Source organism: Aplidium turbinatum, chromosome 16 (genome assembly GCF_918807975.1).
Source record: "Aplidium turbinatum chromosome 16, kaAplTurb1.1, whole genome shotgun sequence".
Lineage (NCBI taxonomy): Eukaryota > Metazoa > Chordata > Ascidiacea > Aplousobranchia > Polyclinidae > Aplidium > Aplidium turbinatum.
This window is the reverse complement of record NC_137487.1, coordinates 1,896,974-1,955,778: the sequence shown is the minus strand read 5'-3', so window position 1 is coordinate 1,955,778 and position 58,805 is coordinate 1,896,974. Positions and strand designations below refer to the sequence as shown.

Genomic DNA, 58,805 nt, shown 5'->3' with positions numbered 1-58,805 from the left:
TTAATCTGCTTTTTAACTAATTTTTCACCAATCTGTGGCACAAAAAAGACCTTTTTGCTGTAGCATTAAACATAGGGATTTTCAGGTAAAACTTCACCGGGTTTGATAGATTTATGTAAATGTTTTATCTATTTTAACAGCTTGAGTTCGTTTTCGAGAGAATAAACATCAATATACCCATCTAGCCTGGTTTAAGTGCCTTCCTTTAGAGACAAAGTTGCTGCATCCTCTACCCTTGCTGCAGCTAAAATTACTTTTTCTATATCACAATAAACTGCAGGTTATCTTGGTCAAATCTTTCGCTACCTTTTCAAAAATATTTGGCTTTCAAAAGTGGGTGGGCCACGCCCACCCAGAAAATAAAGTAGGTGGGCCCAGGCCCACGTGGTTCCTCCATCCCTGCGCAGTGCAGAAATTCTATTTCTATCAGTATCAGCGTGAATAAGGTCGCCACATTCGCCTAAGCACTTGCGGAACCCAGCTGAGACTTGCTTCTCTGTGACGTTTCTTTTTAACAAACGATCAATGTAACGCAATAATCCTCATTGTTAAAATTAGAATACATATTCTGCTGAAACGTTCAGACAACTTTATTTCAAGGTAACATTGCAAGGCGTTGAAATGATGTAAAAATGGCTACTTTTGCCATCAGCTCGTTAACCACGCCACTTTAATGTGATGTTTAAAGCAATTGCCTATACTATTATTGTTTCAGCTCCGTATTTGTTCGCGTTAAACAAACAATTGTAACAATTCAAATTTAAAATATATTTTGCTGCGTTAGCTCTATTTTTGTCAAGAATTTTGCGGCGGTCATTTATGACCGACCAATGAGTCGGCTTCGGCAGACATTCGAGGTCATTCCGGAGGTCATGACCGCCGGATATTTCGAGGCCTGAGTTATCGTTTATCGTTATCGCCAAAGGCAATATTTGATTATCGCTGATAAATTTTATTTCGGATTAACACACAAGTGGAAAGACCATGAAAAGTAATATTTTTACTAGCCACTTAGTTAATGAAACTAAAATTGAAACCAGTTTTTCTTCAGTGCCTGAAGTGTGTGTGCACAGGTCGTTGTCAGGGGAGGGGACACGCCCCCCTGCAGCGACGGCCTTGACAACGCAATAATTTTTAGAGTTGCAAATTGCAATGCAATGAAATGCATGCAACAATTCAAAGTAGCACAACATCACTGAAACAAGTCATTGCGGAATATGATATTGCTTGAAGCATTTAACATACAGACCGACATCACATTTTTTGCATCTTGTAGTAGTTTTTGTATGACAATAGGCGCATCGAGTTGCGTAGTAAAATTATGCTAAATACAGTATAACCTTTCTCATTTAACCAGTGGCATAGCTAGGGAATGTGCCGCCCGGGGCGGATTCAGATTTTGCCGCCTCTTCAAGAAAAGCATGTGAAAATGAAATGCGTTTTTTTATCAGATTGTAATCAAAAATCGTAGTCTGAAAGTGCCGCCCCCAGACGTCCAGCCCGGGGCGGTCCGCCCCCAAGTTACGCCACTGCATTTACCTATGCGACATAGCCTACCTCCAGGGCTGCGATTTTGCCTTTTTCGGTGATGAGGTCACTCGACACGCGCCATCACTATTCGACAAACGCCGTGCCTTACGAAAAAAAAAACGAAAAAAAAAAGAAATTAAAAAGGAAAAAAAAAACTGAGAGAAGACTAAACGTCGTCAGGTCGAAGAACAATCGGGGGGGGGGGGAGCATCACGTGATGCAATCATAAGAGTGCTGACTTACGTAAACTTTCTTGCGCCAGGTACTTCAAAGCAAGGTCTAAAAGCGACGCTTCACACGAGAAACTCCCAAGGCGTCAACGCCGCCATTTTGAACACTGCGGGAGAATGCTTTGATCGAAGTTCCAACGCCTGGCATCAAACATTTCACCACACACGTTTTGTGCTATTCGACACAACGGGTTTCTTTTATAGATAAAATAACCGAAGTAGGCTACTTTAATTGTCAACGTGTTTGTAAGTTTGGATTTATGTCTGACTTATGCACTTGTTGTTCCAAGATTGCAGAAATGTTTTGCAATGTGAATAAAGAATAGTAGACAGATAAACACGGTTGCAACTTGACTTCCATCCACTAAAAGGGTTTCTGTGATTACGTAATGGGCGATTTTGCATTTGCATTCACAAAAGCACACAACCCAGCTGGCAAAACCCGTCGTTTTTACATTGATTCAACGTCTGCAGACGTTGAATCGAAAAAACGAGAAGCGAAAAATATACTAGAGTAGTCTATCACGAGTCACGACCGCACTGTTTGATTTGTAGTTGATGTAATAATACCAAAAGTAGCGATACGCACGCTGTTACGTTAAATAACTCAGGGGGGAAAAGTAAGTTAATTTTGGGTTGATTCAACGTTCGAGTCAGCACAAATCTATTTAATTTTCCTGGCGAGTTACATTGCGTACCCAAACAGCAAAAATCATCATTTTTACATTGATTCAACGTCTACAGACGTGAAGTCAATGCAAAAATAACGAAATTTTGCTGCCTGCGTAACAATGCCCAAGAAGAAATTTACGTTTGTTTTACATTAATTCGACATCTAGCAAACTTTGAATTATCATAAAATAACGTTAATAACTACGTACCGGTAACAAATTAATATCTCACTGCGAGAAGATTGCCTCGATTTACGTTTACGCTAACATAATTTCGGCACAATTGAGATAGTGCGAGCAAACACGAGTCTGTTTGATAAAGAACTAACTGTCAGAATAGGAATCATAAGACGCTGTATGGGAGGATGAAGCTGTCGCATCGTCACTGGAATACTTGAAGACGCAAAACTGCCCATTCATGAACGCGCAATGCCAGATGATCAGAAGCATTATTTTTCTTTTCTGCTGAAGAACCGTTTATCCAATTTTGTACTACTTTTTTAACTTGACCCCGTAGCTTTTCTAATTCCGATTTGTTTCCGTCATAAAATTCTTTACAAGTTTTGCAAAATACCACACTAGCTTTTCCTTCTGTTTGATAATAATCTATAGCAGGTAAATTCCACTTTTTAACTGTATCTTCTTTCACGATGATTTACATTCGCAACGACACCGGTAAACAATAAGCATTCGATGAAAGAATAACTTTTGTGTGACAATAAGCCGGTATTTATAAGGTTGCAAACTTTTTACAGTTCACAAGAGCATTGTCAGCGCATAAAATAGCTTGCGTGATGCTCTGGGCGACCGCCGTGTGACACGCGATAAAGAAGCGCATAAAATTTCGTTTGATTAAACATTAAAGCATACGGCAATATTGTCGCAGCAATCCGAGGTGTGTTGATTTGGCGACGGCAATGTTTTTGCCGTCGTAGATGGAATCACTCAACCAGCGTGCGATTAAAAACTTAAAGTAAGTGACTCTGATACCACACAACTTGTGCGGTAACTCGCCGCCAAACGCTTATAATCTGACTCTTGTGACGTCATATTACTATTCGACAAACAAGCGTAGAATTTTTGGTCGTTTGACAAGAAAGAAAAATCCGCAGCCCTGCCTACCTCAATCAAATATTTTTATTTCCACTAATATAGTGCCTATATTGTAATTCTTATTTCAACAACTCAGCGTTCTGCCATTGCTTTAAAATGATAGTGTTCACAAAGAAAACAAAAAAATTATCTGAAATTATCAGTAAATTACGATAATTATATGTTATTGTTCTAAAAGAATAGGGACAAATAAAAGAAACACGACTAATTTGACAAGCTTGATGGATTTCACAGTATGCACATTTTTACTACCAATAACGCTTAAGATTACTGATAAATTTTCAAGCATTTTACATTTTTGGAATTTTTTCAATTATTGCTGACTTTGCTGTAAACAACCCTTTAAGCAGAAAGCAAAATACAAAGTTTGAAATTTTTTATGGTAGTTTCATTTGATTTGATTATTTTGCCTACTGCACGTAAGTGGCAGTGTAACTCAATTGATAAAAGCATCCAACTGGTAGGCTATCTGAAGGTATAATCAGAGTAGTAGTAGTCCAGTTTTTTTTTATCCGGTGATGTCCCCGTTACCGAGGGTGGCCGGATTCACCTCCAAGTGCCGCAATCGTTTTCACACCCTGCCTCCACATCGATCTGTCTAACGCGTCCTCTCTTGTCAAGCCCACCTTGCTGCTTTCTTCCTCAACTTGCTTTTTCCATGTTTTCTTTGGTCTTCCTTGTTTTCTCCGACCCTCCACCCGCAACTCCAGCGCTCTTCTCAAAACATCATCTTCATCCCTTCTCAAAACATGCCCATACCACCTCACTCCATTCGCTTTTGCCAACTTATCAACACTCTCATTCAACCCAAGCAAGCTCATAAGTTCTTCGGTATTCCTTTTGTGTATCAGCTTTACACCACACATTGCTCTCACCCAGGGCTGCGATATTTTTTTTCTTGTCGAACGACCAAAATTTCTGCGTTTGTTTGTCGAATAGTAATATGACGTCACAAGAGTCAGATTATAAGCGTTTGGTTGCGAGTTACCGCACAAGTTGTGTGGTATCAGAGTCACTTAAGCTTTTAATCGCACGCTGGTTGAGTGATTGCAAAGGAGTATCAAGCGCTAAGTTATGTACCTACTGGACATGTATACAGCCCTCGAAATTAGCTTGTATCTACGACGGCAAAAACATTGCCGTCGCTAAATCAACAAACCTTGGATTACGGCGGCAATTGCCGTATGCTTTAATGTTTAATCAAACGAAATTTTATGCGCTTCTTCATCGCGTGTCACACGGCGGTAGCCCAGAGCATCACGCAAGCTATTTTATACGCTGACAATGCTCTTGTGAACTGTAAAAAGTTTGCAACCTTATAAATACCGGCCTATTGTTACGCAAAAGTTATTCTTTCATCGAATGCTTATTGTTTACCGATGTCGTTGCGAATATAAATCATCGTGAAATAAGATACAGTTAAAAAGTGGAATTTACCTGCTATAGATTATTATCAAACAGAAGGAAAAGTTAGCGGGTATTTTGCAATATTTGTAAAGAACTTTATGACGGAAACAAATTGGAATTAGAAAAGCTACGGGGTCAAGTTAAAAAAGTAATACGAAATTCGATAAATGGTTCTTTGGCAGTAAAGTAATGCTTCCGATCATATGGCATCGCGCGTTTATGAACGGGCAGTTTTGCGTCTTCAAGTATTCTAGTGACGACGCGACAACCTCATCCTCCGATACAGCATCTGATAATTCCGATTCTGACAGCTAGTTCTTTATCAAACAGACTCGTGTTTGCTCGCAGTATCCCAATTGTGCCGAAATTATGTTAGTGTAAACATAAATCGAGGCAATCATCTCGCAGTGAGCTCTAAATTTGTTACCGGTACCTGGTTGAACAATTAACGTTATTTTATGATAATTCAATTCAACGTTGCTAGATGTCGAATTAATGTAAAACAAACGTAAATCTCTTCTTGGGCATTGATACGCAGGCATCAAAATTCGTTATTTTTGCATTGACTTCACGTCTGTAGACGTTGAATAAATGTAAAATGATGATTTTTGCTGTCTGGGTAGCCTACGCAATATAACCCTCCAGGAAATTTAAATCGATTTGTGCTGTTAACTTACTTTAAAGGTAACCCAAAATTAACTTACTTTTCCTCCCTGAGTTATTTAAGGTGAATTAACGTAACAGCGTGCGTATCGCTACTTTTGGTATTATTACATCACAACAAATCAAAAAATGCGGTCGTGATAGACTACTCTAGTATATTTTTCGCTTCTCGTTTTTTCGATTCAACGTCTGCAGACGTTGAATCAATGTAAAAACGACGGGTTTTGCTAGCTAGGTTGGGTGCTTTTGTGAATGCAAGAGCAAAATCGCCCATTACGTAATCACAGAAACCCTTTTAGTGGAAGGAAGTCGAGTTGCAACCGTGTTTATCTGTCTACTATTCTTTAGTCACATTGCAAAAAAATTCTCCATTCTTGGAACAACAAGTGCATAAGTCAGACATAAATACAAACTTGCATAGACGTTGACAAGTAAAAGTAGCCTACTTCGAAGAAAGTTAGAAACTCGTTGTGTCGAATAGCACGAAACCTGTGTGGCGAAATATTTGATGCCAGGCGTTAGAACTTTGATCAAAGCATTTTCCCGCAGTGTTCAAAATGTTTCTTTCCATAAAAATAGCGGCTTTTTTCATCTGTATTTCTGAACGTCTGGTCGGGAACTAGGCTGCTTACTACATGTGAAAAAAATTCATTGCAAGTATCCAACAGTCATTTTACCAGAGCAATATTGTTAATTAGCTCAAACGGCGAAATACAAACTGGCATAGACGTTGACAACTCAACGTAGCCTAGGTTATTTCATCTATAAAAGAAACCCGTTGTGTCGAATAGCACGAAACGTGTGTTGCGAAATGTTTGATGCCAGGCGTTGGAACTTCGATCAAAGCATTCTACCGCTGTGTTCAAAATGGCGGCGCTGACGCCTCGTGTGAAGCGTCGCTTTTAGACCTTGCTTTGAAGTACCTGGCGAAGGAAAGTTTACGTAAGTCAGCACTCTTACGCTTGCACCACGTGATGCTCCCCTCCCCCCGATTGTTCTCGACCTGACGATGTTTAGTCCTCTCTCATTTTTTTTCCTTTTTATTTTCAATTTTTTTTCGTTTTTTTTTCGCAAGGCACGGCGTTTGTCGAATAGTGATGGCGCATGTCGAGTGACCTCGTCACCGAAAAAGGCAAAAATCGCAGCCCTGCAGTCTCACCATCGCTCTCTCAGTTCTTCTTAAAATCGCCAATTCGTTTTCCCGTAAGCACCATGTCTCACTTCCGTACAGCATTGCAGATCTCACACAACTAGTATAAATTCTTCCTCTCATTTTCAACGGAAATCTTCTACCACATAACAACTCTCGACACTCTCTGAATTTCACCCAACCAAACCTTCCTCTTGCAGTCACTGCCGCTTCACAACCACCACTGGCATTCAATCTATCTTCTAGATAGCAAAAGGCATTTACTGATTCAACTTCATCATTCAGCTTTTCAACAGGACCAATCATTCCTTCCTCAATCTTCTTGCATCTTTCACATTCAAAACCATCTCCAGATCTGCATGTCACTCTCTTCATCTTTGCACATCTTCCATGCACCCATTTCTTGCATTTCGTACATGTAACAGAATTTGCCATCACTCTTCTTCCGCAGACGCCACATGGGTCAATTTTGCTCATTGTGATTTCCCCTTCCGTTCCGCTTATTACGACCTTTGTCTTTTTGATGTTCACACGCATACCTTTACATTCAAACGACTCCTTCCACTTCTCAAATTTCCCTCTCAGATCTTCCATTGTGTCACTCAACAAAACCAAATCATCGGCGTACAGTATCTCCATTAATGAATCTTCTCTTACACATTCGGTAATCACATCAATCACAATGGCAAAGATTAGAGGAGAGAGGACAGAACCCTGGTGTACACCGACCTTCACCGAAAACTCATCTGAGAGGGCAGATCCAACGCGAACTCTCGTCCTTGCACCGTCGTAAAGACCCATTACGGCTTGAACGAGAGCTTCTGGCATTACTTTTAATTACTACGTCACTATAATTATAAGCACGGCGGTTACCTCAGTGGTTTGATTCTGGATCAAAAGGTTGAAGATTGGATAGGCTACCCATTGCCGCTGTTGCGATTCTATTCATGCATAACTTACAAAAAGTTTTGTCCCTTTAAAGTATATTATGTTCGATTTTTCGTCATGTTGATGAAAACAGTTTGTGCTGCATGGGATGGGGCAGCGCCAATCAAGAAAAAAAAATTATCGTTATCGGACATTATCGGCGATAATTTAATCGTTATCGCTTAACTTTTTTTTTAATTTATTGTTTATCCCAGGGGTTCCCAAACTTTCTGTTCATCGGTACCCTTTGGTCAATTTATACATTCGCTCGTGTACCCCCAAAATTTTCTCATATTTTTGGCTTTAGAAAGTTTAGATATTGCAACAAATTAACAGTAGAGCTGCATTAGAAGACTGCATACATGATATTTTTGTACCAATCAAAGCACACAAAGTTATTCATAACAATGTAATCCAAGGTTAAACAAACACTACTCTCAATCAAACAAACAATACATCGGCTGAATAAGCCCAGCAATCCTAGCTAATGTGATGGATGAGCCTGCTTTTTAGCAACAAGCTCATTAATACGAGGTGAAACATTAGCAACAGCACAACCAAGATCATGTTCAGGTGTTTTGAGCTGTGATCTGTTTTTTGATTTGATTCCAAGCAGCACTGAAAATGTTGACTCACACAACCATGTTAATGGAAACAACAACAATGCATGAATAGCAGGTTCCGCAATCTTTTTGTACGACTTGCACATCGTAAACCAAATATCACTTAAATTTCTCTCAGAGTACACATCGCGTGCAAAGCCATCATGTTGGGGTGAAAATATGACTTACTAAGGAGTTCTTAATCTCAGGTCTTCAAATTATTAACATCATCAGGTGATAAAAAATATTTTAAGGCAGATTAGAAGTTATGGAAAGAATATCCTTATAGGCTACTTATAATAATAATAATAATAACAATATTTATATACTTAATCTAATGTACCCCTGGAAAAGTCGAAATGTACCCCTGGGGGTACATGTACCCCAGTTTGGGAACTTTATCGTTATCGCTTTAGGCATTTTTCGTTTATCGATTATCGTTATCGCTTAACTGAAAAATGAGTTATCGCGCCCAACACTGATTATAAGGCAAATGATCAAAGGGTTGGTTATAATTATTATAATCTATGACTTGTCCCAAAAAACTTAATAAATACTGTATTTAATCATCTTGAACAGCAATAAATACTGCATTTTAATCATTTTATTTCGGTTAATCAATCAATCACTGGTTTATTTTTTTCTCAAATTATCACGACAAATACATTGGTACAATACATAGAAGTGAGAGAGGAAGGAAGCGAAAGACCTTATGAGGTCACCAAGTCAGCTTCCACCCCGGCGGCAGTACCGTATTTTACAAAAAAATACTACCAATGAAAATTATACTGAAAACACTTAAAGAAAATAATGAAACGTTGAATAAGGTTACAATCGCAATGTGGGGGTTAGTAAATGCAAGCCAAAACATGAGAAGATTGTATATGAACATAACATAAAAAAACAAAAACAGAGAAATCAAACAAAACACAAATTAGATCCCAAAAGTTGTCAGACATGTCAGATCAATTCCACTGAAAAATACACAACAGAGTTGCATTTAGCAAGAGTAAGAACCGACCAAGTGCGTTTGATATTGCTTTTTGAATGAAAAGGGAGACAAACATTTAATTTCTGAAGGAACCTTACCCCATGCTTGGGGTCCCAAGTACTGTAGCATTTTTTTCCCGGAGTTATTATTAGTTCTGGGTAAGAAATATTGGGATTTTATCTTGTGGCGAGTATTATGTTGATGGATATTATTTAAATCATTAAAATAAGCACTAAAACAATCAGGTAGAAGTCCATTTTTATATTTGTGCATGAAATTGGCATACTCAATTTCAATTAAGTCATTAAGCTTGGGAACATCAAATTTAACATATAATAAATTTACAGAGGCATGTCTGGGGTAAAATAAACATGCTCTAAGAGCTTTATTTTGAATAATTTCTATGGGATGTAAAGTAGATTTATCAGCCCTACCCCAATTTATTAGTGAATGTTGTAAATGAGATTGAAAAAAAGCAAAATAAACAACACGCAATGTACAAAGTGGTACAAAATGTCTGAGCTTATATAAAATTCCACAAGTTTTATTTAGCTTTGTGCGAAGAAAAGTTAAATGTGATTTCCATGATAGCTTGTTGCCAAGGGTAACACCAAGATATTTAATTGAATCTACTTGTTGAATAGGATTTCCATTAATATTGGATTTTCCATTATTTTTCCATATGATAATTGAAAGGATTTGGCTTTGAAAGGATTTTTACATATTATCATGCATGCAGTTTTTGAATAGTTAATTGACAGCTTATTTTGTCTCATCCAAATATCGACAAATTTCATTTCTTTATTTACTCTTTTTTGAAGGCAAGTTAAGTCTTTATCTGTCATATGTAAATTGGTTGTTGTTTTAATAATGTTGTTTTAAAATTTGTTGCATTTGGTAAGTCATTCACATATAATAGAAAGAGTAATGGCCCTAAAACAGAGCCTTGAGGGACACCACATTTTACTTGTTCAAAGTCAGATGTATTTCCAAGTATTTTAGTACATTGTTGTCTATTAGATAAGTAGGAATTTAAAAGATTCAGAACTTTACCTCGAAGGCCATAATTGTAAAGTTTACTTAGTAAGATTTTATGATCTACAGCAGGCATGGCCAAATGGCGGATCGCGATCCGGTTCCGGATCTTTTCAACTTTTTTTGTGGATCTTTCAAGTTGGCTCTGAAAAAAACTTCAAAGTATTTATTTTAAAAATTGCTAATTTTTTTTTACTTTTTTTTTAAATAAACATCTTCATGAACTCGTAAAAATCGCTGTGAGTAACAGGAAACCACGTTTCGATAGTATTGTGAAATCAAAGCCCACTCATCATTTTTCTCTCTAATACCAGACCTGTTCATTACAGCACACTCATTTACTGATTTTTAATCAAATTATGTATATATCGTATCTTGACGCCTTGTTTTAGATGTACCCAAATAATTCCATGTTTTTTGTATGATACAAAAGGAAAAATGCACATCTTCAGCCAGTGGCGTAGCCAAGGGGGGGTTTTGGGGGTTACAAACCCCCCCCTTTGGCACGCGTGTGACGTCACGAATCACGATATTGAGAATGATGCTTTCAGTTTCTATGTCTCTAAAACAAAGTTTGCCTAATTTTAAACGAAACTGCATTAAATGAACGAGTTTTGCCAATACCTAACATTCGAATATCTCAGCCAGGAATTAGCAACAAGAAAACATAGAGACTTAGCTTTATTACCGAAAAATGTCCAAGAAAACATGATCTTATCCTTTTGCTATGCCACCGGACAGCACTATGTTACAGGAATATTTATACCCACATTTTTGTTGAAAATGCTCTCAGAATGCACCGAATTCAAAGTAATTTTTAAAAATTTTCTGGGGGAGGCCCCCCAGACCCCCCGCCGCTGGGTGTCGTCTTCAGCTCATTGTGGATCACTAAGTTCTCAAATTTGCCGGTAGTGGATCATGGCCAAAATTATTTGGCCATCCCTGATCTACAGTATCAAAGGCTTTGCTTAAATCCAGAAAAATTGAGCATGTAAATTCCTTTTGATTCATGGCAGATAACAGTTCATCATATATTCTTGTTGTGGCTAGTGAAGTGGAGTCATTACTTTTAAAGCCATGCTGGCATGTAGATAAAATGTTATGTTTGTTGAGAAATTTATTAATTCTTTGATATAGAATTTTTTCAAAGATTTTAGAGAATGTCGACAGTAAAGAAATTGGTCGAAAATCAGTTAAGGCTTTGGGATGAGGATGTTTTGGTACTGGAGTGATTTGTGATAGTTTTAGACAATCTGGATAAACTTCTTGAGCAATGCATTTGTTGAATAGTTTGACCAGGACAGGAGTAACGACACATTTAGCTAATTTAACAATTTTAGTGGAGACACCATCCAAACCAGGAGCTGTTTTTGTTTTCATGCCATTGATACAATCAGAGATTTCGCTTTCAATAATATCTTCAAAGGTAAATGATTTTAATTGACTTTTTATATCACTACGTGGATGTACTGATGGTATTTTAGCTGCCATTTTTGTTCCTATTTCAGTGAAATGTTTGTTGATTAGATTTGTAAAATTTATAGAATCAGTTTCATACTTTGTGTCATCAATGATTATATGTTGAGGTAAATTATTTTTTGAGGAAGAGTTTTTGTATGTAGTTAGATCATTAATCACTTTCCACATTTTTCCAGAATCATTTTTGTTAACGTTAAACAGATTGTAGTAATATTGTTTTTTTGCAATTCTTTTTAAGTGTGACAGTTTATTAGAGTATGCTTTGTAGGAAAGAATCTGTTTAGAATCATCATGCCTGTAACACAATCTGAAAAGTTTATTTTTTGTTTTAATTGATTTGTAAATGCCTTTAGTTATCCAGGGTTTAAGTGTTAGTTTTTTTTCACGCCTAGATAATTGTCTTAGAGGTGCATGTTTGTTGATCATAAGTTGTAGGTGAGAAATAAATTGGTAAAAGTTACTGTTTACATCAACATCAGTTAGCGGTATGTTGTTTTCAATATTTTGCATACCATCTTGCAATTCTAGCAAAAAATCTTCAAGAACAAAATTGTTTCATGACCTTTTGTATTGAGTATGTACATTAGAGAAGCGTACAGTAGAATTCTTTATGATTGCAAAAACAGGTAAATGGTCAGATATGTCATATTTACAAATTCCACTAGAAATGTTTTGTTTGCAATTGTTTGAGTATATATGGTCAAGAAGAGAAGGAGTGTTGTTAACAAGAAATCTGGTTGCATTTTGGATGAGACAATTACACCCAAGTGAATTCAATGACTCTTTATAGATTGTTATATTGTTGTTTTTTAGAAGAAGATTGATGTTCATGTCACCACAAATTAAGTAGTCCTGTTTAGAGTTTTCTATGGCTGATATGGAATTACATAGTTTTTCTTGAAAGTGATTGAAGCTGTAGTTTGGATGGCGATACATGACACATATAACAAATGCTTTACCTGTTTTTTGAGGAATTTCTATCCACAAATCTTCACATTCTGGCAATTTAAGGTTGAGGTCAATACGCAATGCATATGGAATGTTCTTTTTTATGTAAAAGGCAACCCCACCAGCTTTCGTTGTTGAGTCACTATGAAGAAAGTTATAATCAGGGAGATGGAGATTGTCAACTGAGTTAGTACTTATTTTTGTTTCTGAAATGGCTATAATTGAGGGATTAAAGTTACTTTCAAGCGTGAACTCTTCGATACGATCTTTATTTTTGCCAAGGCTTCTGGTATTGAAATGAATGATTGATAGGTCTTGAAGTTTACAATTTCGAAAAATATTTTTCATTTTAGAGATTGATAAATAATCATCACCGTCATCATCAACAAAGCAGTTGTGCATTTCAAGTGGTACAGCAAATTCATCAGAAAAATTCTTGGGGCATATATTAACAAACGGAAGGCTTTCATTCAAACATGTTATACAAAAGTGAGGACTGGCAGATTTAGAAAGGCTTTGAAACTGCTGGACAGTCATACTTATGCAATTTAAATGAGACCACCTGTTGCATAAATCACAGCAGATGCAGTTTTGGTTTGTTTTACAGGCATTGTTACAATTTGAGGGTATTTGTAATTTCGAACCATTATTACAAAACATTAAATCTTAAACAAAATACAAATCCCACAAAATATGAAATTAGCTTAATTTTGACATGTCTGAGTGCTTGGATATTTTGACCCGTGGTGAGTTTCCATCTTTCCTCAAGAAAATTTCTCCATTGTTGGTCCAAACATATCGATAACGAAATTCTTGTTTTGCTTTTCGAGCTTTGGCAAACAAATCTTTCCTCTTGGGTGTGAGATTTTCGTTAATGAAGAGTCCTGACATTCCTGTTATGTTAAAGTTTTTGACCGTTGAAAATTTTGTTCGTTGTGAATAGATGTTGTTTCGTAGGCTACATTTCGATTGATGAAGCGTACAATAATCGGAGGCGGATGATCTGAGTATTTTGATTGAAGTCGATGTGCAGTGCTAATCGATTCATGGGCAACTTCGATTCCAATGAGCCTCAATAAATCTTGGATTACTGAAATTGGTTGTTCATTTGATCGGAATGGCCCGATTCGGTGAGTCCGATTCGGTGAGTCCGATTCGGTGAGTCCGATTCGGTGAGTTCCCTATTCGGTGAGAGCCTTTTTCGGTGAGAGCCCTATTCGGTGAGTTTTTTTTTTAAATTATTGCTCGCCGTAGCCTAATTATCATTGCCGTTATAGGGTTAGGGGTTTGGGTTTTTTGGGAGTTTTGTTTTTTTTGGGGGGTTTGGGTTTTTGGGGTTTGGGTTTTTGGGTTTTGGGGTTAGGGGTTTTAATTAGGCTACGGTACCCGATAATTTTCAATAAAAAATTCAATAATAAAATCACCGAATAGGGCTCTTACCGAAAAAGGCTCTCACCGAATCGGACTCACCGAATCGGACTCACCGAATAGTAGCAGACCCCATTTGATAGTACTGGAATTCCATGAAATTCCAAGTTTTGTCTTTTTCCATATTGGTCTAGCTCATCTAAAGATTCTTCTGTTTTTACCACTTGCTCCTCAAGTTTTTTGTTATTGATTTCCAGAGACTCTATCAAAGATTTGTTAAGTTGATTGTTCTTTTTGTCTTCCACTCCTTCTCGTTTAATTTTTTCAAATTCATCATTACTGAAAATTTGGCTTTGTTTAATTTCTTCAATTTCAGAATCCTGCTGTTTTAGTTTTTCCATGATTGTATCTAATTTGGTTTCAAATTTTCCGAGGTGGTTATTTAATGCCTTCGATACTGCTTCAGATATTTGCCTTTCCATTTGATTCATAAGTTGCTTGATATCGTCCTTTGTTGCAGTTTTTCCAGACATTTTTAAACTTAAACTTTTAAAAAATTTAACAAACTTAAACACTTAGTCACCTTGTATTCAAATAGTTAATCTTCGTTTCGGTTTATGTTGGTTTCGGTAAACCTTTATTTTACCAGGTCTCTGTTTCGCTGACATAACAGTGGTTTCAGCTAAACCTTTATACTGTAGTAACGTTTCATAAATGTAACTAATCGATAAATGTAAAAGATAAATGTAACTAATTTGCAGTAAATTTTTGGCTGTAGGGAAATGTTTAGGGAATTGATTGTTTTAGGTAAATATTTAGGGAAATTTAAATTTTACGAAATGAAATCAATTTTTTTTTATAAATTAGAATTTGGCTGGTAATTTTTGAAGAAAAAAGTTTTAAATTTAAGTTTTTCAATTTTATTTTGAAACACTGGAAATTCACATAAAATTTCATGCCAAGTCGCAGGAGTCAGTACTCAGCATACTCGAAAATTTAAATTGCCTTGCGCTGTTTCGCTACGGTACAAGGGCGTCTGCACATAGAGGCAAATGGGTTCAGCTGACCCCCCCCCCTGGAAAATTGTTGGATGAAAAAGCGAGAGAACATCCAAAAATAGGATATCTGAATAATTTATTTTGGGGATTACTGCAGAATGCTCAAATATTTTTAGGCTCACTGCAAATCTCAAATCACCACATATAGGCTACTGGTAAACTGCATGATTGAAACTAAGCTATTTGAACAATCGCTAATTTTCAAATTTGCTTTTGATATAATCACAACTCATAACTTTTTTCTGTGTATGGTTTTAAAGATTATAACCTCCCAAATACCATCGCGTAATTGAAATGTTTCTTTTTCTCTGTTCTTACCTTCCTTTACTATCTCTTCTTCGAACTACTAGCTGTCGGTCGCTGCGGAAACCACACAGTTATTACAAAACAAAGTTCATTATTACCCCAAATGTATATATTACACCTTATGCAAGGTTCACTTGAGCAGTGGCGGCTGGTGGTGGTTGTGAGCAGTGGGGCTGCAATAAATAGTTTGGGGGGGCAAAGCCCGCCGTTGAGTTCGCCATAGGCGAACGACTTTGTGGGGGAGCCCCCCCCCCAGAAAAATTTGAAAAAATACATTAAATTTGGAGCGTTCTGAGCATGTTTTCACCCCAAATTTTGCAAAATGCATTCAAACTGTGTTAAAAAGTTGACGTATTCCTAAGCTATAATTTAAAAAAACTAACAGTATTGCTTTGGAGATAAACTCTACTAGTATTGAGCTTAGTCTTGACTAGCCTAACCATTGCATACAAGGTTCAAGTGATTTTAAGATGCCCTAGGCTGGACGATGAAATTTGAGGATGCCCTAGGCTGCTGAAGAAATTATGATAGTTTTGGGTTGTGCTCTTGTTATGTGCTACAACAAAGTACCAGCAATGCACATGTATTGGTCGACCAAAAAATCTCTTGGCAACTCAGCTGTGAGTGATGGAATTTCTCGAAATCGGTTTCAAACAATTTTTGCCAAACTCTATTTTGCTAACCCCTAGAAGCCTAAGGATGCAACCGAAACTTATTATGTGGATGAAATTTTAGCTTGCCTCAAATCTGCATTTATGAAAGCAAGATCAGATAGTACGTATCAATTAGTTGACAAAGACATAATCAAACTCAAGGGGAGATCTTCATTGAAACAATAAATGCCCCTCAAACCAATCAAAAGAGGCATCAAACTTTGGACCAGATGTGATGCTCAAACCGGGTACGTTTATGATACCAACATATACTGTGGAAAAGAAACTGAGAAAGTTGAAGGGACACTTGGTGAACGAGTCGTACAAAAAATTGTTGAATCTGTTCGTAGTGAGGTTGTTCTAATTTTTGACAGGTTTTTACATCTACTCATTTATTGGATTCAATTGGATATCCTGCAGTTAAAACATCTAACAAAACCAGAAGAAATGTTGCAAAATTGAATGCAAAGTTTACTCAAAAAGGTGAAAATGAAATGGCTGTCTGTGAAGAAGGGCTTTTGTGTATTTGCTAGAAAGACACCAAAGACGTTTTGCTCATGTTCAACTGTCATGAGCCAGAAGAAACGATGATCACTAGAAAGCAAAAAGATGGATCAAAGCAAGAAATTCCATGTCCTGTTCCCATTGCCTTCTATAATAAATAACGAGAGGAGTCGATCATGCTGACCAGATGATTGGCCTCTACAACTTGGATAGAAGAAGTGGCAAATGGTGGCAAAAAGTATTTTCCCGTCTACTACTAACTTCTGCGTTCAATTCATACATGATTTTCTGTGAGATAAATCATTTCTGTGAGATTTTCTGTGAGATATTTTGTGTGTCTTGGAGAAAGCATGATTGATTTGGGAAGCAACAAGCTTTGAAAAAGAAAGAAAATGAAACAAATTTGAAATCGTTAAGAAAATGAACGCCATTGGTGTTGGAGAACATGTTCCACTGAAGCACAAAAGCAGAAGAAGGTGCATTAGATGCAATACAAGAAAAATTGAAGAACCAATTACTTGTGTCAGAAGTGCAATGCTCCTTTGTGCATGGACTGCTTTGCAGCGTATCATAGCTGAACTATGCATGCACCAGCTTGATGTGACAATTCTTTGATCATTTCATGATCGAAATTGGCATGTTTTACTCGCAGACAATTCTTGAACAAACTTATTTTTGTATTACACATTATATAATAACAATTTTTAATTGTACAATACCAATGGGACAAAATTATCCCGAGAATGAATACCATTGGGGCACATATGTCCCACTTCAAAAACAGAGTAAAAAAAATGGAGAATTACACAATCCATATAAAACGCTAATACAACATCTATTTGACTTGTTTTCAATAAAAATTAAACTTCTAAGTGCATTGTTTCAAAGCGGTATTGAAAGGGTTATTTGGAGCATATGTAATGAGGCTAGAAATATAAATATAATACTAATTTTCTTGGCAGGGTGGCAGTTGAGGTCTTTCAAAAATGGGTAAATTAGATGTTACGATGTTGCGTTACTTGTCAGCTGAAGACTTTCGTGTTCTCACTGCTGTAGAAATGGGAATGAAAAATCATGAGATTGTCCCTCTTGGGATTCTGGCATCCATAGCAAACTTAAAGCGTGGAGGAACATATAAATTAGTCCAGGAACTTTGTAAGCACCGGCTATTAGCTTGGGAGAAAAGCAAGCTAAACACTGGTTACAGACTAACAAATAGAGGGTGAGTGGACGAGTGGTCTGTCTCATCTAAAGTATTAGTACGGTATTGATTGTGCTTGAGCTATTATTTCAACTTTAACTGACAACTCTTTTGTATTTTGCGCTTTTGATTGTTGTTCACTTCAGTCTGCAACATGTTGGTTGGCTCTAAATAGCGGGTGCAACCTAGTTCGTACCCTGAACAGTTCGTACCCTGAAAAGATCGAGAGAAAAAATTAAAAAAAGCCGAAGTCGCTGATTGCAGTTTAATAGCACAAAGCCGAACTCGCTGATCGGAGCTTCCGCAAACAAACTCGAGGGTTAGGGTTAGCGGAAACTGCGGAAAAATGAAACAGCGGAAAAATATTTGCGAAAACTGCAATCAGCGAGGGTTAGAGCATAGATTACTCTATGGTTAGGGTAAAGGTTACCGGGAACTGCAGTTAACGGAAACTGCAAAACTACGAAAAAATGTTTGCGGAAACTGCGATCAGCGAGGGTTAGGGTAGATCATAGATTACTCCGGAATGGCCCGATTCGGTGAGTCCGATCCCTTAACGGGGGATTTTTTCAATTTTTTTTTTTAATTATCGGGTACTGTGGCCTAATTATCATTGCCGTTTTAGGGTTAGGGGTTAGGAGTTAGGGTTAGAGGTTAGGAACTCACCGAATCAGACTCACCGAATCGGACTCACTGAATAGTAGCAGACCCAGATTACTCTATGGTTAAGGTAAAGGTTAGCGGAAACTGCAGTTAGCGGAAATTGCGAAACAATGTTTGCGGAAACTGCGATCAGCGAGGATTAGGGTTAGAGCATAGATTACTCTATGGTTAGGGTAAGGGTTAGCGGAAACTACGGAAAAATGTTTGCAGAAACTGCGATCAGCGAAGGTTAAGGTTAGAGCATAGATTAGTCTATGGTTAGGGTTAGCGGAAACTGCAGAAAAATGTTTGTGGAAGCTGCGATGAGCGAGGGTTAGCGTTAGGATAGGGTTAGGGTTAGCGGAAACTGCGATCAGCGGCTTCGGCTTTGTGCTATCTTTTCAGGGGGGAAATTTTAAAATGTTTGCAGAAACTGCAATCAGCGACTTCCGCTTTTTTTAATGTTTTCTCTCGATCTTTTCAGAGTACAAACTGAGGGTACAAACTGTTCAGGGTACAAACTAGGTTGCATCCCTAAATAGCAGTGGTTCCCAACCAGGGTATCACAGTGTCCTGAGGTGCCATTTACATATATACAATGCTCTGGGAGCTATTTCCCACATATTTATTTTTTATTTGTCTTCAAATAGTTAGCTAGGATCATTGTTGTTGATAATACGTTCATGTATATATTTTATTATAAAAATGTTTAGTATCGGTATATCTCTATTGAATACATTACTTTATAATTTAGAAAAGCTTTTAGTGACCTAAAAGTTAAAAATTATGACTTTATCAATCTAAAAAATTGTTTGGTTGAGCAGTTTCATGTTTTTTAGTTTTTGCATTAAAATGAACACTGAACCAAACACAAGTGATTGATATAGCAAATGCTTCTGCTCTGCACTATAGCCCTAAATTGTGGGTTGTACTTAGAGATGTAAAAAAACGGTTTTTTTTGTTTTTAAAAAAACGAGCTCGTTTTTTTTGTTTTTTATCGTTTTTTTTGTTTTTTATTCGTTTTTTTTGTTTTTTTTACCTATTTTTTTATTAAATGTCACAATATGCAGCAATTAGGGTAAACTCATTGCAATAGCGTCTCTTTCAACAAAAAAATAGTCTCATAACTCGTATAACATCTTTCAAATGAGACAATATGTCTCTCAAGTCTCAACACACGAGCCATAAAGGTTTCTCATCGTCTCAAATAGTAACACAGTGTCCTATGGTTGGCACATCTCCAGTATTGTCTGTAATTTGGTTCAGCCAGTTGTTAAATGCAGTACCACATTCCTGTACAGTTTCGAAGCCACCTGGGATTTTGGTTAATGGGCATGTTACGTTAAGACCAGGTGGTCAGGGTCCTGTTTCTCTACTTCACAAAGGCACTTTTCACCAGCACACCACACCATTACCAGTACAACGTCAAGAGATTGTTCCAGTTGATGTGCATTTGGTGCAAACGTGATGAAAATCACACAAGCGGTTCTCGAGTTATAAGTGAAATAACCTTAGCCACTAAGTGGCTTTATAGATAAGGAGCAATAGAAAAATGGCCATATCTCAAGAACCGCTCAACATATTTACATAAGTTTTAGCTCTACCCCCATGTTTTATGGGGTGGGCTATCTGTTTATGAATATTAAAACAAGTTTTGGCTACTACTTTTTGAGCTAAAAAGAAATTAACCTCTTGTCGTTACGCACCAATAAAACCATAGTGCGTAAATTAAAAAAAATAATAATTGGGTAGAAGAAAGATTGATGACAAGTTTGGCAAAAGCAGTGTAGTGCTAAAGTCCCAACTTTTAGCCCAAATCACATTTAAATGTAGTGAAAGATGGAAACGTTTTGATGTTTTTTTATTTTCCCTGAAGAAATTCAATAATCCTTTGTGACGTCATAGCCATGTTTGTTTTCCCTTAATCACACCATTGTGCTGTCATAGACATGTTTAAAAGAAGTATGGTTATTGGTTGCACTTAATCCATCCAATTTGAACTAGTTTGCAGAACTGAGACTTTAGCACTTTTTTTGTTTTTGCCTAACTTTTCGTCAATCTTTCCTCTGCCCAATAAAAAAAATTAAAGTTTGCATCATGGTTTTATTGGTGCGTAACGACAAGAGGTCAATTTCTTTTTATCTCAAAAAACAGTAGGCCTAGTTCTCAAATAAAATAAGTTTTCATCTTTGATGTTTGTTTTGTATCTTTATCCTGCATTGTGGGAATATGGGTAAAACTTTATTCTTGTCAGGAAAAGCATTATAAAGCATTTATTCACTATGTGAACACTGAGCACTGAGCAGTGCTGAAAAACTCCACTTTAAAGGAAAAACTTCTTCATTCAAGGTTGGTAGAATGGTAGTTACTAGCAATAGTCAACATGGGTGGTGGGCATTTGAAAGGAACATTAACCTAAACCTTTTCTGACAAATGCATTAACTTTTGACAGCTAAAAATATCAGTGATAAGGTCTCTTGCATTATATGTCCCGAATAATCTGCAAGAAGCATCAATGACGAAGTGTCCAATCCAAGATCTTACAACACACGAAAAAAATACTTCTGTTTCAACATTTATAAAGCATATACATCGTTGGCAAGCTATCAGTTACAAAACATGTTTAAACAAGCTATTGGCAATAGCTTGCATTAGTAAATTATCACGTCCACAAACAAGGTAAATGTGTGTACTGAATACTGCCACCTTGTTTTGTCAAAATTTCGTCAACCCATTGAGTGTGTACAAGAATAACCAGTACCACAGTATACTAACATCATAGGCTAACTTCCATAAAAGGAAAAAGAAATTAACTCATCTACATTATGTCATGTATCAAATTTCATTAATTCAATGTTTGTCAGGTCTACTGCCACAAACATGCCAGAGAATGAAGAAGAAGGCGAAACAACATAGGTCCTCATAGGACTATGCAAGAACATATGCTGCCAAACACAAACACTTAGGAATTTCAGCACACCAATAAAACTATTTTTAGTAATTTAATGTTTTTCAAGAGCACTATAATGAAACTAAGCTGTAAATTGCAAAAAAATTGCAACTTTTCCAGAAAAATATGAAAAAAAACAAAAAAAAAACAAAAAACGAGTGTTTTTTTTGGCTCAAGTTTTTTTTGAAAAAAAACACGTTTTTTTTAAAAAAAAACGGTTCGTTTTTTTTGCATTTACATCTCTAGTTGTACTGCACTAAATTTTCAAACAAAATTTTGTACGGTACCTTTCTTGTCGCAAGTGAGCTGTATGAAACCAACGTAGTTTGTTTTGATGCAAAATTCTTGTTTGTTTTAGATCGAATTTAAAATTAAAACAAATTATTTTCTCATTATTCATTTTATTCAAGCCTTCAGAATGAACACGTTTACTGACAAAAAGTATAAAAAAACAAGTGATTACCACCCATTTCTTTTTAAATTACACTTTTTGTGGAGAATTTTGTTTTGACTAAAATAGATTTCAAACAATCCCCAATCACAACTGTTTGATCCAACTGGAAGTTTGTTTGTGATATTTGACCATTGCCTCCCAATTGTTAGTTGTGACATGATCAATCTGTATTACAAAAATTAATAAAATTGCAAATTATAACAAGAAAGTAGTTAATTTTTTTACTTTACTACAAAAGAAACATTTTGACTGAAAGCATTCATTTTTAAAGCTCAAACGATGACGATTAGTGCTAAACTGTGAAAACTTTCCTGTTTTCCACAGTTGTTTTGAGTACTTGTGTTACAATTGTAATCTTAAAAACAATAATTGCCGATTCCAGATACGACTACTTGGCACTGAAGGTCATGTGCCATCGTGGTTCAGTTCTTTCAATTGGGAACCAGATTGGAGTGGGCAAAGAGAGTGATATAATTATTGTTGGTGGAAATGATGGGCAACAAATGGCTTTAAAAATTCATCGGTAAGTATTTGACGTTCTATTCAAAATTAAAATTCTTAGAAATCGTTTTATATTATATAGTCAAGTCAACTTGTTTTTTTCTAGTCAGTTTCCAAAACGTCTATTCAATTTGCCATCGACAACCGTTGCTCTTCTAATCTATAGAGTTGTTTTGTCAGTATCATTGCAAGACGTAGTTTACACCAACCGTGATTATTAAACTGTATAATTATGTTGGGTCTGCTACTATTCGGTGAGTCCGATTCGGAGAGTCCGATTTGGTGAGATCCCTATTCGGTAAAAGCCTTTTTCGGAGCAACAGTTCCCTATTCGGCAATTTTTTGAATTTTTTTTTGAAAATTATCGGGTACCGTATCCTAACTATCATAGCCGTTTTTACATCGTTTTAACGTCGCTAAACGTTGAAATCGTGCAGAAAATAAAAATAAAATGTTTGAACAATTAAATGAAAATTCGTCTTGTCAGTTCAGTTGAGTTGTTTTATTTGTGACCATCATATCAAAAACAATACACGTCAACATAGCAAAGGTAGAAGCGACAAAACGCGAACGTTAAAACGTGCTTGAATTCGTCATGTCAGTTCAGCTCAGTTGTTTTTATTTGTGACCATCATATCAAAAACAATACACTTCAACAGAGAAGCGACAAAACGCAAACGTTAATTAAAACATGCTTGTGACCGAAGTAAGTTATTGAGTTGAAAGAAATTTGGCACGGTCGCAACACATTCAGAAAAATTTAAGATATGAAGGGAAAATAAAAAAAAAAAGAAAATGTTACAAACAAAAAAAAATCGTGTTTATGTCTATAAGTTAGTACTTTTGAATAGTTAAAATGATTAGTTTGGATCAACAAATGTGTGGCCTACAGCTTGGATTGAAAGGAAATTATCGGGTACCGTAGCCTAGTTATCGTTATCCCAACCAGCAAAAATTTGTTCCAAGAACCCAGTTATCCTAACAGTTCCTTTTTACATTGTAGTAACAGATAACCAAATGTGTGACCTATCGTTTTAACGTCGCGTTTTGTCGCTTTTATCTTTGCTATGTTGACGTGTATTGCGCGTTTTGTTGCTTCTACCTTTGCTATGTTGACGTGTATTGTTTTTGATATGATGGTCACAAATAAAAACAACTCAACTGAACTGACATGACGAATTTGCATTTAATAGTTCAAACATTTTATTTTTATTTTTTTCTGCACGATTTCAACGTTTAGCGATGTAAAAACGGCAGTGATAATTAGGCTACGGTACCCGATAATTTAAAAACAAAATTCAAAAAGTCGCCGAATAGGGAACTGTTGCTCCGAAAAAGGCTCTCACCGAATAGGGAACACACCAAATAGGACTCCCCGAATCGGACTCACCGAAACGGGCTATTCCGAATTATGTTTGTATGATAATAGTTTTCATAGAGTTTTGTATCGTTTATGACTTTGGATTATTGATGAGCTTAAACTCCTTAAGTATTGTTTGTTTATTGCCAAGCCTTGGTTATTATTGTTTATCATTAGGTAATATATAACATATTTCGTTGGTTCAAGCACAAACTATTGTGCACTGTAATGTCATTGGGCCAGGATTTTGTTGTAATCACGATGAAAGTAATTTTACCTGCCGCATGGGAGTTGTCCGTCATTGATCCACATTATATTCTTAGAGAATTCTTGTGTTGTACTGAACTCATCCTTCTATTGTTACGACCGTACCATATTTTAAGCTGATTGTTCTGCTTTGGTATTATGCACGTTATAATGTCCGCGTTTTGTCGCTTTTACCTTTTTCTAGACCTCTGCTATGTTTGGCATATACGTGTTTTTTTCGTTGTGATGGTCAGAAATAAAAACAAACTGAACTTCTAATGATGTTCCAGGTTAGGTCGAACATCATTTCGTCAATTAAAGAATAAGCGGGACTACCATGCTCACAGGAGAACAGTGTCATGGATATACCTGTCTCGTATTGCTGCCACCAAGGAATATGCCTATATGGAAACTTTGTACAAACGAGGATTCCCAGTACCCAAGCCCATCGATCACAACAGGCATTGCGTGCTGATGGAGCTCTTGCATGCATATCCTTTGCACCAGGTGGGGCCACAACTTCTCATGCACCTGAAACATTTCATTTCCTGTGCTGTTACAGAGGAACATATTTATCTTTCCGACCGACAGTGTTTTCCTGGCAATAATCACAAACTGAAAGCGTGATTGAAGGAAGTATTTGTTGCATTCTGTGTTGTGCCTCTATCGCCACTGACATAGGATGATGCAGACGCAAATAAAATTACTCGATACATCACAGCAGAGTCTGCCATAGTTAGCCAAAAGTATTTTTGTCACTTTAATTATCGTGAAAAGCGTTTGATAATAAATACAGTAGTATAATATCTTTCTGAGATAAGGGCGTGAACTTTAATGACACATTCATTTATGAAATGTTTCTCACAAAAGGTGCACGAATTACGAAACCCTGCTCCAGTCTACGATGAGCTGATAGATCTCATTGTCAAACTCGCCAATCACGGACTCGTCCATGGAGATTTCAATGAATTTAATTTGATGGTGGATGAAAACGATCACGTGACTATGATAGATTTTCCTCAAATGTTATCGACCTCCCACAGGCACGCCAGGTAAGCGCTGTCCTGGCAGTGGTTTCTTGTATCTTTGTTGATTCTGAAAATTAGCTGACACTTATTTCAGCACTGGATTTGAAGGGTAGAAATTTTTTACGTCCCTCTCATAAACTAAGAAACTTCTGCAGTATTCCGAAGTAAACACATTTCTCACTAACTGACCTATTTCAGTGTATGATTGTGGAGTATGGTTCAATATTTGACGTTGCTGCGCTAGGATTCGTTAAGTTGTCCTTGGTCTGAGCGAGCCTCATGAAATTATATTTTGACGCTTTGCTTTCTATTGGAATGCTGCCAACGTCAAGCTCAACATACCACCTTCCAGTTCATGAGGCTCAACCGGGGACTTACGCACAAATTAACGAGATGCATTTACTCACGCAGTAAATATGGTTTGGTGAATTTAAAGATCTAATTTCAAAATATGTTGTAAGAGGGAAAATATTTTAAAAGATGAGCGGCCAACAAGGCTGATAGCGTCAAATAAGTTGCATTATAAACTTGCTCTCTGAGTCTACCTATGGCATGGCACCGGTGCGGCGCTGTCTGAGCTCGAGACAGCAACTCTAATTTCTCATACAAGTTAAATCTCAAGTTTCGCTATATTTTCCAAAACTGCAACATCCAGAAAATTCCAGTTTTTCAATTGTGTTTACTAATGTATCACCATTCATTGCCGCTCCGTTGATCTGACTAACTCCGCTTAAGCATGTGGCTAGTTGTATTTTGCCCAGACTTTGACATCCTCATGACAGAGAATAGATATAAGATGAAAACAATTGTTCGATAACAGCATCACGTAGTAAGCATTATGACCAACCTCACTGACCGAACTATATGCGATGATTTGTATAAAACACTGTCGAAGTTTCGGAGCCTCCAGAAGCTCCAGGAGATGTTTCAATCCGATGGCAGGTGACGTCATCACAAAAAACAATGATGGTTTGTCGATTTGTGATGTCCACCCGCCACATTATGATCGCAGATATCTTTACTTTTTAGGGAATACTTCGAACGCGATATAAAATGTGTCCGAGAATTCTTTTTGAAACGTTTTGGGTTTGAAAGCGAGGAGCCCCCTCCATGCTTTGACGAGCTAAACCTGGGCGAGGAAAAGAGGTTAGTCGCTTTGTGTAGCGTTGATAGATAACATGCAGCATTCATAGATAAAAATTAGAGTTAAGGTTGTAAGTGATTCTGGCCAATGCTTAACCTCGGTTGATCACTGACGCTAGCCGGTGACGTGATTCGCCTTGTTTCTTTTTTCAATACTCGTGTGTCAACTTCCTCCACTTTAACTGACAAAGCACCCATGCTGCTCACTGGCTGCAGGCTAGTACGCGTTGAAGATTATTCAAGGAGGATTTGTTTTGGCATCGCAGTTGTGAGATCTCGTTGCATTGCAGGGAGATTGAGTTGCAAGATGTCAATGATGCTGAGTTGGAAGAGTTCAACAACTTGCAGATGTGGAAGACACAAGAGGAGACAAGACTAACTTCAGACGAATCCGATGAAGAGGAAACTCTCCCTGACCACGATGAAAGCTTTTCTGCTGAAACCAAGACAGACTGCTTGGAGGTTGAAACGAAAACCTTCATAGAATCTGATGAAAAGTCCATTGCCATTGAAGATGAGCGGGTTGCTGACCAATTGGAAGGATTATCTATTTCCAATTCACAGTTTCGACCTTTCCGTGATGAGGAGAACCGGAAGTCCATCCCGAGCCACTGTGCGAGAGGAAGCGGCACTTCTGTTGCCAGTAGCAGCGTGCCGGATGATGTCATAAAGCAAAGAGTTAAACGCGCAATGACGAAGCAGCAAAAAGCTTTCAATCACCGGAGGCTGAAGCGCGGTGAAGCTTCACTGGTGAACAAACAACGACGAGAATTGAAACTGGACATCATGTCTGCTCGCGACTGCGATTTCTTTTAGTTTGTTTTTGTTCTTGCAATAAATTACTTGCGTTCATCTGCAATTACGAGAGGTTCGTCGCGTATCAGTTGAATTTGTATTAGTCTATAATGTTTACTCTGATAGCTCAATTGGTTTAAACGTCTGACTGTATGAACAAAAAAGCTTCAAGGTCAAGCGGCGCTGGCTCGGAATTGAATAACACATTTCAAGGATAGGTCTTTATTCAGCGGCATCTAGTCGATAGAATTTCAAAAACAGCAACGACAGGCAAGCACTTCACTGTTAGTTTGCGGTACCGGTAATCGAGAATCCTGGTCTCATGCTGGCAAAATCATGTTTGTTTTTTTCCATTCTTGCAAATTTTCTCGCTCACACCATTCCAATTTATTAACGAAGTTGACGGCTTCAGCATTACATTTATTTGTATCAGACAAGAATGCCTATATTCAAATCACACAAAAATCAAAGGCATATGCTACAGTAGTATACACGAAGCTGCGGCCCAGAAGTAACTGAATGAAATTGCAAGCTCATTTTGGTCAAAAGAGTAGAAATTTCATCATCATCGGCCATGCCTGAATAATGCGTCGGCTACCGTGAGTCTCTACAACGATCGATTGTCCATAGTTCTAATTAGGTTTTCAAAATTTTGGTTTGTCCATGTAAGATTTTTGAAGGTTTCCAAACGTGGACGCCCTCGGTGCCTCTGACCAGGAAGTCGCCCCATCATTGCCGAGTGTTCAATTCCGCGTTTGCGGTGGACATGCCCGATAAATGTCATTTGCCTTTTTTTGATCGTTGTGATGAGGACGCCAGGGGTGCACCCAGAGCGTCTCCACACTTCTTCGTTAGTGATCTTATTCTTATCCATCCAGTTAATTCCCATCATTCTTCGAATGAACCAAATTTCAGCACTGTTGATCTTCTTTATCTTCGGGCACACAGTCCAGGATTCACAGCCATATAGCAGAAGTGACCAAATGTACACATGTAAAATTCTTATTCTGGTGTTTAGAGAGATTGAGTTAGATTTCAGTATTTTGGCCATTTTGATGAACGCTTGTTTGGATTGTGCAATTCGTGATTTTACATCGCTCCAGCATCGACCATTCGAAGTGACTACAGAACCCAGATAGTTGAAACTATTTACTTGTGAGACTGTTGTATTCTGTATTTTGATTGTGCATACTGGAGTTATTTCCTTTGATGAGATAGTCATGCAGAAGGTTTTCGTTGCATTCAAATTAAGTCCAAGGTTTTCGCTTTGCTTAATGACTATGTCGAGTAAGTTTTGTAGACTGGAGTTTGATGTGGCGATTAGTAGGCTACCGTGTCGTCTGCGTATCTTATGTTATTAAAGTGTTGTCCGCCTACAGAGACGCCTTCTTCTTCATCTAGATGTCGCAAGATCATTTCGCCGTAGAGTGAGAAAAGGTCAGGTGAGACTACGCACTCCTGTCTAACACCTCTCCGAATTTGTGTCCACTTGCTCAAATCGCCTTCTATCCGGACTGCTGCTGATTGATCCCAGTAGAGATTTCTGAGAAGTCGGAGGTCTTTACCGTCTGTGTCTAAGCTGTCAAGCATCTCTATAAGTGGCTCATGTCTAACACGGTCGAAAGCTTTGCTGTAGTCCATAAAGCAGAGGTACAGGTCTTCCCTGTGTTCTATCGACCTCTCAGCAAGTGTCCTGATTAGGAATGTGGCGTTTCCAGTTCCTTTGTCATTCACAAATCCACATTGCACATCACAGAAAGTTTTACGTATCATTAAAAAAGTAAGAAAATTACGCAATACTCAGAAGTGAGCGCAATCAAAGTAACCTATTTCAGGGTAATGAGTCAGAAAAATTGCATGAGGAGAGGTTCAATATTTGACTTAGCGGCGCCAAAAGTGCGGGCAGCATTCGTGGTGAGTTCTATATTTAATATTGTTTTCATAGTTGCGACCCCGTCTGCGCTCTAGTTAGAATATGCAATTTTAAAGCTTAAACCGAATTTCAAAGAAAACATAAAAATTAATCCGACCGCCAAGACTCGCGAAATCTAATTTTTTTATTTCACTGACTTTTTCGAAGACTCAAGTATTGCATTTCAAAAACATACTAATATAAGCTAAGTTTTAAGACAAAAACTGGTTGGTTTTATTTATTATTTTGTACTGTATTCAAGTTTAAGTAACGATTGCACAACTTGCCCCGAATTATTTTCTGGGGCAAGTTGTGCAGCACCATGGGGCAAGCTGTGTAGCACCATGGGGTAAGTTGAGCAACACTAGGGGCAAGTTTGTAACATGTACCATGTTTTTAACTAACAAATTTATATTTCAACATTTAACCGAAAATTATCAGTATTGCAAAATGCATTTCAATGCTGCAAATTCAAAACCTAACGTTCTCATAGAACGTAAGTCAAGCTTCCTGTTAACAAACGCCACTCACACAGAATCTAGCTCAACACATCTGTATTTCTAAAGCGACATAACTATGAAACCGGTATAGCTTTTCCCTTGATTCTTACGATAGCTGTTATTGATGAAAAGGCTCTACCGGTATATTATGAAGTAAGCGGGGAATGGAAAAGGACATTCATTCGAAATTAGACTGGCAAAACGAACGGACCGATTTTTAGAACGAGAAGGTTAAATTCACGCCGGGAGAATGTCACTCATCCGACACCCGTCTCAATAAACTAGATTAGTTAGTCAATTTTCTCAACTCCCCGAATACTAAAACTTGTAATATTGATAAACAATAAAATGTATGATTCTATTTAATTCGTTTGCTTTTTGTAGGAAGTCATACCCCTAGACTAGACAGCCAGAAGCCTAAATTATCCTTTTTAAATTATCCCTTTTTTAATTAGAGACAGAGAGCCTCAAAATCCTTTTAATATATTCTTTTTTAAATTTTACCTTCATAAACAAAAAATATAACAATTAGAAAGGTAAAACCCTACAAGTTGAGCAACATAATTACGGCCAGCAAAAGTAGGCTATAGACAATTTAACAAATCAGCTATTTTTACATTCATTCACTATCTCCAGACTTTGAAACCAGGGTTTGAAACTATGTAAAAGTGGCAAATAGGCTACAACATTTGTAAATTAACAAAGGCGGTTTACAGGAATAGCTGCACAACTTGCCCGTCATCAATTGCACAACTTGCCCCATTCACACTTTTTTTAAAGAACAAAAAATTTCAAGAAAACTAACAAATGTACGAAAAAAATTTACCTGCGAAAATATCTAAACACCATGTTAGTTTGATGTTTTCCAAAGAAATATCCATCCGATGTTTTACTTACGCAATTTGTTAGTAGGCCAATACGTTCTGTACAAGGAGGGTGGTTTCGGTAAATGCTTAAACATGCAAGTTCCATCATTCTGGCAGTTGGCCTTCCTCGCAAATTTGTTGTGTTGCGATCACGCCATATTATAAATTTTCGGTATCAAGCATGTTATAAGTTTTAACGTTTGCGTTTTATCATTTCTACCTTTTCTAGACCTCTGTTTTGTTTAGAACAGCCTATATTGTTTTTCGCTGGTATGTTCAGCAATAAAAACTAACTAAACTGAATTTACGTAGTGTGGAAAATAATTGTTCACTGACTGTCCCCAAAATAATTAAAGTAATCGAGCAGTGTATGAACGTTTGGAAAAGCGTCGCTGTTGCTTTAATTTTGCTCACTCCGTCAACTGCTGTTGAAGCGAGAGAGTTTTCTGTGCCGATGTTACAAGATCAAGCGGCGCTGGTTCGACTCTCGAGGTGTGCGCTTGAGCAACGCACGTTAAGGACTGCTCTCCATTCAGCGACATCTAATGGATGGAATAGTTCCCCGGCAACAAGACTTCAACAATCGGAAACTTCACTCTGTCAATCTCGGTGACCGGGCCTGCGTCAGTGATTCAAAGCCTCTACAAGTATGCGAAACTGCCAGGATTAAGCTCTGCAAGAAGCTTTCCCAGTCCGAGGATAAAGATTCAATCAATCAAACTTCACCTCAGATGCCACCCTTTTGTGGATTTTGTCAAATCACAGAGATAAAATTTTCCCAATGATTAGCCCGATGACTGGAGTACATGATGGCAACCTGCTTTTATGCTCGATAAGCATTTGTGTTAATTATTGCGTTTTCTTTCTATGTTTCCTTAGGGAACGTTCAAATATTACGTAACGCCTTCGAGGGGGAGGGGGGGTTTATGCAAAGCGTTACGTTAGCGTCACATCGGGGGGGAGGGGGTTCAAGCAAAACGTTACGTAACGCTTTCGAGTTCGGAACGGTAGTTTTTTGTGCTGAATTCGTACCGTAGTGAAAAAGCGTTACATGGGGGAGGGGGAGATTGAAAAAAGCGTTACGTTGGCGTTACATGGGGGAGGGGGGTCAAAAATTCGGAAAAAAGGCGTTACGTAATATTTGAACGTTCCCTTAGTAAAATTTGTCCGCCCCGATAGCTCAATTGGTTAGCGCGTCACTTTTGGAACGAAGAAACTTCAAGATCAATAGCGGCGCTGGTTCGACTCTCGGGGTGTGCGCTTGAGCAACGCACGTTAAGGGCTGCTCTCCATTCAGCGACATCTAATGGATGAAATAGTTCCCAAGCAACAAGACTTCAACAATCGGAAACTTCACTCTGTCAATCTCGGTGACCGGGCCGCGAAAAAATTTTTCCCACGAGATTTCTGTCTCATTTACATATGTTGGTAAAAGTTTGGATTAAAACCGTGTGAATGCAACATTTTATCGTTGGCACGGTTGGTTCAGTGGTTTCATCCTCGCCTAGAGATCGTGAGAACGAGGGTTTGACGCTCGTCGAAGTCAAACTTTCTTTTTTCTTTAAATTAATTTTTGCCGTGCACAAGAGCTTTTCAAAAAAGTAGCGTTAGGGAAAGCTTATATTTTATTATCATTGCAGAATTTCATTGGTAAATAGTTATTTCGCAATCTGAATCAACCAATCTCTTAACACTTTCGGAAAATATTACTTTTAGAGTGACTAGAATCAATGATACAGAAATCTCGTGGGAAAAAAAATTTCGCGACCGGGCCTGCGTCAGTGATTCAAAGCCTCTACAAGTATGCGAAACTGCCAGGATTAAGCTCTCCAAGAAGCTTTCCCAGTCCGAGGATAAAGATTCAATCAATCAAAATAATTTGTTTTTTTTATTTTAAATTTTGACAGGAATGTTGTGAAGATTTTTGTCATTTTCATCTGGCAACTCTGTTTGTACATTGACCTGTTGATCAGTCACGGAGTCACCAGTGCAACAAATTTTAATCATTTTTGCTGTTCAGTTTTTAGTTTTATTTCTCATTTTTCCCATCAAAACGAAAAACAATATATGCCAAACGTAGCCGAAGTCTAGAAAAAGTAGTCGAAGGACTAGGATAATAATGATTACAATACTTCTAATTAAAATATAAAGACATTGATAATAAGGTTGAAGTGCACAGGATTCCTTAAATAGGCTAGCTAGGCATTAAAGTGCTCTTTTATAAAAAAAATGCTTAAATTTCAAATCAGCTGATGAGCCTTTAAAGATTGAGATAATGAACTAAAATTTTACTCCTGCAGTTTTCTCACGAAAGAGCAGTAATGAATGGAATGAAATAGAAAAGACAGTGGCTATTTGACCGGCTCCAGTCTTTTAATATAACACACTACTGGTATTTGACCGGCATGACATAATGTATTTTTTCTTTCACCTTCTCTTTCAAAGCAAAGACGAGAAGAGAAAAAATGAAAAAAGTGCCCATATAACTTCTAAATTCAACAACTTTAATTCAACTGAATCAGTGGCGCGCATGATAGTTCTCGGGCTGGTGTTCCTGAGGGAATGAGTTTGACACTACCCAGAAGCGTTGTGTGGTCAATTTTTAATTTTAGTAGCCTACAGCCCAATTTTTTATGTCTTTTCAAATGTGAGTAATAAAGTTAGAATATTTTTAATTTGCTGGAATTTGTGATAGCTCAATTGGTTAGCGCGTCACTTCTGAAACGAAAAAGCTTCAAGATCAAGCGGCGCTGGTTCGACTCTCGGGGTGTGCGCTTAAGCAACGCACGTTAAGGACTGCTCTCCATTCAGCGGCATCTAATGGATGGAATAGTTCCCCGGCAACAAGACTTCAACAATCGGAAACTTCACTCTGTCAATCTCGGTGACCGGGCCTGCGTCAGTGATTCAAAGCCTCTACAAGTATGCGAAACTGCCAGGATTAAGCTCTGCAAGAAGCTTTCCCAGTCCGAGGATAAAAATTCAATCAATCAATCAATTTTTCTGAGTAAGTTTTCGTTCGTCATAAGAGGATGTGACCGTGTTTGTCGAATAACGGATCACATATTTGCTCTCAAAAAGTTAGGAAGTGGCTATATTTACGGCGCTGTAAATGTGCCGCTGATTCAGTTGAATAAAACTATTGAATTTAGAAGTTATTTAGGCACTTTTCTCTTCTCGCCTTTTGCTTTAAAAAAAAAAACTTCATGACCGGTCAAATAGTGTTTCAGATTAAAAGACCGGAGCCAGTCAAATAGTCACTGCCAATATAAAATGTCAAGGATAGATTTGATGTTTGGATGATGGGATGGAAGACAGTCTTCCATCATAAACTTTGTAACACCGCATTAAGACAGGGTAGCGACGATGTCGTCCCCTCATACATCAGGACGCGCAATCATTTATGCCAGGGGTGTGCAATGTGCGACCTGCAGGCCAAATGCGGCCCGCGAAGAAAAATTGTGTGGCCCGCGAAGATGTGCCAATTTTTGAATTCTGTGCAGCCCGCAAAACGTGTTTATAATATTAGTTTAGCTTGGCACGTGTAAACAATTCATTGTGGAGTGGATTATTGTAGATAAGAGAAAACGGATTTGAAAGCAAAGTATTTAGAAATGAATCTTGCCCATTTTTAACGAAAACATCTCAACTAAGAGAACTTTCCACATTTGAAAAAATCCATTGCTTCAAAAATGGCTCTTTTTGGCTCAACGTATTTGTGCAAACAATTTTTTTCTAAAATGGGCGTCATGAAATTTCCCTATTGATCGGTTCTGACGGACACTTGGAAAATAGACTTTGAATTGCGAGCACTTCCTTTAAAGTAAATTTGGAAAAAAACGTCACGAAAAGAAGCCAGCTGCAAACTTCTCACTAAACTCGTTTAAAGACGATGTGAAAATAAATTTGAATAGCAGTTTTCTTCATAAATGTATGCGTCTTAACTTATTATTTCTGCAAGGAGATAACCCCTCATAATGCCATAAGAATAATATGAATATCAAAAAAACTGCTTTTTTGTGCCTGCAACTACTAGAAACAGGCCTTAAAACTCGTGTTTTTTTCCGGCAGCCATCGTGGCCTACCGAGAGCTCCTTCTCGGCGGCCAAATCTGCGTGCTTGGAGGCCAAAATACAATTAACAAAAGCACAAGTAAATAGAATTAAACTTGCAACAATGCTAAAATGATCACTTATCGTTGTTGAAGTAGAATCGTTGTACCATGCAACGCAATAACTGCTTTATCGGGATTGTAATCCGGTATTGTGGGACCATCTAACGACACTAAATTGCTTCAACTGCTCGCTGCTCAGTAAATTGTTTCAACTGCATACCGCCTTTCATAAACCTGATAATTTATACCGTTATGATGTCACCATTGAGGGTGTGAAGTCACTAACACACAGCGGGAACATTTCTCAACTATGAAGAGTGAAGACACGGATTCCCCTCGGATGTCGACTTTGAACCTAGTTCTCCTTTTTAACAACGATTAAATGTCCGACAACATTGAATCAACATAAAAACGACAATATTGCCAGCCGGTCATTAAACGTCGGGAATTACAAACAAGACTTACAGCTGGATACATTCCATACAAATTACAATGGCAAATGTTCTCGCACAATACAACATTGGTGATTATGACGCGCTGACCTAATTCTGCGTCACTCTTTGATGCTACATATTTTCGGCAGTTAACCCACGATCATTCTATTGCGAAATTAAATGATTGGCTAGAAGAAACCGGCGGCCAAACTTGGCCGACTGAGGAGGTAGCACCGGCGGTCATTCAAGCACTACTTAGCGGCCATGGCCGCGGTGGCTGCCGGCTGCTTAAAGGCTTGAGAAATCATATGTTAAATAACTGTGCGGCCCGCGGTTTCACACAGTTATTTATATCTGGTCCTCTTGTAATAAAGGTTACACACCCCTGATTTACGCCACCAGAAAAACCTTTATATGTGGCGGGCTGTTGGATTTCAGGTCGAGCGTCAATGCCCATGTCGTCCCCAGTCAATGATTATGAATAACATAGCCAAATAGACTTCATATGCGGCAGGCTGTTGAATTTCAGCTCGAGCGTGAATGGCCGTGTCAATTGACAAGTGTGTCCTTGGCACGTGTCGAGGTGGCCCTTCAAAATTGAATTTAAATGCCAGAAAAGAGAGTAACCTTGCTTCGCTAGAAACTGCAAATACACACTGTACACTTGTACAGTGTAGGCCGTAGGGCAATAGGCCTACAGAAATCATCATGAAAACCGACACAAAAGCAGCCACTCCCAAATCCCAAGCTCAACCAACCGCAAAAACATGTTGGCGATGCAGCCACTTCAAAAACAATGCCTTCCGCCTCACAATGCACCCTTGAAAGATGGACTTTGCATTGAAAGCCTTGAAAGCCTCACTTTGCATCACATATCCTGCACAGTGCACGACAAGTGTTGAAGTTACATCAAAACGAAACCACACTCAACGGCACATATAAGATCTTCTGGTTCTAACACCAGACGGTATGCAATTGTAAGAAAAATGCTGCTGTTAAATATATAGCTTAAGTTTAGCCTGTAGTCTAATGGCTTACATGACTACGTGTGGCGTATACAATGCGTATACAATGCGTGTGGCGTATACAATGCACAGCCCAGTGACAAAATTCACTGATGGCAGAAGTTTTTCAAATGAAATAGAAGATTTCTATCCTGGGATAGAAGAAAATTTTAGGATGGAAGATGGAAAAAACGTCTTCCATACCCTGCTCACCAGACTCTTTAACCTTCAAACAGTTATCTGATTTTGTTACGTAAACTAACAGTGTTTGGGTTAAACTTTACCCCAATTTTTTGGATCCTGGAAGTATGTTTTTCCAGGGTATAGGATGGAATGGAAAAGTTTTTTTTCCATCTTTCAATCTATTTCATCGTAGAAATCTTCTATTCCAGCACAGAAATTTGGGTTCACGTCTTTTAGGTGCAGACAGTTTGGTTCCTGTCAAATAGGAGCGCGGTCTGTGGCGTCAAGGTATTTGGGTGTGGCGCCCGGTCATTGTTCTATGTTTATTTTTACAGCATGTGTGGCTTGTAAACTTAAATGTTTTTGAATAAAGTTGATAGGCAAATTCACATATCCAGTGTGTGACAGGTTTACTGAGCAAACTATGAAAGGTTACACCCCGAAGCCGTCTGGGTCGTTTTGTGTTGGTTGCACAGACATAGTCAGCAAATATGGACGTGACAGAAGCTTATTTAGATTATACTACCCCATGGTGAAGAAGATTGACGTCGATGAAACAAATGCAGCTTGGTGGCTGGATGAGCCTGAGTACGCTGCCGGTTACGCAAGTTTTATAAAATTGACATTTGCCTCTGGTTTGTTCAAATGGTTATTTTCCAAAACTTTTACACATGCGGTAAAGAACGGTGCATTTGAGCTGCCTGACAATGTTTCGAAATTACCTATTGTGGTATTTTCACACGGTTTGGGTGCTAACAAGTCAACTTATAGTGCGATATGTTCCGAACTCGCATCAAGAGGATTATTTGTAGCAGCACCTGAACATGCTGACCAATCAGCATCAGCTACGTATTGCCTGCAAGTCAAAGAAGGCGAATCATCGGATGGCACAAGGCAGGAGATCGTCAAGGAATGGATTCCTTTCTTACGTGTTGGTAGTTCACCTGATGAATCAAAAATTCGAAATGATCAGGTTCATTTTCGAGCTGATGATTGTTCAGAAGTTTTAAATCAAATTGAAAACATGAACGAAGGACGTGCTTGCTTTGTGCAATGTGATGTTGACTTATCTCTGTTCAGAAATGCGTTTGACCTGGACAAATGTGCAGTGATGGGACACTCGTTTGGTGGAGCAACTGCAATAACAGCACTTTCCAAAGAGAAAAGGTTTAAAGTTGGGGTTGGCTTAGACACCTGGATGTATCCACTTGATACGAATGTTTACAAAAGTTTGAATTCAGTTCCGTTTCTTTTCATCAACAGTGAATCGTTTCACTGGCCTGCCAATGTCGCCGATATGCGGAAACTTGATGCAGATACTTACGACATAGATGCTGAGCGGCTGATGGTGACGCTCCGAGACACAGTTCATCAGTCACAATCCGATTTCCCACTTTTGGTCACAAACAGCTTCCTCAGCTCATTATTCAAAGTCCGCGGCGCTGCCGATCCGTTGCTGGTTCATGACGTCAACGCTAAGCTGGTCCATGGTTTCTTAGCACGGCACCTGCAGTTTAGTGATGTCCAGTCGGTGCAACATGTCGTGGAAGCCCATGAGGGATTAGTATATCACGGCACTAATGTCCTTGTGGATGAAGAAAAAATTAAATCCTCTAAAGAAGCTTTGCGTGCATCTATGTGAAATTATCATCATCATCTATGTAGTTGTAATTCGCTTTTAACATGAAAATTCTTGCAGAACTTTGTTTTCCATCTGTCCCTGTGTAATTTTATTGATTTATGTTTCATTTTGCAGTATTTCCTCGTTTAGAGAATGATTGAGAGTGTGTATAGGTTGCACCTTTTAAATGTATTTGATTGTTTTGATCCATTTTGAACTCACCAGATCCGCTCTTCAGTCTTCATCTTAATCACTGTATTTCACTTTTAAGGAGATGTGCATTGTGCAATCAATAATATAATTAGGCTTCAAAGTGTTTATAGCCTAAACATGTACGTATGCTGTTATACTTCAGAGATAAATTGCAACAATTGCAAATAAAGTGCTCAATGCAGCACGAAGTGTTGAAACATTTACAATAAAAACTGACACGGAAAATTCATACGCTACTTAAGGTTTACGATTATTACCAAAGACACTCCACCTCTCATTAACGATACTAAAAACACTCTTCTATATTATCATTTTTTCATATGCTCCCACATGTTCAAGATAATTTCTCTATTAACTATTTGATGTTGGAAATGAACTACAATGTTGAGTATTCATTAGGCTACTTGCTATCATTGTTATTACTTGATTTCTATATAAAATCTGCAAATGGTCATTGTTTTGTGTTGTAAGTCCGTTTCGTAACTTCCGTCTACTACTACTACTATGTGTGTGATGTAGTTTGTTTTTGTGATGGTTGTCAGCACTGGCGTCGACTTACGGAGTGGCCACGCCACCCCGTAACCGCTGTGGCATTGCTGCTGTCACTCGAAACAATGCCACTAGCCATGTTTTATCCATGGAGAATTTTGACGTTTACTTTTCCTTGTGTGTCCTGCAAAAGCTTTTGCTTATTTTAAGCCCTGTACATATCGCTGTTCAGAAACGTGGGATCAACGCCGGAAAGGTACGTGAATTACTGGAAGCCGTATGATCAACAGTTTTTTGGAATGCAGCAACAGAAAGTGAGGCATCTGCGTTGTTCGACGCATGTAAAAAATCAGCTGTTGATATGGGTTTGCAGTTGCCATCTTTGCCGCGTGGCCGTGGTAGATGTACTGCAAGATTTTTCAATGACCAGCAACAGCAACCGTTTTTTTTTCTACCGTAGATGCTTACAACCAAAGCATTTGTTTAGACGTATTTAAACAGTAGGGTGTAACACTTTACACACTTTTTTTACAAATTGCTACTGGCTAGTTATTGTGGTTTGCAAAATGACCTAACTTGATCAAGGGGGAAAAAATTTTTGAAAAAAAAAATCATTTAAGCAGGCCACGCTCCCCATTTTTGTGGCGAAACCCCAATAACCCCACTATTTGCTATATTTCATCCCACGATGGAGGTAGAGAGCTAATTTTGCCACCAAAAGATGCAGAATACAAAAGTTTATATCCAACTTATGAATGTACCATAGCCCTAAACCCTTTAGTTTTTTCTATAATCAAGAAAAACTGTTTTTGACAGTAAAATTTGCATCTTTCGTAACCAAATGCTTGTATTTCAGATCATGGCTTAGATGAATGTCATTCAGCCATTACAGATAGCCTTTATTCAAACTCACAACTGTGTAACTAGTACAGTCATTGAACGGAAGACAGTATTGTTGTTCTCAAACTTTTTCACAGAATTGAATCAGTATAATTTTACAAGTGTCCTTCACCAATATACAGCACTGGTATATATACAAAATTTTATGATGTTTATCTCAAAATTGATTACAAAGATGTAAGAAGTCGAATAATGAATTTTCCCCAGGTCACCAAACTAATGCTTTTAAGCTGGTTAAGTAATTACCTCAGGTTTTAAAACTGCTGGTGTTAAATATCACATCAAAATATATTATACTCAACAATATGTCTGTGATAGAAACTCTTTCAGCATTACTTAAATGTATATACTAGACTAGCCGAATCGGAATGTAGCCGAATAGGGAACTAGCCGAATCGGACTAGCCAAACAGGCCATTTCGCCCCTGCACAGACCATTGGAGAACAAAGGTTATTTGCTCTTGTCCAATGTCTTCAAGAGTTCATCCAAAAGAGCTAAGACTTCTTTTAGATCAGCGCTCAGAACGTAACATGGTGATTGGTGGTGTTGATGTGGCTGTCTGAAGCAAATACATTTGAAGCAAATACAAAACAGAACTCTCAGAACTTGCCATAAACACGCTAGTGATGAGTTTGATCTTACTAGTAACAGTGATGAATTAGAGACATCTTTTGAAGAGAAAATGCCAAAGTCATCATCCAGTGAATTTGAGTGTATGAGTGGCAGTGAAGAGGAAATTGCTTCAACATCATCACACCTTGTGAGTTCTAATGTTTGTAAATTAACAGACAAAAGACTTGCATCCCAGTGCCGTACAAGGTTCATCAGTTGTCTTAAAAATGAAAAGCTTCATGCAGGGATATCTATAACTACGGGATTGGAAACTATGTGGAACTCAAAACCATTTTATACACCAGTAGGGTCACTTTTCTTTGGACGCTGCTTTGATAAATAATCACATAAATTGATCACCTCAAAGGGCAGCAAGTAGTAGGTTAACGAACAACCAAAAGTGTAACAATCAATTCACCTGCTGTAAATTGTAAGGACTACGCTTGCCTGGTTTGTTCATTTGTTTGTATTCCATTAGTGCAGTCATGATGTATTTTGTTTGGTGCTTAAAAAATTTCCAGAATGGCTATTGGTTTAAGTTCTGATGACATCGTAAACGAATTGGTTTCGTACTGGATTGGTCTGTGAACAAGTTAATGATACAACAGCATATTTCACTGATTGTTGAACACTCCTCATTTACTTCTGATCCGATGTGCAGTAACCAAAATGCTAAAGAACAACAGTAGGCGGTTTTTGGACTCGTTGCATTCTTTCATTTTTTGGATTCATCGTTTTTTTTCTAGCAGCATAAATGTACTTTTACAATCAATTAAGTTTTAATGTGAGTGTACATTTTGTATTATTATTGTAAAATCGAATTTTGTATATCTTTTAGTCAGTATTTTATTTTGTTAATCTTTCTGTAATCGTAGTAATGTGATGACCCTACTGATGTATAGCACTGGATAGAGTTTCCAATCCCGTAGTTATAGATATCCCTGGCTTCATGAAAGCATGTAATGCTTCTGAGCCAGCGAAGAAATGAAGCTGGCCCAAAGACAGCTGCGCTGGGTGCACTGCATGCCAACTTTGATGTATCTAGGATTTCAAAAAGCAGACACCAAAGCTCTGTTGTGGTCAAACTGTCCGCTGGCAGCATTTATGGATGCAACTTCTGCATTTTCACCATATCCGACAGCAGGGAGTAAGGATGATTAGGAAGTGTTTCGAAACAACAATACTTCTTGTGATCGATTGATAGGCCACATGAAGGAAACAATTAATAGCAAAAAGATTCGTGACACAAGTGATGTTGACATAAAGAAAAAGAGTTATTGAGAAGTTAACAGGACAATGTACTTTGTCTAGCACAGTGGTTCACAACCTTTTTGTCTTGGTGGAACCCCTTTTGGTGCCTTCAAAGCGGTTGCAGACCCCTAAAAATTTCTATTTGAATTTTTGGTATATCGCGTCTCCTTATGGAATCATATGTTATATAAGTTTCGAAGGAACACACTGAGAAGAATTTGCTGAATTCGCAACGCACTTGACGATTGATGAAATTATGTTATGAATTATGAGCTATAATTTGTTGGCACACAGGATCAAACATCAGTAATCTATATGCTGAGGATGTTTTTCTATAAATTTTATCAAAAGTTAATAGAATACTTGTGACCGTTACAAAGAATTTCTCTCTTTTTTCATTTGTAATCAATATTAATTCGTTATAATCACAGTCATTGCAAAATCTGTGAGTTGCATTTCCAAGTTAATCATTGATCAACAATCTGCTGTCTCAAAAGAATTAAGTTGAACATAGCCAACATTGTTTTATTAAAAGGTTTAAGTCATTTATATGGTATTTTTTAGTTAAAAAATCAAACCTTTGTGCAATGTTCTTTGCAATTTTAAACGACGCACCAGTGGGTTGCAACTTACAGTTTGAGAATCACTGTAAGCTAATACATAAACAAAGCACAAACAATTTTTAAATTTTGTAATTTATCAATCATGCTGAAAACTCAGAAACTTTCGCGGACCCCCTGAAATTGCTTCACGGGCCTCTTGGGGTCCGCGGACCCCCGGTTGAGAACCACTGGTCTAACATGTATTGTACATATAGTTTTGTGTTGATTGTTTCCTGCCTCATTATTGAATAAAACATCACTGTTCTAATACAGCTTACAAGTTTGATTTAAAGGTTATGTTTTTAATGACTGAATGACAATTCGTGCAAGCCAAGATCTGAAATACAAGCATTTTGTTTCAAAAATGACAGATTTTACTCTCAAAACAGTTTTTCTCAATTATAGAAAGAAGTAAAGGTTTTAGGGCTATAGCATGTTCTTAAGTCGGATAGAAACTTTGGTATTCTGCATCTTTTGGTGGCAACAGCAGCTTTCTATCTCCACCAGGATACGAGATATAGCAAATTGTGGGGTAATGGGGATTTTGCGACAAAAACGGGGAGCGTGGCCTGCTTAAACAATATTTTTTTTCCAAAATTTCTTTTCCATTGATCAAGTTAGGTCATTTCGCAAACCACAATAACTAGCCAACAAGTAAGTTGGTCGGAGTGTTACACCCTATTAAACAGTGTTCTTCCTCACTTTTGTCACGTTATTCACAGCAGGACATGAAAATGATCAATGACATGGAAACAGTTCTGCTTGCCAAGGATCAAGCATCGGAAGAGAACAGAGCGGCTTTTGAAAATGTCGCTGCCACATATAAAGATGACAAACCCAACGCTTCTGCGTCTGAAATTGCAACAGCTGGAAAGTTTTCAACAGCAAAAACAGATTTTTGTTTCAACTATGTCGCAACTGCTTGATCTATTTGCAAGCAATGAATCAATTTCATTAATGCTTTCAAACGTGGTCTGCATTGTGAAAATATACTTATCATTGCCTTCCACCACATGCGAGGCGGAGCGATCGGTTAGTGCACTCAGGCGCAAAAAACCCACTTGCGATCTACCATGACGCAACAGCGATTGAACCACGTCCTAATTTTAAGTGTTTATCAAGCTGAAGCTTCACGGTTACAACTTTACCAGTTGATTAACAGAGCTGTTGTTTGCAAAAATACTTTTGCCAAATGTTAAGTGTCAGAGCAGCAACGTAACAATAAAATTCACGACATACCTCCTGTGCTTTGTTTTAAAGTTGCTTTGTAAATTATCGAGCTACAAATCAGGTGTGAAAGACAGTTGCATCTACGAAACACGCTTTGTAAAAATCAAACAAAAACATGCAGTTTAAAAGTTTTTAGGTTGCCATATTGTGCTATCCGCCACCCCGTGCAAAAATAAAAGTCGGCGCCTATGGTTGTAAGGTTCAGTTGTCCACGCATTGCTTCAACATTTGCCACTCCAGTTGTTGTAGGAATGAGGAGACGACTGATTCTTACTAAGTCATTCATGTACTTGTTTGAAATCTAAATTGTTAGGTTTGATGGCCGTGCCTTATTACAGTAGAATTCGCCTATAACGGCACCTTTAGGGGATTGCAAAAACTGACGTTATAGCCGAATTGACGTTATAGACGAACTACCACAAACTATTCCATGACTGTCTTTTGATTAAAGAAAGAGGTGTATAATCCAGTCAGGTTTACTGCGTACCACCAAACTGACAAAAGTCACGCAGAAAATACAGTAAACAAAGAAATTGTTTAAAAAAATAACTTACAGCGAAAGATACAGGAAATTTGCGCAATACAGCTCGTTACATACAGTAGTAAGTTACTGTGTAACACTGCGGCTTCTAGTTTATACAGTAGGCTACTGCACGTACAACTGTTGCTTTGAGTTGTGTAAAGGTCAGCTGTAGAGCTGCTTTTTACACGTGATAGTTTTTCACGCGGGAGAAAAGTTAATTAAAGTCCCTGCTGAGAACGACGTAGCAAAATAAAGGGAAGACATTTTGCAAGCAGCAGCGCTGGATTAAAAGACTGACCGTTCGTGGTAAAGATGATGGCTTAAAGTGACGTGATAAACGAACAAAAGACGTCTTGGGAGCAATAAAGGGTGCTGTTACATGCGAATTGACGTTATAGGCGATGCTGTTGTAGCCGAACTACAATGTACGTAAAAGATAGGAATTCTGCCGGGACCGAGCAAAATGTGACGTAATAGGCGAATTGACGTTATAAACGAAGCCGTTATAGGCGAATTCTACTGTATAATCATGGATACCGTACTTTTGCCGTAGACGGCACACAGTTTTGCATGCACATCTTGAACCAATGCGGTTTTGCCACCTTTTGTTGGTTTTGTTACTGTATTTTATTTCCACAATTCCACAATGTCGTTTCCTCTGATTCCGACAAAGAAAAATGAATTCAATAAAAATCATCAGTCGCAAAGCTTATTCAAATAGAAATGCAACTGTACTCCATGTAAATGCAGAGAACCATTCCACAGACTACAGACGTTAAATCAATGTAAAACACGGCTGATTTGCTTCCTGGGTACCAAACCATTAGCTACCGAAGGCAAAAATGTGCGTTTCGAAATTCATGCAGAACAATAAGGTAAGCTTGCAGCGTTGGTAAGGTACCGTATCATAAAACTTGGCTGGATTTTGTGACGATCCCCTTGTTTGTGATCAGATCATCAAGCAACGTTGGTGTAGGTGACGTAATTAACTGAGCAAGCTGCACAAATTTCTCGTCAAGAGCCACCAAACTTTTCATGGCTGACTGGATACCCGAAGAATTGGCGAGCGGATGCAAAGTCATTTTATCAAGTATGGTAGAATGAAGGTTGTTTATTAATTTCGAATCTATATAGCCTATTTGCCAATCCATCTTTGGGTCGCGCTTAGAGATGTGAGTCGTTTATTAGTGCCTTTTGTAGAAAAATATGACTTTTAAATGGAAGATATAGTTCTGATTTTTGAAAAACTTAACTGTTGAAGTAAAGTTTTGTGCTTTTTCAATTCTAATGCAAAACTAACCTGCAATGATTGCATACAATAGTGTAGGGGAAGACGGGGCAAAGCGGGACATTGCGATTTTTCATGTTTTGTATTTTTTGGCTCCCTCTAACCGGAAGCACTAGTTAGGGCTAGGCAACTATAAACTGTATTTGCTGTGAAAAAATGGCGACTGGCAGAGCACAACGCGTGTCGTGAGGAAGCAAAATGTGTTTTGGCATGGATTGTTATAAGAAAGAGATGGAAAAGTAGCTACCACATTCGTTAGCATAAGCAAATTTGTTGGTAGCTTTGTTCTTATGTTAGACATTGAGACAGTATTTGTTGGTAACAAAAGCAACTTTTACCTAAAACTTTACAGGTTTAAGCAGAGATGTTATTTTTTAAAGGCTATAGCCTACTTTGGGGCAAAGTGGGACAGTGCATTAAGGCAATATGAGACTCTAAAAGTCTAGATTGTATCTGTGAATCTTCTGTTGATTGAATTTTTGTTTATAACTCTTTTAGCCTTCAAGATTGTAAAATATTTATCAGCATTTATTTATATTGTACCAGTAGGCCTACACAATTTAATTCTGACAATGGTTCGTCGCTATAATAGAAAAACTGAAATAGGTAAATGGACGGATAGGCTATCAATATTAAGAATGCAATAGAAGATGTGAAAAGCAAGAAGTTGTCTGTGAGAGAAGCGGCTAAACGGTACCAAATCATGCAAAAATGAAGTGTCCCACTTTGCCCCACGGCTGGGGCAAAGCGGGACATTAAAAAAAAAATTCTTTTTTGATTTGTAGGCAACAATAGAAAGATTTCGCTTGATCTTCGAACCAAATATGCTGACCAACTAAGGCTTTCGATTAGCCTAAAAAAGAAATTAACTACATCCAACCATCACTGTTGCTGAAATTACGTTTTTACGAAAAGTGTCCCGCTTTGCCTCGTCTTCCCCTACCGACTGCTATACTGTTACAATAGTAACCTGTAAAAAGTGAGGCTAAAAAAAGTTACCGTAACCGGCCCTGCGTCAGTTGTTCAAAACCTCTACAACTAAACTCATGCCAAATTGCCAGAGTTAAGTTCTAAAACGAAGCTTTCTCAGTCTGAAAATGAAGTTCCACAACCAATCAATGGCTGGCCTCATCAGATGATGTCACTTGTTTGATTCGTCTCAACTAGCCGTCGCAGTTTGGTGATCTCTGCCCTACGTAATGTTGTTACTGACTGGAATTTCGATTAATAATAATCATGCTTGTATTTGCGCCTATTTTTTTAATAACATACAGTGCACTGCGATCACAGATGCGATACAGCAGACGACAGGAAGCAGCGAAGTGACATGTAGTCTTCGAATGAGCTGCTCCCCCAGGGATATCTATAACTACGTGATTGGAAACTCTGTGGAACTGAAAACACTTTTATAACTTACACCAACATCAGTAGGGTCACTGTCCTTTGCATCGCTGTGATAAAGGTTATATAAGTTGGCTTTAAAAAATAGCAAGTAGTAAATAGACAAGGAAAAGTGTAACAACCAATGCGCCTGCGGTAAACTGTGAAGTAGGCTACACTTGCCTTGTTTGTTTAATGTGTTTGCATTCCATTTGTGCAATCCTGTCGTATTTTGTTTGCTGCTAAATAACTTCAAAACCGAATATTAGTTTTAGTTCTTATGACATCTTAATTCTTAAACGTATTGATTTCGTACTGGGTTGGTCTGTGAATAAGTTTACCATAAAATCCTACGACAGCACATTTTACTGAACACTCCTCGTTTACTTCTGATCCGGTTAGCAATACGCAAAATGCTAAAAAAAAACAGGAAATTTTTGGATTCTTTGCATTCATTTATTTTTTGGATTCGTGGTTTTAAACTTCTATACGTCAAATAAGTTTTGATGTGAGTGTATATTTTATATTGCTATTGTGAAATTGAATTTTATACTTTCTTTAGTTGATACCAACAGTGTTTTATTTTAATAATTCTACTGTAGTCACTGTAATATAGTGACCCTACTGATGTAAAGCACTGAAAAGAGTTTCCAATCCCGTTGGTGTAGATATCCCTGGCTCCCCCTAGTTTGGCTTGCCATTAAGTGTTTTTGCAGAGACATAGCCGCTTGCTCTGGAGCGGTGGCGAACCCACGTCCTTTCAAACGTCGCACAGACGTTCTCACCACTCGGCTACGCAGCCGACGGTGAGACTGAGAACGTCCGATTATTGTAGTCGACTACTCGACTTGCAACCATTTAATTAATAAACTTCCTCTCTTCGTTAGAAAAATTCTATAGAACTTGTGACCAGAAAATGGGATGGGTAATCGCCCGAATAAAGATCAAGCGGTGCAGGTTCGACTCTTTGGGATGTGCGCTTGAGCAACGCACTTCAGGGACAGCTCTCCATTCAGCGTCACCCAATCGAAGAAATAATTCCCAAACAATAACAATTAGAAACTTCACTCTGCCGATTTCGGCAACTAGCCTGCGTCAAAAGCCACCACAAGTGGGGGAGACTCAGGTAAGTTGGCCCACTCTAAATAATTTTTTAAAGTGCAACTGCACGATCGAATTAACATTGGCTAGAATCCATTGCCAAGACATCCGGTAGTTGTTGAAAAACTCACTTCCTTACAATTGAGGCCCAAAGCCGAGAAACCGACCCTTTTCCCACGCTCTCTAGCGCTTCTCTCTCACGCTACCTGGAAGTGGCAAACTCGTCAACGCCACCTAGTGATATGCCGTCAGTTGGAGTCGAGCTTAGTAGAGACCAAACTAGCCGAGATAGGCTTGGTTGCTTGTGAATGCGCAAATTTATAAGGCATCCATAATGAAGACTCATCTTTCAGCCAGCATTATACAAATTTAGTTGTTCATGCCTGTGTGCCTGGAGTGGTTTGCGAAGCCCATCGCCGAAGGCTAGTTTCGTAGATTACAACAGCCAAACTTGCTTATATCGAAAACATTTTGTATTGTATTATAGGACATAGTATCCTACAGTCGACTATCATGCGATACCGCTTTAGCATTCATTGGGACTGTCTTCGGCAGTGTTGACATCTAGGTTTTTTTTAAATAATCTAGATCAGTGGTTCTTAATCTTTTTTGTATGTTTTACCCTTTTAACAAAGATGAATATCAGATTTACCCTTAATATATAAAATGGTGCTCATTTATTAAAAAACGAAAGTAACAAATTCCATCAGTTATATTCAATGCGACGACTGCCCTTATGCTTTTTGGCAACGAGTTGTTCAATGTCTGATAAAGTAGTAGATAATGCACAACGAATATCAGATTCAACATGAAGTTAGTTTCGTTCTTTTGATTTGATAGTAAGCAATGCAGAAAAGCCGCATTCGCATAGGTAAGTTTAAGAAATCGTAAGGAGAATATTCAGAGCTTGAGTACCTATCCTTGGATAGCAATTTTCTATTTTAACCCAAAACTTTTCTAGGTTGCAAGAGTGAAACTCATCTTTTGCAAAAGAATCGTTTGTTAATTCTATAAATTCTTTTTGGATTGCTTCAGGAACATCTTTCACTTTACATACAAAAGGATTTCTCGATAGTTTCATCAAAATGCTGCCAGTTTTTATCTTGGAAAAATATCGTTCAAACTCCTCCTGCAAGTTTTGAAGATAGCTGATAATGTCATCCTTAAAGTTTTGAGATCATCTCCAGTTATCTGTGTCAAGAGGTGAAATGATATCTACATTCTACAATACCAGTACCTACAGCTGGCACAATTTTTCTGTCCCATCAACTGATGTAGATATTTTGATTCATATAGCTCATATACCCCCCAAAACGAGGAAATTTACCCCCAGGGGTAAATTTACCCCAGTTTAAGAAATGCTGATCTAGATGAAGCTAAAAAAAGACCAGAATAAACCAAATTGAAGCAGAAATACACTAAAAAATAAACCAACATACAATACTGATGACAAATCGCATTACGACTAGGGATGGTAGAAGTATTCCATCGCGTCCTCTGGGCTTGCCATCTTTTTCCCAATTCTTCCTATCAACCCTGAAGAAGGTTTGTAGGACTGCTGGATTGACCATTGCATGGAAGTCGTCCAACACAGTGATTCAAGAGGTGCTCTCCGCCATGCCGTTAAGCACCCTTACACACTGCTCGATTTCGTGGTTCGAATGTCACATAACATTGGTTAAGACGTACCGTACCTTACCTCGCCTGGGCCTATGACAGCTTTGGTCTCTCCCTTAACCAACAATTTCAATGGATAAGTCAACAGACCTGGCTTATTTTTTTCAAACTCGAGATTGCAAAAAGCCTATACTACCTGCCTTCACATAAAAAGCACGTGCAGCAAGACCAAAGCAGCGAAAAAAACCTCCTTCCTCTAGAGCAGTGGTTCCCAACCTGGGGGTCGCAGAGCATTTTATTGGGGATCGCGAAGCTGTTGCTCATGCAACAACAAAAGTGAATGTAAGTAGGACGATGTACCGGTCCGCTAGTAGCGTTTCATTGAGTCCGAAATGAAAATTTTCCGTTTCGGCTAGTCTGCCAGACTCATAGTCTGTTTGCATGCGATGACCGAAATGAGATTCGCGGCGGTCTGGATTTCATGTCGTAGTTTCAACAGAAATGAAACCAAAACAAAGCGGTTTCGGGTGATGTAAACACACCGCAATGAGATCCTCGCAACGAGATTAGCCCTAGTGCTAGTAGTTTGTGGTCTGTTTAAGTATTTATTTGAAGTGTAGGAGGAAGAGAGAACTTGAACATTAGGCTACATCAGTGCAATATAACTTCGTGTTTTTGAAATCATAATGATAGATATTTTCAACTGGGACTGGAATGCTGGTTGTTTAATTTAGGAGCAATTAGCAATTGCGAACCAGCAATACAAAGTCACTCTCTCAATTTTGGTGTGAAATGTATGATTCATACCCACAGATTTCTAAGCTGGCTTTCAATTAGGCCTATTACTGCCCTTCGCTACGACGTATCTAAGTGAGAGTGATTTTTCAGCTCTTCTGCATATGAAAACGAAGGAAAGAAATAGAATAGATGTGGAAGACGACATGAAACTGGCTCTGTCTAGCACGCAACCTCGAATTTCACGGTTAGCTGCAGACCTACAAGGTCAACCATCGCATTGATTTGTCAATAAATGCAAGAAAAACATTTTTAGTGCTTCCTTTTTTTGTAGCCTATTATTTGCTAATGGTATAGCCTACTTGCATTTAGGAAAGAATATAAGTGGGGGTCACTGTGTCTACGAAAATTTTTAAAGGGGGTCACCAAGACAAAAAGGTTGGGAACCACTGCTCTAGAGTCTAGACAGTGGTCGGCAACCTGCGGCTCCGGAGCCGCATGCGGCTCTTTAGCTCCTCTGAAGCGGCTCCCTCCAGATTTGACATGATTTGGTATAGCCTATGCGTTCGACTGTGATAATGAAAAAAGATGAAAAAAACGGCATCAAAACGTTGTTTACTAGTTGTGCAAGATGATGCAGCAATGAGCCAACTCTGATCGAGTGATACTCTATCAGAAAATAATAGACTTTTTTTTACAAGTTTGTTATTCAAGTTTTGACTTTATTAGGTCAGTTTACAGCTTTTGGGTGAACACTGAACAGCATACCTTTTTTTATCAGTAGCCATGCACAAATAAAAAAGAGAAAAGCTTTAGACGAAAACAGAGATGTTACTCAGCATAAACAATTGGACATAAACATGAACTTTGCATTCAATGCAAATGATGTTGGCATATCTGCATGCTTACTAGCCTATGTGGGAAAAAATCCCAAAATAAAGGACTTCAAAAGGCACTGTCAGAACAGCCATATAGCATTAATTTTGCTGCACATTATCCCATTTTGGAGATTAGATAAATTAGGCAGTATTGGAACTTATGCAAAGATCGGAACAGAGTAAGGAAGTTTTCAATAAATGGGTAACAGCCCCATGCCCCACACCAATGCTGCTAGTTTTGTGGCAGCTCAATAGATTGTTGAGCGAGGAAAGCCGTACACAGATAGAGATGACGGCATAAAAAAGAATTGTTCGGTAGCAAAGAAACTGTGGTCTGAATGATAACACTGGTCTACAAAAAAAGAATTTTTTTTTGCTCCATGAACTTTGAAGACTGATTTAGAGTAATTTTGAGGTGCTGAATCCGAATCTGATCTCAGATTTATCCTATCACGTCAGGTTTGTGAAATATGATAACAACAAATTGCTACTTTCGTTAAAAGTGGAAGATTTGGCGTTGCGTTTACCACCAACATATGCAGTGCTGTAACGAAAGGTTAGTGTTAGACAGGCCAAAACAGCCTAAATATGGTTACTGAACAAGCATTGCCATAGGCTTGCTTAAATCTTTGTGGTTTCATGCAAAACATTGACGGGGGGAGGGGTCAGTTACACTTATAGCCTCCCTTTTAGCTTGTTATTACTGCCTTGTTAACAATGTTGCTTAGAAAACAAATTGGTATCAAAATTATAATTGGTAGGTGTATTTCAGCTACTTATGCACCACATGGCCTGGATTTCTGGATCTTGCACAATGTGTATGTGCAATAAACGCAACGTCAAATCTTCCACTTTTGACGAAAGTAACAATATGCTGTTATCATATCTCACAAACCTGACGTGATAGCATAAATCTGAGGTCATATTCGGATTCAGCACCCCAAAATTACTCTAAATCAGTTTTCAAAGTTCACAGAGCAAAAATCGTGTAGACCAGTGAATTGACTAATCAATACGATGACTCATTTTTTCAAGATTGAAGTATCAAGTATCCAAAGTAAGTAAATCGCGGCTTTACATCAGCATTAAGCGATCTATAACAATAATTCACTTCCTAACATCGTTTTTATGCCACTGATTGCGCCAACTTATTTCTAACCTGTATTGTAGCCTAATAGAATAATGGTAAGTAATCAGAGCAAGTAAACCAATCGCGGAAATGTGTCTCAGGTGTATGAAGAGAGGCTAAAGATGTTGAGAAATGGTGTTAGTCAAAGAAAAATATGCAACCACTTCTCAAGCGATGGTCCTAAACGCCTACCTCGTTTCGGAGCCTACATTAAAAATGTTCCGATATTGGTACCCATGCAAAATGGGGTTTGTACTGCAAACAAGGTCCTATTTATAATCAGTATCGTTAGGAAAATCAAGGCAAACCGTTCCATCTACATGATATTTGATACAGCCTTCGTTATTTTCGAAAGTTTATTTGGTGTAATGTAAAAAAAAGTTTAACCTACTGAGGTAAAATACTGCATTATAATAGTAGATTATATTTTAAACCATACCGGTACCTGAATGCATACAATGTAAGTTATGTATGCCTATATAAAACCAACCAATAAGTAGAAATAAAGTAAAATTGAGGAGAAAGAGAGCTTTTCCACTGTTTAGTATACCGAGAGATGGATATGTTGGCCACGTGGCCAACTTACCTTCCATGGTGCGCCAAATTACCTGCACAGGCGGGCAAGATGGTCCATTTTAATTTTTTCGGAAAACTTGAAAAATTACATACCTAAAAATGTTGTTTTGATGCAAGAATATGTCCACTTCTGGAGTGATAAATTCTCTACCGTACTCTTCAATAGCATTCGCTTTAACATATGTTTGGTTATTAGCTCACAAATTCAATTTTACATTTTGCTGGGCCAACTTACCCGAGTCTTCCCTATGCGAATCTATTAAGGCTTTGTTAGTTCGAGGATAAAGATCTTAATCCAATCATCGAAACAACAGAATACACAAAAGGAGCTCCTCCAGCTAGCGAAAACACGTTGACGATACACCTGGAGACATAGGGAAAAACTTTTATCTAAGTCAGATGCCCGTAGTGTTAATTTTTTACATGGATTGACTGGGTAAAGATGAGTCCCATTCTTGAATCCAAGCATCGGGGGATGAGATGATAGGGTTCTCATTATACTAAGCCATTGGCACTGAGATTAGGGTGGCCAGTTCCTTTCTCTCGGCCGCTTTTACTTCAGCAATTACGCCCACCCAGTTTATTACACCCTAGGTAGAGGTGAGTGGTGTTTGTCAACAACCAGCATAAGCCGGGAGTCGAACCAGGATTGCGTGATTTGAAAGCGAGCGCCATCCCACCCAAAACACTCTAACGCATTCCATCTCGCTGCGTTCCCTGCACAACAAGTGTTGAAATTACCCTGGAAAAAAAACATTTTCAAGGCCACAGATGAGCCTATAGGTCTTCTAGTTCTAATAACAGTTGGTAAGTTTGTTAATCTAAGTTAAATAATCTACTGCTGTTAAATTTTCCGATTAAATTTGTTGAGGCATCGGCTAGAAATGCAGACACATTAAATTTGCTGATGGAAGAAATTATTGAGATGGAATGGAGATTTTTTTTATTAGGTATGGATTATCCCTAATTTCTATGATGGAATGAAAGAAAATCTCAGGATGCAGATTGAAAAAACATCTTCCATCCCATACCCTTCTTGTGACACACCAATGATGGGTTGCTGGCAGGGCCTCTGAGAGAAACTTTCACTAGGGGTACGAAGAGTCATTCCGGGCCCCCCTCTCACTCCGGGCCCCCTTTGTCTTGGACAAAAAGTGGGATGTTTGCTTAGGTGTATTGCACACCACACAACATTTTATTGCAGAATTGGACATCTATGCGCAGTGGCGCGGGAACTATTTTTCTCTAGGGGGGGCTTAAGATGCCGTAGTGTTGTCAGCTTCTGGGGGGCAAAGCCCCCCAGACCCCCCTTATGTGGGACAGCATTTAAAAGTGGTAGTATAGGCATTCGGTCCCCTCCCATGTAAAAAACGTCCTGGGCTGGGCTGACGTCCTTGGCTGACGTCCTTGTCCTGGGCATGACGTTAAAAACTGCAACCGGTGGGAAAGGCTCCAGTGTGGGAACTCTGGAGTTATGGGGAATATGGAGTTACCCCTTAGTTTTCCATTACTCCCAGGTCTGCTCTGGCCCGTAGCAGTAGCACCTGTCAGGGCCCCAGCTATGGGTCAAATAACACCACTCCGGCTTGTCACCTTATTCAAACCTGGATGTGTGGCAGACTGTGCGGAAGAAGCTCATCACTGGACATAGCTCAACGGACAGGAAGGCACCATCCAGTATCACAGTTGCAGGACGTGCCCAAGAGCATGACGTGACACGTAGACGTTATGGTCATCCTGCTGCATCTCATGCTTCACCCAATCGTCTTGACCATGTCTTGCCATTGGACCCTGAAACCTGAGACAAGAGAGTGAGGTTGGAGTCCCGCGCAGCCCTTCCTCACTTTAAACAAAATCACGCGCAAGTCATGATTCTGGATCACATCATCATCATCATCATCATCATGTAAAAAACAACGCCACAAACCCGTGCATTGTAAATTGTGACAAATGAAGAATGCAACAACAGAGCAGCTGTTCAGGAAATTCAAATGAAAACGAGCAAATTAGAAAGTGATATGAAATTGAAAACGACAGTTTGTGGAAGTGAGTTTTCACACGCTTCTGAAGATTGCTTTTCGCTCAGGTGTTTTCTCTGTGAACTGTGTCATGAGTTCTTTGACATCGACAGTGTCCAAAATGTTTTGGTGGACATGCATCAACGCAAGATGAGTAAGTCTTTTTTGTGTGATTGAGTTTCTCAACCACGTTTTCAGGCGTCTTAGAGCCAGTGGCGTAGCTAGGGGGGGAGGGGGGCGGACCACCCCGGGCGGCACATCTGGGGGCTGCACTTTCAGACTACGATTTTTGATTTTGATTATAATCTGATAAAAAAACGCATTTTATTTTCACATGCTTTTTCTTGAAGGGGCGGCAAAATCTGAATCCGCCCCGGGCGGCACATTCCCTAGCTACGCCACTGCTTAGAGCAGAAAAAGAACGTTCTGATGATGCAGCTGAAACCGGGAGGCAAAGGCAGAGCTACACGAATTTTCGTATTTTTTTGAAAAGATCTAGTGTTTGAGGGTTTAGTTGTGATAGTATCTCAGCAACCTTTTGAACGGGGTTTGCGGTTTTTCCACTTACAACTTCGCTGAACAAGGAAAGTTCCGTTTTTAGTCGATCTTTTCTGGTGGCATCGGATAAGCTGTTCTCAGTATCAGCTCTTTCCTCACCATTTGCACAGCTCAGAAGGGCCTTCTATCTGTTGGCTGCTGTAAGCAGATCCGCCTGGTCGAATTTTCGATCAAGCTCAGCTTGAACCAAATCAAGGGCTTCAATGTATTACCGTTTCCATGCTCTTTCTCCCGCAGACGACAAACCATCTGATTCTTCTGTGTTTCGAAACTTTGCTGGAGTTTGGCTCACTCGGGTTCCTTTGGCGTTTTTAGGTTATTGGCAAACGCAAAGACGTTTGCTGCTTCCATAAGCTTGGCAATGGATTAATCTTTTCTGAGATTTTTGATCGCGGAGGATGGTGATGGATTTCAAAGCTGAAGAAGCAGAGATCTTCTTGTTTTGGATCTGTCTTGCGACGGCTTCTGTAGGCTGATAAACTTCACCACTGCAGGTAATCGCAAAATAAAGCCGCATCGTGCGTGCTTGTTTTACTCAGCCGAATATTTTTGCACGTGAGTCTCCTCTCATTGCAATATCTTCTGTCATGTCGGTCAGACATTGCGACAGGGTAGAGAGCGAGGGCAGAAGCGAGGACAACAAGAGCGAAGGCAGAAGCACGAACGCACCAACGAGTAGGACACAAACCCAGCAATTTGCAGGCAACTTCATAGGAACCAAAAAGCGACATGAATAAAGATTACGTTATAGCCTACGTTTAGACGATTCACGAATTACAACTGCAACACTTTGAACGAAGTTTAAGGCATCGGCAATAAGCCTCGCTTCCTTTACAACGTTTTGCAAAATCAAATCGAGAACATGATTACTGCAGTGAATGTATACCGATCCAGGGCATAATGCTTTAAGTTTGGCCTGCACTCAGTGTTGGGCGCGATAACTCATTTTTCAGTTAAACGATAACGATAATCGATAAACGAAAAATGCCTAAAGCGATAACGATAAACGATAAATTAAAAAAAAGTTAAGCGATAACGATAAACGATAAATTATCGCCGATAATGTCCGATAACGATAATTTTTTTTTCTTGATTAGCGCTGCCCCGTCCCATGCAGCACGAACTGTTTTCATCAACATGCCAAAAAATCGAACATAATATACTGTAAAGGGACAAAACTTTTTGTAAGTTATGCATAAACAGAATCGCAATAGCGGCAGTGGGTATCGAATCTTCAACCTCTTGATCCAGAATCAAACCACTGAGGTAACCGCCGTGCTTATTATACCTTCAGATACCAGTTGGATGCTTTTATCAATTGAGTTACACTGCCGCTTATGTGCAGTAGGCAAAATAATTAAATCAAATGAAAATACCATAAAAAATTCCAAACTTTGTATTTTGCTTTCTGCTTAAAGGGCTGTTTACAGCAAAGTCAGCAGTAATTGAAAAAATTCCCAAAAACGCAAAATGCTTGAAAATTTATCAGTAATCTTAAGCGTTATTGGTAGTAAAAATGTGCATACTGTGAAATCCATCAAGCTTGTCAAATTAGTCGTGTTTGTTTAAGAACAATAACATAATTATCGTAATTTACTGATAATTTCAGATATTTTTTTTTGTTTTCTTTGTGAACACCATCATTAAAGCAATGGCAGAACGCTGAGTTGTTGAGATAAGAATTAAAATGCAGGCACTGTATTAGTGGGAATAAAAATATTTGATTGAGGTAGGCTATGTCGCATAGGTAGGCTACAGTAAATGAGAAAGGTTATACTGTATTTAGCATAATTTTACCACGCAACTCGATCCGCCTATTGTCATGCAAAAACTACTACAAGATGCATAAAATGTGATGTCGGTCTGCATGTTAAATGCTTCAAGCAATATCATATTCCGCAATGACTTGTTTCAGTGATGTTGTGTTACTTTGCTAATTTTCATCTTCATATTTTTTGAACTTTCATTTTAATAAAATGCTCGATGACAATAATGACATGACAAGACATGAACAAGACATTTCCCATTTATCACTTTGAGCGATAAGTAAAATGTAATAACGCTTAAGCATTACGCACAAGAAACTTGTGAAATTTGATAACGGATTTGCCTAGCGTCTTATATATAGGACGGCTTTTTTCTCAAAAAGTACAAACACAATTAGGAAAAAAATAATTGTGATATGTTTTTTAGGTCATAGGCTAATTATGCAATATTTAAATTTTCCGAAATTTTTTTTAAGTACTTTCACTTTCGGCACAAATGGGTTAACTTTTTAAGTTAAATGGCACTTATGCATTTGGTTATTATTTTTGGATTAAAGTTATATCGCCAAGCTAGAAAAAAATCGATCTTACAGTCTATAACCGATCTTGTGTTGTTATTGTGTGTGAATTTTGTCTTTTAATCAGAGTTTGTGACGTAACCGCACGTCTCAAGGCAAGTTCTTGCAATTTTAGTTTATCTACTCATCTAAAGATTTAATGCGTTTAAAACAGTTAGTTTCATGTTTTGACGAGAGAGATTTTATTTTTTTACGACAATTACTAAAAACTAACACTTCCAACGAAAAAAAAACACAAGAATAAAATAGTTGATCGTGAGGTGGCGCGAAAGACCATGTTTCCGATGTAAAAGCGGTCTCGTATTGCGACACTTTCACAAACCACTTGCCAATTTCTTTCGCTTTGCTTCAAAGGAAGTTGTTCCGCCTGTGCGCTTACATTTTAATCGTAAAACTCACTCGCGATTGCCCATTGCAGCAAAACAACAAGAGACTTGTTGCATGCATTTCATTGCATTGCAATTTGCAACTCTAAAAATTATTGTGTTGTCAGGGCCGTCGTTGCAGGGGGTGTGCCCCCTCCCCTGATAACGACCTGTGCACACACACTTCAGGCACTAAAAAAGAACTGGTTTTAATTTTAGTTTCATTAACTAGGTGGCTACTGGCTAGTAAAAATATTACTTTTCATGGTCTTTCCACTTGTGTGTTGATCCGAAATAAAATTTATCGGCGATTAATTATCGGCGATAATCAAATATTGCCTTTGGCGATAACGATAAACGATAACTGAAAAAATAATTGAGCGATAACGATAAGTGATAAAAATTTATCGCCGATAATTATTGCCGATGAATTATCGGCGATAATGCCCATCACTGCCCGCACTCACTTCTAGCAACCAGACATATCCTACTGTATTTGCTGCACCGTCAAAATAAGACCTTGAAGGCGTTCAATCGGCAAATTCAGCTGGGAAAACAAGTCGGTGATACACGAAAACAACGTTTCCGACTTAGAATCGGGAGCATTATACAACCCAAGAAAAACGTTTTGCAACACGATTTCTGAAAATATGTTATGTACCTTCAATTGTCAGAATTTTCTAGGGGGGGCTGAAGCAATTATCGAAAGTTCCAGGGGGGGCTGAATTAACTCTAGGGGGGGCTGCAGCCCCTTGAGCACCCCTACTTCCCGCGCCCCTGTCTATGCGTAATAATAGTATGAGGCTGCAATAAAACTATTATTTTGTGTTGTGCAATCATGTGATCTGACCCTCGCCAATTTGTGTATCCTTCATTGAATTCGTGTGTCAGTTGTTGATGGTGCTGTAGGCCTACTGCTGTTGAGGTGTCGCTTATTGTAGCCGACATCTTTAATGTAAAATTTGTAAATTCATTTTTTTATTTCTCTTAGATGTAGCTTATAATTAATTCTGAAGAGGACACTATGTGATGTCGAAAACGTTGGATTTAGTACAGTAGTTTTTTCATGTTTTTTTGTGTGCTTAATGTTAAATCCATTAACGTTACTGAGTGTTATATATATCTGGTACAAGCCAAGCTCTCTACCAAGGCTCAAACATAACATCTTGTTAAAATATAATCAAGTTAATCATCTGACCAATCCTAATCTTTCTTCATTAACTTTTGCATTCACCACATGCCCAGTAGGCTACAGCAGAGGTGAACGAGAGAAGTCACTTTTTTTGACTCCGGCTCCAGTCCTGCTCAGAAAGTATTCTCCGGCTCCTGCTCTTAACTCCAAAATTCATTTTGAAGTGAAATAAGCGTGAAACTACCTTTGTCACATAGTTTTTAAAAAACAAAAAA

General features: G+C 38.3%; 2 protein-coding genes across 2 annotated transcripts; both read left to right on the top strand.

Annotated features, from left to right (window-relative positions):
- Positions 1-17,601: 17,601 nt before the first annotated feature.
- LOC145785406 (serine/threonine-protein kinase RIO2-like) lies at positions 17,602-27,019 on the top strand. Its single transcript, XM_082597063.1, has 6 exons — positions 17,602-17,857; positions 22,265-22,405; positions 24,280-24,496; positions 24,860-25,041; positions 26,047-26,163; positions 26,451-27,019. Exons 1-6 carry the CDS (start codon positions 17,622-17,624, stop codon positions 26,974-26,976), a joined length of 1,419 nt encoding a protein of 472 aa, XP_082453189.1. The 5' UTR covers positions 17,602-17,621; the 3' UTR covers positions 26,977-27,019.
- A 9,300-nt stretch (positions 27,020-36,319) lies between these two features.
- LOC145785539 (platelet-activating factor acetylhydrolase-like) lies at positions 36,320-44,005 on the top strand. Its single transcript, XM_082597198.1, has 2 exons — positions 36,320-38,772; positions 42,326-44,005. Exon 1 carries the CDS (start codon positions 36,393-36,395, stop codon positions 37,608-37,610), a length of 1,218 nt encoding a protein of 405 aa, XP_082453324.1. The 5' UTR covers positions 36,320-36,392; the 3' UTR covers positions 37,611-38,772; positions 42,326-44,005.
- Positions 44,006-58,805: the final 14,800 nt, after the last annotated feature.

Excerpts from the sequence above, each read along its gene's own strand:
- LOC145785539 (XM_082597198.1), top strand. The coding sequence starts at position 36,393 with ATGAAAGGTTACACCCCGAAGCCGTCTGGGTCGTTTTGTGTTGGTTGC.
- LOC145785406 (XM_082597063.1), top strand. The coding sequence starts at position 17,622 with ATGGGTAAATTAGATGTTACGATGTTGCGTTACTTGTCAGCTGAAGAC. Across the intron at positions 25,042-26,046 it reads ACCTCCCACAGGCACGCCAG|GGAATACTTCGAACGCGATA; the intron begins GTAAGCGCTGTC and ends TTTACTTTTTAG. Across the intron at positions 26,164-26,450 it reads AACCTGGGCGAGGAAAAGAG|GGAGATTGAGTTGCAAGATG; the intron begins GTTAGTCGCTTT and ends GTTGCATTGCAG.